This window comes from Brachypodium distachyon, chromosome 2 (genome assembly GCF_000005505.3).
Source record: "Brachypodium distachyon strain Bd21 chromosome 2, Brachypodium_distachyon_v3.0, whole genome shotgun sequence".
In the NCBI taxonomy this organism is placed as follows: Eukaryota; Viridiplantae; Streptophyta; class Magnoliopsida; order Poales; family Poaceae; genus Brachypodium; species Brachypodium distachyon.
Genome location: NC_016132.3, coordinates 29,723,225 through 29,793,403, shown reverse-complemented (window position 1 = coordinate 29,793,403; position 70,179 = coordinate 29,723,225). Strand labels below are relative to the sequence as shown.

Here is a 70,179-nt window from a genome sequence, read left to right as displayed (position 1 = left end):
TGGACTTCGACGGGCATAGAAGAAGAGGAGCTGGAGACCAGCCTGCCCGGCAAGATGGACGAAGGCCACTAGGTCCTGTACTCGACGGTGCGTTCAGTCTGCAGGGGGCTGGCGCTAGGTTGCTCGCCGGGTTGCGGGCGGCGGTCGCCCTGGATATCAAGCGCCTGGTTATTTGTGGGGATTCCCAACTCGTGTTCAACCAGGTTAACAAGGACTACGACTGCCCACAGATGGCGGCGTACGTGGAGGAGGTCCGCAAGCTGGAACGCAAGTTCAAGGGCCTGCGATTCGAGAATGCCAAGCGCAGGGATAACTTCGCTGCTGACGAGCTGTCCAAGTTGGCAGCAAAGCGCCGGAAGGTTCCGGCGGGGTTGTTCTGGCACAGGCAGACTGCGCCTTCGGTTGCTCCCAAGCCGGCTGCCGAGGAAGCCCCCCCCGGCAACCGAGGGAAACCCCGCAATAGCGGAAGTCCATGCCACTAATGCGGCGGCATGCATGAGTAGGGAAACCCCGCCTTGGGCGGAGGATATCGCCCGCTACCTGAAGAGGGAGGTCCTCCCGGCGGATGACGTTGCCGCGGAGCGTATGGCTCGGCAAGCCAAGATGTACGCCTGGTGGACGGGAACCTCTACCGGAGACGTGCGAATGGAGTGAAGCTCCTCTGCGTGCCCCAAGACGAAGGGCACGCGCTTCTGGAAGAGATACATCGAGGCGCATGCTCACACCATGTGGCCTCCTGGGCTCTGGCCGGCAAGGCGTTTCGGCACGGCTTCTACTGGCCTACGGCGCTGGCTGATGCCGAGCAGCTGGTCAGGACGTGCGAGGCGTGTCAATTCCACGCGAAGAAGAGCAACCAGCCGGCGCAGGCCCTGCAAGTGATCCCATCTTCCTGGCCGTTCGCGGTTTGGGGGCTGGACATCGTCGGCAAGTTGCCAAGGGCAGTTGGCGGCTACGAGTACTTGCTCGTGGCCATCGACAAGTTCTCCAAGTGGGTGGAGGTGGAGCTAGTGCGGAAGGTGACTGCTCAGGCCGCCATCAAGTTCTTGAAAGGAATCGTGTGCCGGTTTGGTGTGCCTAACGGCATCATCACCGACAACGGCTCACAGTTCACGAGCGCCGTGTTCCAAGCCTACCGTGAGGACATGGCACCAAGATCCACTTCGCTTCTGTTGCTCACCCGAGGAGCAACGGACATGCGGAGCGAGCCAACGCCGAGGTGCTGCAGGGGCTCAAGACAAGAACCTTTGACAAGCTCAAAGGCCACGAGAAGCACTGGGTCGAAGAACTCCAGCCCGTGCTGTGGTCGATCCGGACCACACCTAGCCGGGCAACGGGTGAAACTCCTTTCGCCCTTGTCTACGGGGCAGAAGCGGTGCTGCCCCTCGAGCTCAAGCATGGATCCCCTCGGGTACGCGCGTACGGCAACCATAGACAACACGAGCAGAGGGTTGACGATCTAAACTTCATCGAAGAACTTCGATGCCGGGCTGCAGTGCGAGCTGCATGCTACCAGCAGGGACTCCGCCGTTACCATGACAGGCGGGTCCATCCCCGGGAGCTCGAGGTCGGAGACCTTGTCCTGCGCCGGATACAAGCAACGAAGACCGGGAACAAGCTGGCTCCGAAATGGGAGGGCCCCTTCCGGGTAGTACAGGTGACCAGGCCAGGGGCTGTCCGGCTGGAAACCGAAGAAGGTTTGCCGGTGCAAAACAGTTGGAACCTTGAGCACTTGCGCAAGTTCTACCCCTGAAGCGGCGGAGCCCGACCCACAGGTGATGCTCCGGTAGCATGCCTCTCGAACTAGTGTAGCCGGGCAACCCCCGATTGTAAACCGCTAGTTTCTATGAATAAAGATAAGCACTTTCCTCTGAATTTCAAGCTGCCTCGATTATTTGCATGTTTTTCTCCTTCTGTCTCCTGCTTTAGGTGCACAGAAGTATCTTTCCATTCTTGGTTGTCAGCAGGGGGCTGCCGGAGCCTCGAAAACGAAAAACCCGCTGTCGGATTACTCCGACACGGGGCCATGCCATTGCCTGGCTCCCCGCAACGTGCATCATGTAGGAGCTGCGTCCTGGAATAGAAAGGTGCTCACACCCAAGTTTGGTATCGACCCTTCTGTGCCCGGGGGCTGGGAGGGAGGAGGGTTACCTGTGCTTTATTCTTGTTGCGAGTCTTTTTTCGTGTGTTTTGAAATTTTTTGCAGCATCTTGGGCTCGGTAAGAATCTGACATGCAGGGCAGGGACGGAGTTGTGCGCACTGTAATGCTCGTGGGTCGCTCACGGGATGTGCCATTTAGCGGTGCCCGATTGTGCGTAGCAACCGCACTTCGAGGTTCTCACCGCACTCCGAGGTTCCTGCAACAGGAGGGAGCCGCCACGTGTGATGCGGCGACTTGGCACGCGTGGTGGCAGGGCCCTTACCGCACTGCAAGGAGTGTGACACCATGTGTGCTGCGGTGACTAGGCGCGCGTGGTGGCAAGATTCTTCACCGCGCCTATAAAAGGGCGCGGTGCCCATGGAGCAGCTCAGAGCGAAGCCAGGAAGGTGGCTGCAAAGGCGAGGGACGCTGCAGAGATGCGATGGTGGTGCATGCCATCAGCGCTCCGTGACGATGGGTGCACTGCCATCGCGTCCTTGTCACACCCCTCCACCAGGCAATCCCGATGCGAGGGTTGCCGCAGAGACGCTGTGGGGGCGCTAGCACCGGTGCATGGCGCCGGCGGCGGCCCCGCCACAGCGTTCTTGCCGCACCCCTCCAGAGGGTGTCTCCAGGGCGAGGGTTGCCGCGGAGACGCTGTGGTGGCGCCGCCACCGGCGCTTGGCACCGGCGGCGGCCCCGCCACAGCATTCCTGCCGCATCCCTCAAGCAGGCGGGTCCAAGGCGAGGGCTGGTGCGGCGGCGCTCTGGAGGTGCATGCCCTCCGTGCCTAGCGCCAAAGGGTGCACTGCCATAGCGCCCTTGCCGCACCCATCCGGCGGGCATTCCGAGCGCAAAAACGAACAGCTAAGTGCATGATCTTGGGCGCTGAACTTTCTGACAATTAACATTGGCTCGCTGGCATGGCTCGAGCCCTCCATGTGGCTGGGGTGTTAGAAGGACGCTTGCGGGGCGAGTGCGCTCCTCGTGCGGCTTGCGGGTCCGCCCCGTGAGCGCATGCTTGGGAGAAGTTATCCCGCGAGCGGAGTGGCTTGCCGCTGCCGTTTGATCCCAGGTCGGCACTGCGGGTCCGTCCTGGGTCCCTGGTTCAGTTAAGTATGTGGCGTGCGAGTCCCCGGCAACACAAGGCATAACACACGAAGGCCGGGAGATCCACCCCGTGTGTCAATCCCGGGAACAAGAGACAAGCACTAAGTAGAACCAAAGAACGAAATTCATAAAAGCAGCAAACAATTACATGAGCTAACAGAACATTAATTGTTTAAACGGCGCCAAGCGCGACATTTGCAGGAATTAAAGACAAAAACACGAAGATAAAACGAGGACCGGCAGGGGGCTGCGGCGACTAGCCGCCGGCGTCTTCGGCTCAGGGCTCTGGCTCCGGCTTGGGCTCTGGCTTCCTCTGCATCCGGTCCACCACCTCGTCGACGAACCTGCTCACTGCCTGGCAGTGGGGGGGGCAGTCCTCGCTGTCGTACCAGGCGTCCAGCAGCGTCTCGAAGGGGCAATCTGGGTGGCGGAGGTGCACCCGGGGGAGGATCGTCCCAGCGATATCCCTGGCGCACGTGGCGATCTCCTGGTCGCAGAACTTGGAGATCCACACGTCGAGCGCCCCGAGCTTCCCCACCATGTCGGAGAAGAACGGGATCAGCGTGCTGACGTCCGTGCCGTCCACCTGCGCGGCCTCCAGCTCGAATCGCGGTAGCAGGCCGCGCACTGCCTTGGCGATATCGAGTAGCTTCAGGGTCTCCCTCCGGCGCTGCTCCACCAGCGTGGCATGGTTGCTGCGTGCCTGCGCCACAGCGTGCTTGGACTTGCGGAGAAGGTCCGCCTGCCGCGCGATCTCCTTGGCCTTGGCCACGTTGTCCTCGCCTGCCTTGATGAGCTCCTCTCGGGCGGCGGCCAACTCGGACTCGAGCTGGGCGCTCTTCTCCTTGGCGGAGTTGAGCTCCTTCTCCCGCCGTACCGACGCCGCTGCTGCGTCCTCCACAGCCTTAGCCTGCTCCTCCAGCTTGGTGAGGAGCCCCTGGAGTTGGGAGAGGTAGCTGCAGACCAGCTCGCTCTTCTCGTCTAGACGTGCCTGGGCCGTAGCAAGAACCTCCTCGTGCTCTTTCCTGACCTTCGCTTGCGCTGCAGCCAGCGAGTCTGGAGCTTGCCGGTGCTCGGCGCGCTGGGCCTCCAGCTGCCGGTGGTGCTCCGCTTCTGGGACGACCGATGCTGCGGCTTCGTCCCTGGCCTGTCGGGCCAGGCACGCCTCCTCCCGCAGCCGGGAGAGCTCTAGTCGCTCCCTCTCAACGGCCTGCCGCACCTCGCCAAGCTGGCCCTTCGCGAGCTAGTGGCGCGCCCTCACCTAGTTGAAGGAGGTGATGAACGCCAGCTACTGCTCGTTGATCGCGTCAAGGAACTGGTGCCCCTGGTTGTAGATTGTTGGATCCCAGGTGATTGGGTCCAAAGTCGGCCCGGCGAGTATGCCGGAGTCCGGGCCGAAGGCAGCAGCAGATGACGACGAGGCCCCCACCGCCACTATTTGGCCGGGAGGGGCGTCGTCTGCTTGCGGTGGAGCCTCCTGTTGCTCCCCTGCTGCATCCTCCCCCACGCCCGCGCCCATGGGTTTGCGGGGGTGGCGGGGTTGCCGTTCCCCCGGCAGGAGACGCCTGCTGCCGGGTGACCGCGGGATCTGCGTCTCCGGCCTGCACGGCCCGGGACACGCCGCCAAGCTTTGCCCCGGTAGCGACGGCCGGCGCCGCCACCGTCGTGTCCGCGGCGGAGGAGCTGGGCGCAGGAACCCCCTCTGGCTCCTCCCTCGTCTCCGCGTCCTCGGCGTCGGAGCCGAGGTCGACCACCACGCTGCCCGCTCTCGTTGTGAGCACGGTCGGGACTGCGACAAAGAGTGAGGTTAGAATTCAAAAATAAGATGGATTGCCCAGTGGTGAATGCAAGGGAGCTCTGAATGAGTACCTTGCGGGGCCGCCAAACTTGCGGGGAGAGTCTCCTCCTCTCCCGTTCCGGCCCCTGTTGCCGGGTCGCCTGCCGCGGGCTGGACTTCGCCTGCGAGTCGAGAAGGCGGCATGGTTGCAGGTCAGCAAGCGGGATTAGCATGTGCAATGGGATCAAGGAGGGGACCAGTACCTGTTGCCGGCTCCTCCTCTACTGGAGTTGGGTCGGCGGTGGGCGCAATGGCGGCGCCGCTGGCCCCCGGGTCGGCCGGGTCGGTGCTGGCGCCGGCCCGGATGCGCATCCTCTTGCTCGGCACGGTGGGTGGCGAGTCGGCTCTCCCCCTCTTGCCGGCTCCCAACGGGGTGCCATCCTTCGGGGGGTTCAGCTTGAACTCGAAGCTCCGGAGGTGGCCGCCGCCGCGGGCGCCCTTGATCTTCGCACGATTAGGCGCGCGTCGTCTTCGTCCTCCTCCTCCGCGAGGAGGGCCGCTCGGACCCCGACAACCTGACCCGCCTCATCGCCGGAGGACTCTAGGTCGGGCCAGCTGAGCTCCGATTCGCCCCCACTCTCCACAAGCGCCCGCTTCCCACGGGTTGCGGATGGAGGGGGACGCGGGGCCCGGGCAGGGGAGTCGGACATCAGCCCCCACTCGTAGCAGGGCGGGTTGGAGCTGATGATCTTGTGTAGCCTCGGGACGCCGGCATGGAGGGAAGGAGCCCCTGGTGGCAGCTCCGAGACAGCTCCCCTTCACCCACGCCTGGATGGCCTCCGGGGCCACGTCCCCGAGCTGGAGGCGGTTGGTGTCCCTGGGCCCCATGTATATCCATGCGGGGCAGGAGCACAGCTGCAGCGGCGCTATACGCCGGCCGATGTAGGTGCGCGCCACGTCGAGGTCGGTGAGCCCCGCAAGCCGCAGGGCCTTGATCCGCTCAACGATGGGGAGGAGTTCGGCGTCGCGGCTGTAGCGTTTCTGCCCGGTGTCGTTGGGCGCCGGCAGCTCGGTGGGTGTGAAGATGAACTCCTCCGGCTCCTCCACGCGGACCCAGCACTAGTCCACACGCTACTCCTTCTCGATTTTCTTCTCCGACCGGACGATGAACTCTGATTTCATCCGGTCGCGGGCGCGGAAGACCACCCCCGACGACATCGCCCCCGCCTGCTCGACGCGCGGGTAGAAGTAGTGCCGGAATAGTTCCACCGATGGCATCACCCCGACGAATCTCTCGCAGAGGAATTGGAAGACAGCGAGGAGAAAGAGGGAGGTGGGGTGGAGCGGCGCCACTCGGAGCTAGTATGCCTCCCTGAGTGCATGGAGGAACAAGGAGTACGGAGGCACCAACCCGGCGTGGATGAAGCGCGCGAACACCCGGAAGTCGTTTTCCTGGTAGTCGGTGTCGGCGGGGAAGATGAGGGTCTCCCTGTACTCGTTGAAACGAGAGGCAACGGCATGCCAGACTCCCTCCTCTTTTGGTACTTATCCGAGGCGGACTTCTGGGGGGCCGTCTCGCTCTTGCCGGCTGCAGGCCTCTTGGAACCTTTCCCTTTCTTGGGAGCGGGGGGCGCCATGAGAAATGTGGGCGGAAGTTGGCCGGAGGCAGGGGTGCGATGAAGATCGGAGACGAAGGGGAAAAGCTGGGGGGCTAAGTGTTTGCTCCCCAACATAGTGGTGGGATCTTATAACGCCCCGGCGATGAGCAACGGTCGCATCCGCACCCTACGGGTGCGCTGGGATAATTACGCTCCAAAAGGGGGATAATGCAGAGCGTGGCCTTAACCACCCGTGTTTAGTGGGGAGGTTAGGGCGGAAATCTCGCGCCCACTACTCTGTCCATAACAGCAGAGTCCTTGAAGCAGCACATAAACAGAGCGCCGAAGTGGCTCGGGACCCACGTGTCGGTTAAGGGCGTAGCCCGGCAACCGACCCGGGAACAGGCGTTGCCGGCCCACGCCCGGGGGCTACTGTCGCACCAGTGGCACCTAGGGTACCACCGCTGCACGACGCGTGCGCGCCCTCGCTTGTTCCCCGGAAGGATCGCACCCCGGGCAGCTACACGCAAGCTGCCCGGCAAGTCACCAGCCCGGCAGGGCTAGCCGGGCTGCGGGGGTTGCCTTGTAGGGCAGCAAGAGGAATCCCGCTTGGGCGCTTCCCGGGAAGGGTGTTCCCGGGCACAGGCGTCCGTTACAGGAGCAGGACCGAGCAGGCAGGACAGCGGCACCACGTGGCTGCTCGGCGGACTCGCTGTGCGAAGGGTTCGTGAGGACGAAGAGTGTAGCACACGCGAGCATTTAATGCTTCGACCAAAAGGGGATTCCCTGTCCATTCGGCCTACATTGACTGGCCTGGTGTAATTTCTAGGCGCCTAGACCCCTAGTTGCAGGGCTACTCAATCTGCATGCAAGCCAGCGCACCGAGGAGGAGCTACTCTAGCTCTTTGCTCGCCATTTGTCACCCGTGCACCGTGACACCTGTGGTATCCCCTTCGGTATAAAAGGAGGAACCCCGCCAACGGTCAAAGGGTTCGTTCGGTTCACTCGGATCCACGCTAGCTCTAGCCAGGAAAAGGAAATAATACTTAGCAAATAACACCTATAAAACCATTGTTCGCTGGTTAATAGAAAAACACAGAAGCAAGAAGTGGGGTTTTACACCTCAGGGTGGCCCGAACCTGGGTAAAAAGTGTTCTCGTGTTCTTTGTGCTTTCACGCCTCGCATTGGCCTTGCCGGCGATCGCCGGAGCGATCCCCGTCGCCCACTGCCGAACCAAAAAGGGGCGTGCCAGCGCATCCCCGGTGTCTGAGCCCCGTGCTACGACACGGTTGCCATCGACGCACTATCCGGTGAGTTTAATCGTAACTGACGTTGTTTCCTCGCCCCTTTGATTTCTTCGACTGACATGATTTTGGCACAGATTCCCTCGGCTCACTGTCCTCTCTTCGTGGCAAACACCAAGTCACTGAATTGAGTGGTGTGGTGGGCTCCATCGGGGAGTTGTGCAATCATGCGGGTGACATGCTCGCGAAGGTGACTTCCTCGCTGATGTCATTATTTACGAGCATGTACCCAGACATCGAAGCGCCAAGCTCACTCGACGGTTTGCTGAGCTTCTTCGATGGTGAAGATCCACTCAAAGATTTCGCTCGGGCGCAGACCCAAACAGGTGCTGAGGCTGCATTCATCCTTTTGCTCGCGCATGGACTCGACCAAGCGCTGCTGCAGAAGTTTGCTGATGGCGCCCCCACAACTCTTGACGGGCAAGTCGTTGAGTTGAAGCGCTTCGTTAAGCGGGGATGCAAATTGGCGAAGAAGTTCACCACCGTGATCGAGCAACTGAACGTGGCGACTATCCGCTCTGCGCAGGAGGCGACGGATGAGGTGGGAGCTGGCCCTTCGTCGTGAAGTTTGTTTTTTCTTTACTGTAATAGTTTGTAGTATTGACTCCGCCATGATTTCACTTAAGATGACTCCGTACTATGGTGCCTGCAATATCTTCCTTTGATGCAATATGAATGTCTCTTGGCCGTTTGTTGAAGATGTATTTTCTTTTCTGTCCTACTTGGCGCTGTAGAGCGATGACGACGAAACACGCGAAACACCAGTTGCCCAAGCCATTCCTGCCCACTCGCAGCCAGTGCCTGCTGCCATGGCGACTCCGGCGCTTTCCCCCGCCTCTCTTCTGGACCCGACGATATTGAGAGACCAGCTGAAGGGTCTCGAGCAAAAGCTCCGGGTGACTACGGGGGAGGTGGCCATACAGTGAACCAAGGCTAAAGCCGCCGCTGGCCGCGAGGAATTTCTGATGAAGGAGTTGTCGATGATGTGCAAGAAATTGGCGGGTAATTGAATGTTTTTTTCTTCGATTGACTATCTTCTTTATGTCTCACCTGTGGCACCCGGGGTACCACTGCTGCGCGACACGTGGGCCCCGTTCCCGAGCTCCCGGGAAGATTTCATCCCGGGGAGCGTCTATGAGCAGCCCGGCAAGCTACCAGCCCAAAAGGGGCTAGCGGGTACGTCTTCAGGGAATATTCCCGCCTGGGCACCTCTCGGGGAGCGGCGTCCCGGGGGGGGGGGGGTGCCCGGGTGCGTTGGGCCCGGGCGCTTCCCGGGATCGACTTGCCGGGACAGGGGGTTCCCGGGCGCATGCCCCCGCCTCAGGCACGGGGTCCAGTAGCCAGATCAACAGCGCCACGAGGACGCGTGGCGGGCGTGTGATGCGCGGTCCCACCATGGCAAGGAGTAAGGCGCATGGCTCATTAAATGAGCCGACCGACGGGGCGTTACCCGTCCGATCAAAGGAACAGTGGCTGTCCAATCCTACTCTAGGGGTTTTAGACCCCTAGCGGCGGAGGTGGCATCCATGCGCGCCACCAGCTCACCGGGGGGAGTTGTATGCCTCCCCGCCCGACACTTGTAGCTCATGCACCGTGGCACCTGTGCCATCCCCTTGAGTATAAAAGGAGGACCCTCACCATTGGTCGGGGGGTTCCGCATAAGCTTAGTTGGCTCCAGTAGACAGTTGGTCTGAGTTCGACCAGCTCATAGTTAGCTTCCAGCACTAGCAAAGAGTGGTAAGGAGTACCTAGCCAGTGAGAGAAAGCCCGGGAACTTGCCCGGAAACTTGTAAACACCCGATTCTAAACTAATACCAGCTCAGACAGGCAGGACGTAGGGTTTTACACCTCCGGGTGGCCCGAACCTGGGTAAAAAACGTGCGTGTGTTTGTTCTTGAATTAGCGCGCACCTCTAGTACTTCATCTCGCCGGCCCCGCAGGGTCCCATCGGCCGTGCCGGCGACCGCCGGGGCGAACCCCGACGCCCCTACCGAACCTAAAAGGGGGCCGTGGCCGCACGCCCCCGGTGTCATAGCACCGTGCGATGACATTTGGCGCGCCAGGTAGGGGGTGCGGGAGTAGAGCTCCTCGGTAATCGCCGGCAGCGGCGTTAGCATCGAAGTCGGCCTCGTTTTCTTCGCCGACGGGACTAGTCGCCATGCCCTCCAAGCGGGCTGGTGATCCACGGATAGACTCGCGTGAAGCCCCAGCGGAACACACGCGGTCGCACGACGTGCGACCCGAGTCGGGGGCTCAGGAGAACCCCGAGCCCTCGAGAGTGCAGCAAGCACAGCTGCCTTCCCACCTCCTCGGCCGTCTACGGACAATCGGCCGAGGGGACCGGCTGCCCCCAGTGCCGGGGCCAGTCGCGTGAGCGGGCATGGTGCCGCCCGCCCCGGCCAGCGAGTTGAGTCGCGGGCCGAGGATGCCCCGCGGCAGCAGCACCAGGAGCACACGTCGCGGGCAACCCTTGGGGGTTCGCGCCCTACGCACCCGGAGGCGTCCGGGGCCAGGCGGGACGCAGCCGTTCGGGAAACCGGCTGCCCCCCTTACGAACCCCGGCGAAAGCCATCATCGCCGCACGCGTCATGGTGCGATACGAGCCGCAGTAAGGCACGCCGGCGTATGAGACGTGGGGCGAGGAGTTGGAAGCGCTTCTCGCCCTGGCCGCCCAGCAGCCGCAAGGCGAGGGCGCCCCAGTAGGCTCCGGCCACAGGCAGAACCAGAAGTGCGGAGACGCACCACCCCCAATATGACGATGCGCACCCTGTCAAGCAGAAGATCCGGCGGCAAGCACAAGAGCATAAAGACTTCATCAATCAAGAGGTGGACAAGCTCAAGGTTGCCGGGGCAATCTGGGAAGTTCTGTACCCCACTTGGCTGGCTAACCCTGTAATAGTGCCTAAAGCAGGGACTAAGCTTCGCATGTGTGTAGATCTTACTGATCTTAATCGCGCATGCCCCAAGGATCCCTTCCCTGTATCCCGTATTGATCAAATAGTTGATTCTACCGTTGGTTGTGACTTGCTAAGTTTTCTGGATGCTTTCTCCGGCTACCATCAGATCGAGATGGCGGTCGAGGATGAGGAAAAGACAGCGTTTATCACCCTGGTTGGCTGTTATTGTTATACATGCATGCCTTTTGGGTTGAAGAACGCGGGCTCCACATTTCAGCGCGCTCTGCGCGAATGTTTGGGACCCCAGCTAGGCCGCAACGCGGAGGCCTACATGGACGACATCGTCATCAAATCAAAGCGTGGGGACATTGGTTTCACACAGGGGTATACAGGCCAACCCAACCAACCTAGAATGAAAGTTCAAAGGTTTGCGCTTCAAGCACGTCAAGCGGAAGGATAACTTCGCTGCTGACGAGCTGGCCAAGATGGCAGCAGAGCGCCGGAAGCCTCCGGCTGGGGTGTTCTGTCAGAAGCAAGCGGCTCCTTCAGTCGCCCCACAGCCGGCTGCCGGGGACGCCCCTCCGGCAACCGAAAGAACCCCTGCGGCAGCAGGGGTCCATGCCGCTGATATAGCGGCATGCGTTGGCAGGGAGATTCCCCCCTAGGCGAAGGAAATCGCCCGCTACTTGAAAGGGGAAGCTCTCCCGGAAGATGACGTCGCCGCAGAACGGGTAGCGCGGCAAGCCAAGATGTACACTGTGGTGGATGGGAACCTCTACCGCAGCCGTGCAAACGGTGTCAAGCTCATCTGCGTGCCGCGGGACGAAGGGTGCGCACTGTTAGAGGACATACATCGGGGCACATGTTCACACCATGTGGCCTCCCGGGCTTTAGCCGGCAAGGCATTTCGGCATGGCTTCTACTGGCCCACAGTCCTGGCTGACGCGGAGCGGCTGGTGAGGACGTGCGAAGCGTGCCAGTTCCATTCGAAAAAGAGCAACCAGCCGGCGCAGGCCTTACATGTCATCCCGTCCTCATGGCCGTTCGTGGTCTGGGGGCTCGACATCGTCGGCAAGCTCCCAAGGGCGGTTGGCAGTTACGAATATTTGTTCGTGGCCATCGATAAGTTCTCCAAGTGGGTGGAGGTGGAACCAGTGCGGAAGGTGACCGCCCAGGCGGCCATCAAGTTTTTCAGAAACATTGTGTGCCGGTTTGGTGTGCCTAACAACATCATCACCGACAACGGCACGCAATTCACGAGCGCGGAGTTTCAAGCCTACTGCGAAGGCATGGGCACTAAGCTGTGCTTCGCGTCCATTGCTCACCCGAGGAGTAACGGACAGGCGGAGCGAGCCAACGCGGAGGTGCTGGGGGGCTCAAGACGAGAACCTTTGACAAGCTCAAAGGCCAAGGGAAACACTGGGTCGAAGAACTCGAGCCCGTGCTGTGGTCCATCCGGACCACACCTAGTCGGGCAACGGGCGAAACTCCATTCGCCCTTGTCTACGGGGCAGAAGCGGTGCTGCCCCTCGAGCTCAAGCACGGATCTCCCCGAGTACGCGCGTACGGCGACACCAGCCAACATGAGCAAAGGGTCGACGATCTAAACTTCATCGAAGAGCTTCGATGCCGGGCTGCTGTGCGAGCCGCGCGCTACCCGCAGGGACTCCGTCGTTATCACGACAGGCGGGTCCGTCCCCGGGGGCTCGAGAACGGAGACCTTGTCTTGCGCCGGATACATGGAACGATGGCCGGGAACAAGTTGACTCCGAAATGGGAGGGCCCCTTCCGGGTAGTGCAGGTGACCAGGCCGGGGGCTGTCCGGCTGGAAACCGAAGACGGCTTGCCGGTGCCCAATAGTTGGAATATTGAGCACTTGCACAAGTTCTACCCGTGAAGCGGCGGAGCCCGACCCTCAGGTGATGCCTCTGATGCATACCTCTCGAACTAGTGTAACCGGGCAGCCCCCGCGTGTAAACCGCTAGTTAATCGTGATAAAGATAAGTGTTTCGCCCCTGAGCTTTGGATTTGCCTTGTTTATTCGCGTGTTTTTTCCTCTTCTGTCTCCTCCTTTAAGTGCACAAAGGTGTCTTTCCATACTTGGTTGTGAGCCGATGGCGGATCGTTCCGGCACGGGTCATGCCGATGGCGGGCTTCCCACAACATGCATCACTGGACGTGCGGTTGCGGGGCTTCCCGCAACGTGCATCACAGGACTTGCGGTTGCCGGGATTCCCGCAACGTGCATCACCGGACGTGCAGTTGCTGGGCTCCCCACAACGCGAACCGCGCAGCCGCTGCGGCTGGCAAAGGAAATGCTCACATCCAAATCTGGCATCGACCCCTTTGTGCCCGAGGGCTGGGAGGCAGGAGGAGTTTGCTTTGTGTATTTTTGTGAATTTCGAAAAAATTTGCAGCACCTCGGGTCTGGTAAGAATCTAACCTGCAGGAAAGGGTGTAATTTTGTGCACTGTGATGCCCGTGGGCTGCCCACGGGCCGCACTATGCACCGGTGCCTTGTGGTGCGGGATGACCGCAACGCAAGGAGCTCACCGCACTCCGAGGCTTCTGACTCGGGAGGGCGCCGCCACATGTGCCACAGTTGCCTGGTATACATGACGGCGGAGATTGTACCGCGTTTCGAGGAAGGGGTGCCAAGGGGGCTACGCGGGTCCGTCGCGCGCGGTGGCAAACCCCCCTCCCGCGCCTATAAAAGGCGCGCCCCAGCCATGGAATGGCTCAGAGCAAGGCCGGATCCGGGGCTATTAAGGCGGGTGATGTCACGGAGGTGCGATGGTGGTGCGTCCCATCAGCAAGTAGCGCCGACGGGTGCGCTGCCATTCCGCCCCTGCTGCATCACCCCATCGAGCCCGCCCCGAGGGGCGTCGCAGAGGCACGGTGGTAGTGCAGGCCATCAGCGTCCTGCGCCGACGGGTGCACTGCCGTCGTGCTCCTGCCGCGCCTCCTCAAGTGGGTGGCTCCTGGGCGAGGGTCGTCACGGAGGCACTGTGGTGGTGCATCCCATCCGCGCCCGGCGCTGAGGGTGCATTGCTGCAGTGCCCTTGCCGCGCCCCTCCATAAGACATCTCCGCAAGGAGCAGGGGCTGCCGCGGAGACTCTATGGTAGTGCATGCCCTCCGTGCCTTGTGCCGACGAGTGCACTATCATAGAGACCCGGCCGCATTCCCTTTGAGAGAGCCTTTTTTTGGGCGCGGGTCGTTGCGAGGACGCTGTGATGGCGTTGGTGCCGGCACCCGCCGCCCGCTCCGGCCCATCACCGCGTCCCTGCCGTGGCCCTCGAGCAGTTTTGCTCCCGGGCAACAAGGGCTGTTACGCCCCTCGGGACGAGCTCCCCAAAAAAACCAGGTCTCGCCATTGGCGGGGGCTATCACCGGGAGGCTATAACTTCCTCGCCACTCATGCCCGCTGCTTGGGGTGGGGCACAGCCGGCGGCGAGGACGTGATAGCCATCCTACGGCTGCTCCCGGGGCGGAATCCTTCTAAGCCAGGGTTCCCCCCTGAAGGCGAGGGTCGCTGCATGAGCGTGGTGGGAGCATCGTCGGCGACGGTTGCCGCTGGCGGCGATCCTGCCCCTGTGCTTTACCGTTTTCCTTGAACAGGTATCCGAGGTGGGTCCCTACCAAGGCAGTGCCCCAGCTGCACTTTACCGCCAAGCGTCATGAGGCATTGGACTGAACGGAAAAGCTAAGTGTCTAAACATGAACGCTGAATTCACTAAGGACTGAACGAAATTGAGCACTGTCTCGTTGGGTGTGGCCCCAGATCCTGCGCGTAACCAGAGTGTTAAAAGGACGCTTGCGGGGGGAGTGCGCTCTCCTTGTGGCTTCGCGGGTCCATCCCGGAAGGGCACGGCTTGGAGTAGTTACCCCGCAAGCGGAGTGGCTCCACGTTGCCGCTTGGCCCCAGGTCGGCACCGCGGGTCTGTCCCGGGTCCCTGGTCTGGTCAAGGGCGAGGCGTGCGAGTCCCCCGCAACACAAGGCAAAACACGCAAAGGCTAAAGGGGCCACCCTGCTAGACAGCCCCGGGAACAATGGACATGTCGAAAAAGTTTAATTAACTAAGAGTTGAACGATTACACGGGCTAATCCAAAATATGATTGTTCAAACGGCGCTAAGCGCCATACTTGCAGGGAAAACAATCTAGAGAAGCTACATTGGGAGCAATGAGCACGACTGGGGGCTGCGGCAACTAGTTGTCGCCGTCTTCGGCCGAGGGGTCGGCGGGGAGATCAGGGTCCGACTTCATCTGCATCCGCTCGACGACCTCGTCGACGAACGTGCGCACTGCTTGGGTGTGCGTGGGCTCGTCCTCGCTGTCGGACCAAGCGTCCAGCAGGGACTTGAAGGGAAACTCTGGGTCCTAGAGATGAATCCGCGGGAGGATTGTCCCGGCAACCTCCCGGGCGCAGTTGGTGACCTCGTTGGCACCGTATCGAGCGATCCAGACGTCGAGCGCCCCAAGCTTCCCCACCAGGTCGGAGAAGAAGGGGATCAGCGTCGTGACGTCTGTCCCGTCCACTTCCGCTGCCTGCAGCTCGAACTTGGGCAGCAGGTCACGCAGCGACTGGGCGATCTTCGCCAGCTTCTCCGTCTCGATCTGCCGCTGCCCGATCAACGTACCGTGATGGAGTCGAGCGTCGTGCGCGGCAATCTTGGCCTTGCGGACGTTGCCTTCCATCGCCGCGAGCTCTGCGGTCTTCACCGTGATCTCGTTGCCGGCCCTGGCAAGCTCCTCCCGGACGGCGGCCAGCTCGGTCTCGAGCCTGGCCGCTCTGTCCTTGGCGGAGTTGAGCTCGGTCTCGTGTCGGGCCGCCGCTCCCGCCGCATCCTCGGTGGCCAGGACCTGCACCTCCAGCATGACGCGGAGGCCTTGGATTTCACCGCGGTAGTTGACGATCAGGACGCTTTTTTCGTCCAGCCGGACCTGGGCCGCCGCAACCACCTCGGCGTGTTCCTTTCTGGTCGCCTCGAGGGTGGCCGACATCGAGTCGAGCTTCCCTTGGAGCTCCACACGCTGTGCCTCCAGTTGCCGCTGGAGCTTGGCCTCCGGGACCACCGGCTCCCGGGCGTCCTCAAGGGCTTGCCGGGCCAGCCGCGCCTCCTCTTCGGCGAGGCGCGTCTCCTCACGCAGCCGGGACAGTTCACGCCGTTCTCTCTCCACGGCCTCTCGCACCTTGCCGAGCTGATTCTTGGCGGCGGTGTGGTGCTCCCTCACCTCGTTGAAGGAGGTGACGAAGGCCAATTGCTAGTCCCTGACGCCATCCAGGAAGCGGTGTCCCCGCTCGAAGATGCTCGGATCCCAAGTAAGGGGGTTCCAAGCGACCCCGGTGAGGGTGCCGATGTCGGTACCGGGGAGAGCCGCCGAGGACGATGAAGCCCCTGCTGCCGAAGTGGGGCTGGGCGCGGGGTCGCCAACTTGCTCCCGGGGGTCTTGCTGTCCTCCCCTGGCAACTTCCCCTGCGCCTGCGCCCGAGGACCCCGAGGCTGGAGAAGTCTCCCTGCTCCCGGCGGGGGCTGCCCCCTCCTGGGCGACAGGTGAGCCTGCACCGGCCACGTCCGCAGCTGCGGGCGCGTCGCCAGGCGCCGTCACGACGGCGTTGGTGTCCACTGCTGCCGCTGTGTCCGCCGCAGCGGGGCTGGACGTGAGAGCCGGTTCCGGCTCCACCTCCGCCCCCACGGCCTCGACGACCGGGTCAAGATAGACCACGGTCGCGCCCGTTCCGAGCATGGGCGCACTTGTGCCTGCGACAACGAAAAGCATGAGGATCGGCGAAGGATGGCGCTATTGAAGACGTGCAAGGGTGACCAGCATGGTTACCTTGTGCGGCCGCCGGGCTTGCCGGGGAAGCGTCCCCTGCCTCGCCTGTGCCGGCGGGAGCGTCCGAGAGGCTTGCCGTGGGCGAGCTGCCGCTCCCTGCAAAAGAAAAACGAAAGGTACGCTCATGAGTTTAGCTAACAGAAGTTGCAGTTGCAGAGGAGCGACGGAGACATACCGGCTGCCGGCCCTGCCTCCGTGGGGGCTGGGCCGCCAAGGGGCACGCCTGTGTCGCTGCCGACCCCTGCGGCAGTGGGGTCGGCGGTGCCGCTGGCATCTGCGTGCGCCTTCTTGCTTGTTGTACCGGGCGGGGAATCGCTCCTCGCCCTCTTTCTGGCACCCGCCGGCGAGGAGGACTTTGGGCGGTTACGCTGGAGCGCGAAGCCCCGAAAGACCCCCCGAGCAGGTGGCGCCGTGGGCGCCCGCGGAGTCGTCGTGACCCGGAGAGCCCCGGGTGTCGACGGTGATGCCGCCGCGGCGCCGGAAGCCGAACTCGCTGAGGCCCCCGCTACCGGGGCGACGGCCGTTGCCGGGGCACCGGCGACCCCTGCGGGCGCTAGCGCTGCCGGCGTACCGGCAGGCGCCCCGGGACCGGTTGCCGCCCCAATGCGGCGGCGGCCGCTGAGGCGGAGGCCGCTGCCAAGACACCCGCGGCCCCTGTTGCCTCGGATGCCGTCGAGGCGCCGACGGGCGCCATGAAGCAGCCGCCGCCGCAAGGTTGGTGGCCGCTGCCGGGGCGGACGATGCTGTCGAGGAGACGGCTGCGGCCGCTGCATACGCCCTCGATCTCCTCACGATCAAGGGTGCGTTGTCGCTGCTTTCGTCGTCATCGTCGTCTACGGCGACCACCTTCGGGGACGCAGCCCCCTGGACCGCCTTGTCGTCCAGCGACTGGAGGGAGGGCCAGCTGGGCTCGGACCCGCCCCCGCTCTCCTCGAGCGTGATGTGGGTCGGAGTGGCCTGATCTTTCGATGAGATTGATAACTCTCGATTTGGGTAGGAGGTGACGTTGACGATCCGACTACGGCCTAGGAGGCAGCGCCTTAGCAATCGATACACCAACTCCAGAGGGTTATTGATCACGCGGGGGCACGATCAACCTGAGCACGAAGGTCTTTGTTCCTACAAGCAATTGAAGAACAAACAAGAACAAGATAAATAGCGGATGCAATCTAAAATTGCGAGTATACTATATCAAACCAATGTCTCAACGAGACGATAAGTTGGAGTCTTGACGACGGTAAAACAGGTGGTCTAACCGACACACGCGATTTCACGAAAGTAGCAAAGATGGCTAAACTTTATCTAATCAAAACACAAGGCTCCTTAGGGGGGCTCATGGGGTATATAAAGGAGGAGGGAGAGATATTTTCGTCCACCTTGAGTAAGGAGGCCGAAATCCAACTCTATCTCTAACTTTCCTAACAAACTACCACTCTTTAGGAAACAGAAAAACAGATCCGTCAGCTTGTTTTGTCCGCCATGGTCAGCATGAGTAGACTCTTTTGATGGGGCCAGATCGGTTGGAAAGGTCTTGTAATTACCTTTCCAACAAGTACTTGTTTGCTTGATTTGGACTCAGGGTGCGGCCTGGGTGATTAAAACAAATTCGGGTCTCCTGACAGTTCGGGCCCGAATCGCATTCAACTTTAATTCGTGATATCTTTCTCTAGCAAGTTTTGAATCATGTGCCGTTGATTTGTTGGAAAGTAGACTTGATAGGCTTCACTTTGAATCTCTCTTTGCAGGCTATCACACTTCATCTTCACTTTGGACTTGTAAAGTTCAATAAGATGCCTACATAATAAGATTACACAAGATAGTAGCTCCGCCTCTTTGCAAGTAACATATTGAAAACATTTTGTAATTGAATTCACCTGATTATAATTGTTATTAGATACACCAACAATTAGGGTTCTAATGGTCGTATCCATGGTGATCATGTCCATATCATCCTCCCTTTCTTGAAAGAAAAGCCGTCATCGGCGTTATTTATGCTGAAAATATGCTAACAAAAGAGACAAGGTATGCGCATGGTATATGTATATATCGTTATTTTTGACTCCACTCCCATGTTGCACAACTAATGTTTTATAACACAATCTCATGAGATAATTAGTTAAACAATCATCATGAATATCATTCCAGCAAGAAGATTGACAATATGTTTTGCATATATAAGTGAAACAATATCTTGTATTTGGTTTGCACCGCTCACCATTATACCATCCCAACACTGGAGAATAATAATTAATGATACCCAAATTAGTTACTACAAAATGCTGAAATTTAGAGCATGTCAAAGCACTAATATTCAAACAATCGTGTAAAGAACTACTTGGCAAATAATCAACACTAATATTGGAGCTCTTATCAAAATGATTAGGCATATGCAAAAATTTATTTTCTCTCAAGAAAGGAAAATTATCACCAGTAATGCAAATTTCATGCACAAAAAAGTTATTGTTCACATCATGTTCTCCAATTAAATGAATAGTGTATCCATGAGCATTAGCAAAAGATTTGGAAATTGTTAATTCAGAAACTTTATCCATTGCATGTGACAAATACGTAGGTGTATGAAGTGTGATATAACACAAAGAATTAATAGGTGGATCCTTATCAATCACTTCATGTCTAATCAACTCGACACAACCTAAATCAAATTTATCTATCTCACTTGTTTCTCCCAAAACATTAGTTATTTCCTCACATGATTCGTTCTCATCAATATCAAAATTAATTTGTGCACTCAAATCATTAGAAGATTTAATTTCAACAGTAGGTGCACTTGAATCACCATGTACGACAATAATTTCACATGGTGCAGAAAATTCAACAGGTATCACATTTATTTCACCACATGCCCTTTTTAGTTCAGCAACACAATCCTCTGTATCATTACCTTGTGGGCTCGACTCATTTGTAGTAGACCCTCGTAGAGGAACTGGAAGGTGGCGAGGAGGAACAACGACGTGGGGTGGAGCTGCGCCACCCGCAACCGGTAGGACTCCATCAGTGCGTGGAGGAATAGGGAGAAGGGCGGCACCATGCTGCAGAGGAGGAAGCGCGCGAACACCCGGAAGTTGTTGTCCTGGTGCTTGACGCCCGCCGGGAAGATCCACGTCTCCCCGTGCTCGTTGAAACTGGAACCGACGGCATGCCGGAGCTTCCCCAGTGCCTCGCCGTTATAGCCGGGGCGGAAGAAGGCGACTAGGGCGCGCATCTCCCGCCTCTTCTGGTCCTTGGCGGCGGCCGCCTTGATTGCCGCCTCACTCTTGCTTGTCGCAGCCTTCTTCGAGACTTGGACCTCCTTCCCCTTTCTAGTGGTGGGGGGCGCCATGGAAAGCGAGGGCGGGAGCTAGCACGAGCGCAGGGATGCGAGATGCGAAAGGGGTTGGAGGCGAAGGCAATGGGGGTAGAGTATTGGTCCCCTTTTGGCAACAGTGATGACTTTATAACGCCCGGCCGTTTGGTAACGGCCGGTTCCGTACCCTACGGGTGCGCGGGGATAACTCCTAATCATTAGGAGTAATGCGCGGAGTGGCCTTAACTTCCCTATTTAGGGGGGGAGTTAAGGTGGAAATCACGCGTCCACTACTCCGTTTGTAACGGCTCCGTACACGGGGCGGCGAAGGGACGCGGGCCCGCGCCAGATCGGGGCCCACGCGTCGGTTAAGAGCGTCGCCCGGCAACCGACCAGGGGCAAGACTCCTCCGGGAACAGATGATGCCGGCCCACGCCCGGGGGCTACTGTCGCACCAGTGGCACCCGGGGTACCACCGCCGCGCGACGTGTGGGCCCCGTTCCCGAGCTCCCGGGAAGGTTTCATCCCGAACAGATCATCTTTCTGGTATGACAGAGATAGGGGCCGAGCTTTGGCATTGATGCAAGACCGTGTTGACCAGATAGGTGATTTCACCGACTCCTGTCGATCGACGTTGGAGCATGTATACCAATCCTTGTTTCCTCTGCGTCGACTGCCTGCTAGGCTTGAAGCTTTGATGCAGAAATTTCTTGGCGGCACGGGAATACAAGATTTTGCCCGGAGTTTGATGATTAGGGGCGCTCAACATGCTTTAGCGTTTGCCCTGGTGAAGCATCCTAGTTTGGATCTTGATCATATCCATGAACTGCCTGTGATACCTAGGGAGATGATTGATATTCGACCCCAGATGGATCGAACTCTGCAACCGGCTCAATGGATCATCTTCCTTTGTGAAGAGGCGGAGCAAACATAGCTTGAGGCGAACCGGGTCGCAAGTCAAGTCGTACCGTAGGCACCTCGGGAGAGAATATCGGGTGCGCGATCAGCGCTCCCGATGGGAGTAGCCCCCGTGTGCGCGTCCAACTGCTTGTAGTTGGGGATGGACTCGAAAGAAAAATTCAACTTGTGGCCACTGTAATTCATCTGTTATATAAATCAATATTCAGATGCTGTGCGTTTTGTCCGTTTGTGCTGCGTGGGTTACCATCGAGTATATATAGGTAGCATCCCTAACGGCAATAGCCCCCGAGTGCGTGATCAACTGTGTAGAGTTAGGATAGAACTCAGACGTATCCTGAATTAGGAAGTTATCATCGGGTGCGCTGTGCGCGCTCCCGATGGGAGTAGCCCCCGAGTGCGTGGCTAACTACGTGGAGTTAGGCACGAACTCGAGCAGATCTTGAGTTGGTAATATTTCGTCGGGTGCGCAATCAGCGCTCCCGATGGGAGTAGCCCCCGAGTCCATGGTCGACTATTTATAGTCGGGTTTGGACACAATGATTGGCATATCCTGCTCGATTAGTAGCTCCATTGGTTTTGTCGAGATGAGTCGCTCTGATGAGATTGTGTATCTTCGCGATCGCGTGAGGGACGCTGAACGTCAGCTCTTGGCGCTTCGCGGGGAGGTTGCTGTGTGGAAGTCGAGGGCTCGCGCCGCTGCCACCCGAGAGGAATTTCTCCCGAGGGAGCTAGTTTCGATAAGCTTTGATCTGCATGGTAAGCATTGTCCGTTGTGACTGCATGTTTTGTATTGCTTTCTATCTTGAACAAGCTATTTTGTGTTTGTAAAAATTATCCCCGAGTCCCATGAAGAGGCTGGACGTGTTCGTCATCGCCTGAACGCGCTTCAGCGGGCAGGGCCGACTGTTCCTTTCTTCTGGTTTGATTCCGATAGGGGGTATGTACTGGCGCTTCTGCAGGATCGAGCTGCCCGAGCCAAAGCTTCTTTGAGCTCGTGCCGCCAGATTATGACTGACATTCACCGAGCTCTGTTCCTGAATACGCCGGTTCTTGACGGTCTTCGGGGTTTGGTCCGCTTGTTCACGGATTCGGCTGTCATCAAGAGCTATATACATGAGCAGCTTGTAACTGGCACCACCGTTGGCCTGGCTTTTGTTAGGCTTCGATATCCCGGCCTCGATCTGGGGGGACTACATGTGGTGCCGTTTTTTGAATATGGCGAGATCAACATGGAGTATTACTATGACACCGTCGAGTGGCATGCTCGAGAACTGGTCAACCTTGTCAAGATGATATAGACTTCTACTGCGTTGCTGAGTTTTAGCACTTGTTTTTTGGGGGGAATAGCCCCCGAGTCCTTTCTTGTCATTAGGTGTCGAACAACTTGTCTTTTCTCTTCTTTTGTCGTGTTCTGCAACCAAAATTTGTTAGTTAAATATTTTGAATACGTACCTTTATCTACTGATCTCGTTTGCGGATGTTGAGTATCTTGTATAGTGACGAAGGGTGATAGACTTGCGCCTGGGTGCCGTCCGTTGATGAAGGTGTCGAGCTGGTAGTTTGGAGTTCCCTCCTGGAGGGGTGTAATTATGATTTGTACGATTTTGAATTACGAAGGGTGATAGACCCGCGAAGTTTTAACTGCGACGCTGGAGTTGTCGTACTCGAGCGGTATCATATAGATGCATCCCTCAGGTCTTTGAAAAGACGGAGGTTTTTAATGTAGTAATTCAGCTCATGTGCGAGGGAAGAACTAATCTTTATTCAATGGATAGAAATTGATGACGATAAAAACTGAGTCTGCTTGCAGAAAAAACTAAGCGTAAAAACGCCGTAGCTGTGCAACGTTCCACGGTGTGCCGAAATCGACACCGGTGGCTGGATCCTTCAGGATGTAGGCTCCGCCGGGGATCACTTTGGATATGATGTAGGGTCCTTCCTAAGGCGATGCCAATTTGTGGTGACCCTTCTGTTTCAGCCGAAGGACTAGGTCACCTTCAACGAATGAACGACAGCCTAGTCGACGGTCGTGATAATTGCGGAGACTCTGTTGGTAGACTGCTGACCGAGCCAGGGCGATGTTGCGTGCCTCATCTGCTGCGTCGAGTGCATCTTCCATACCTTCTGTGCAATCTGGTCCAGCGTATGCTGTGACCCGATGTGCATTGTACCTTACTTCGGATGGCAATACTGCTTCTACTCCGTACACCATGAAGAAAGGGGTAAACCTTGTTGAAGAATTTGGTGTAGTCCTCAGGCTCCAGAGTACCGCAAGGAGTTCTTCGACCCATGCGCCAACTACTCTCCGCAAGGGTGTCATCAACGTTTTTTGCATGCCTTCAGTGAGCAGACCGTTGGCCTTTTTGACTTGGCCATTTGTCTGCGGGTGTGCGACTGCAGCATAGTTGATTCGGATCCCCATCTGCATGCAGAAGTTGCTCTCATTGTCCGCGATGATACTGTGAGGAACGCCAAAACGGAAGACGATAGACCTGAAGAATTGAATAGCCGTTGCAGATGTGGCACTTGCGATTGGCATGGCTTCGATCCACTTCGAAAATTTGTCTACCGCGACTAGCAGAAAGCGGTGTCCTCCATGACGCGACTTCCTCAACGGGCCTAACATGTCGAGTCCCCATTGCGCAAAAGGCCAGGCGATGGGAATTGTCTTGAGTTCAGATACTGGGGCATGCGGCTTCGTGGCGAACATCTGACATGTCTCGCATTTGCTGACGATAGCCTAGGCGTCGAGTAGGGCCAGTAGAATCCAGCTCTGAAGGCTTTGGCGGCGTTTGTCTTGCTTCCGGCGTGGTGCCCGCACGTGCCCTGATGGATATCTAGGAGGATATCATGTCCCTCTTCTGGTGAGATACATCTCTGAAAAATACCGGAGACGCTGCGTTTGTATAATTCACCATTGATTACTGTGAAAGCTTTCAATCGCCGCATAACCCTTCTAGCTTCGGTTGTATCCTCTGGCAACTCCTGTCGGAGCATGTATGCGAGTAAAGGCTTCATCCATGTTGGTTCAATTGCCAGGACTTCGACTCCGCCGGCCGCTGCTTGCTCATTTCCGGGGTTGTCAGGTGAAGCTGCTGAATCGGCTGTGGGATCTGAGTTGGGCGCCTTCTTGACTGAAATTGCCGTGCTCTTCTCTTTGATGCTTCGCTGTTGGATGATTTCCAGGAAAACGCCGGGCGGAACTGCTGCCCGCATGGATCCCAAGTTGGCCAAATGATCAGCCTCTTCATTACTGGCTCGGCTGACATGCGCGAGCTCACAACCGTCGAAATTACCCTCCAGTGTGTTGTACATATCTCGGTAGGCAAGCATGGTGTCTGATACTACGTCACAGGTCTTCATTGTTTGCTGCACAACCAAGTTAGAGTCACCATAGATCATTAGGCGAGTGGCGCTGCACGCCTTTGCCATCCGCATGACATGCAAAAGAGCTTCGTACTCGGCTTCATTGTTGGAGGCATTGCGGAAGTGCATTTGAAAAACATAGCGCATCGTGTCTCCTTTTGGTGAGATCAATATTACTCCTGCCCCGACACCTTTTGCCTGTTTGGACCCATCAAAATACATGGTCCAGGCACTCGACAAGTCGGGTGGGCTTGGAGTCTGCATCTCTGTCCACTCGACGATGAAATCTGGCAGCACCTGCGACTTGATTGCTTTCCGGCGCTCGTATGTGATAGTCCTGGGTGAAAGCTCGATTCCCCACTGGGCAACCCGTCCTGTTGCCTCTAGGTTGTTGAGAATGTTGGCGAGTGGAGCTTCACTTACTACGGCGATTGGGTGTTGCTGAAAGTAAGGTTCCAACTTCTGACCCGTCATGAATACTGCATATGCCAGCTTCTGATAATGTGGATAACGGTGCTTTGTGAGAGACAGTACCTCACTAACATAGTATACTGGCCTTTGGACTGGCTGCGCTTTTCCTTCTTCTGCTCTATCTACTACCAAGGCCGTGCTGACCACTTGATTTGTGGCGGCGAGGTATAGCAAGAGTGCTCATTCGCGAGTGGGGAGATGAGGACCGGTGGAGTTGATAGCATGCGTTTTAGATCGGTGAATGCACTGCTGGCTTCGGGTGTCCACGTGAATTTGTCCCCCTTCTTGAGTAGCTGGTAGAATGGCAGAGCTTTCTCCCCCAATCTACTAATGAAACGGCTGAGAGTTGCCACTCGTCCGGTAAGCTGCTGTACTGCATGGATGTTTGCTGGTTCCTTCATTATTACTATTGCTCTGATCTTGTCTGGATTGGCATTGATTCCCCTTGCAAAAAGAAAATAGCCCAGAAGCTGCCCTGTAGGTACTCCTAAGACGCATTTCGTCGGGTTAAGCTTGATCCGATACTTACCAAGATTCTGGAATGTCTCCTGAATATCCTCTAATAAAGTATCTTCAGTTTTTGTCTTGATAACGATATCGTCGATGTGGACTTGAACATTTCTGCCAAGCTGCGCCCCAAGACATGCCTGCATGCAGCGTTGATACGTAGTGCCTGCGTTTTTCAGTCCGAAAGGCATAGTTTTGTAGCAGAAAACTCCATAAGGCGTTATGAATGCTGTCTTATCTTCGTCCTCCTTCTTCAATCAAATCTCATTGTATCCAGAATATGCATCAAGGAATGACAATTGGGCACATCCTGCAGTTGAATCGACAATCTGGTCAATTCGAGGCAGGGGAAAATGATCTTTTGGGCAGTGCTTGTTCAACGAGGTGAAGTCCACGCACATGCGAAAAACTTTCGTATTCTTCTTCAGGACAAGGATGGGGTTCGCCACCCAGGTAGCTTGTTTTATTTCCCGGATAAACTTTGCTTCGAGCAAACGATTGACCTCCTCGTCAATGGCCTTTCGCTTTGGTTCTGAAAAACACCGCATCGGTTGCCTGATGGGTTTGGCATGCTCGTCCACATGCAAAGAGTGCTCGGCGAGTTCCCTGGGAATACCCGGCATATCGGATGGTACCTGTCGCACCACTGGCACCCGGGGTACCACCGCACGACGCGCGGGCCCCTCTCCCGGGTTCCCGGGAAGGTCTCATCCCGGGGAGCGTCTATGAGCTCCCCGGCAAGCTACAAGCCCGAAAGGGGCTAGCGGGGCTTCGGGGAATATTCCCGCTTGGGCACCTCCCGGGAAGCGGCTTCCCGGGAAAGGGTTCCCGGGTGCGTTGGGCCTGGGTGCTTCCTCGGGTCGACTTGCTGGGACTACGGGTTCCCGGGCGCGTGCCCCTGGCTCGGGTCGTGGGGCCCAATGGACAGCGCCGCGCGGGCGCGTGGCAGGCGCAGGACGCGCGGTCCCATCGAGGCAAGGAGTAAGGCACACGGCTCAGTAAGCAAACCGACCGACGGGTAGTTACCCGTCCGATCCAAGGAACAGTGGTTGTCTAATCCTACCCTAGGGTCTTAGGCCCCTAGCAGCGGAGGTGGCACCCATGCACGCCACCAGCTCACCGGGGGGAGTTGCATGCCTCCCAGTTGGACACTTATAGCTCATGCACCGTGGCACATGTGGCATCCCCTTGTGTATAAAAGGAGGACCCATGCCAACGGTCAAGGGGGTTAATCAGTTGGACAGTCGTTCAGTTCCACAAGTTCCCTTCGCTGGCTCGTTAGATCGAGGATCGGTTGGTTCCAGTAGACATCCAGCAGAGAGCAGTAACGAGTACTTAGACATTGAGAGGAAGCCTGGGAACTTGCCCGGCAACTTGTAAACATTTGATCCGTAATCAATATCAGCTCAGACAGGCAGGACGTAGGGTTTTACACCTCCGGGTGGCCCGAACCTGGGTAAAAAACGTGCGTGGACCTGTTCTTGGACTAGCGCGCACCCTTAGCGCTTTGTCTCACCGGCCCCGTAGGGCCTCATCGGCCGTGCCGGCGATCACCGGGTCTCCGCCCCAGACGCCCCTACCGAACCTAAAAGGGGGATGTGGCCGCACGCCCCCGGTGTCGGAGCACCGAGCGACGACATCGGGCGCGCCAGGTAGGGGACGCGGGAGTGGACAACGCCGGAGATCGCCGGCAGCAGAAGTTTCCATCGGCGTCGGCTTCGCTCTTCTTCGCCGACGAGCCTAGTCACCATGCCCCCCAAGCGGGCTGGTGACTCACGCATAGACCCGCGTGAGGCCCCAGCGGCGCACACGCGGTCGCACGACGTGCGACCCGAGTCAGGGGCTCAAGAGAACCCCGAGCCCTCGAGGGTGCAGCAAACGCAGCTGCCTCCGCCACCTCCTCGACCGTCGACCGACAATCGGCGAAGGGGACCGGCTGCCCCCAGTGCCGGGGGCAGTCGGGCGAGCACGCACGGCGTTGCCCGGGCCAGCCAACGGGTTGAGTCGCGGCCCGAGGACGCCCCGCGGCAGCGGCATCAGGAGCACGCCGCGTCCCGGGAAACCCCTGGGGGTTCGCACCCTGCACACCCGGAGGCGTCCGGGGCCAGGGCAGGAAGTAGCCGTTCAGGAAACCGGCTGCCCCCCGTGCGAACCCCGGCTGAAGCCATCGTCGCCGCGCGCGTCATGGTGCGGTACGAGCCGCAGCAGGGCACGCCGACGCATGAGACGTGGGGCGAGGAGTTGGAAGCGCTTCTCGCCCTAGCCGCCCAGCAGCCGCACGGCGGGGGCACCCCGGTAGGCTCCGGCCACGGGCAGAACCGGAGCATGGAGACGCGCCACCCGCCTCACGACAGGGGGAGAACCCTCCCCCTCCTCAGCAAGGCCAAGGAGACGGGGGCCCAGAGGGGTCCTCGAACTCATCGCCCACCGTTCCGGGGGGCGATGCGCGTGGCATATTGAATGCCCGCCAGCAAGAGGATCCGCGCTCGCGCTTGGAGCGCCCGCGCCCACAGGAGCAGGAAGACGCTCCCCTGGGCCCCGAGGACGGCTGTACCGCGTTCACGCGCGAGCTGCGGCGGGTGGCGTGGCCCCGTAAGTTCCGAGCGCCTGCGCTCGGTGCGTACGACGGGACCGCTAACCCCAAGGATTTTCTCCAGACCTACACGTTGGGCATGCATGCCATCGGCGCCGATGACAAGGTCAGGGCGAACTGGTTCCCGATGGTCCTGAAGGGATCAGCGCGAACCTGGTTGCTCAACCTGCCCGTCGGGTCCGTCGCCACTTGGGCAGACCTGCGCGAGCAGTTCGTGAGCGTGTTCCAGGGCGGCTATAAGCGCCCGGGAACCATGGCGGAGCTGCACACTATCGTGCAAAAACCGGGAGAGACGTTGCGGGCCTTCGTCAACCGCTTCTCCAACCTCTCCTATTCCATCCCGGAGGCGGAGGCGGCCGCCATTAGCAACACCTTCGCCATCAACGTCCGCGATCCCAAAATGCGCGAGAAGCTGAGCACGCATCGGATCCGGACGACGCAGGACTTGTACGCCTTGGCGCACAAATGCGCCATGGCCGAGGAAGGGCGCCTAGCGCCCGAGATGGCAGCCCAGGCTGCCGCGAGCCCTGGCGAGGGTTCGCAGAAGAAGGGTTCCCGCAAGCGCAGCGGGAAACAAGTCCTCGCTGCGGACTCGGGGGCTCCTGCCGCGAGGCCCGCGAAGAAGGCCTCGCCGGGTGGAGAGTCTGTCGGGAAGAAGGGCGACGCGTCTCGCTACGCCATCCATGGCAACTCCACCCACGACGCGCAGAGTTACCGCGTTCTGCAGGGGATCAAGCAGCGGCGGGAACAACGCCACGAGGAGCGCCGCGCCGCCGGTGCCTGTTTCAATTGTGGCGACATCGGGCATCTCTACCAAGATTGCCCGAACGACCCCAGGGCGGGTCCGAGGACAGCCGGCGGTGGTGCCGGCAGGGGTGAACCCCAAGGGGGGCGTGGCCAACCCCGCGCTGGGCGGGAACGCCCTCCTCGGGGACGCGACAGGGCGCACGCTGAGGAGCAGCGCGAGTCTGACTATACCGGCGGCGACGAACCGGGCTTCCAGGAGCCTCGTGGCGTCGCCTGCATTCATGGGGTAGCTTACGCTCTCCCGTCCCATGCCGCGGTGAAGCACCTCACCCGCGACGTGTGCACGCTGTTGCTGGATGCGGAGCCGCAACAGTCGCTGAGGTGGTCGCACGTGTCGATCACCTTCAACGCTGACGATCACCCAGCACGGCAGTTGGGTTCAGGGGTAATACGCTTCGTCGTCTCGCCGATCATTAGCAATATGACGGTGACCAAGGTGCTGGTGGACAATGGAGCGGGGCTTAACCTCCAGCTGCCGATGGAGCAGCTGAAGCCCACCGAACCGTTCCGGGGGTGAACCCCGGGATCGTGCGCCCGCTGGGACGCATCACGCTGCCGGTCACCTTCGGGTCCCGGGAAGCGTTCAGGACCGAGCACATAGTGTTACACGTGGCCCATACCCCGTTGCCCTACAACGGGATCCTTGGTCGGCCAGCGCTGATCAAGTTTATGGCGGCTACGCATAGCGCCTATGGCGTGATGAAGATGCCGTCCGTCTATGGAGTCCTCTCCATCAGGTGCGACCTCAAAGACGCGGCTTGGTGTGTTGGCGAGGTCGTCCGGGCCACTGCTGCAGCTGACGCCGGCGATGAGGATGTTGTCCAGGACGACGGCTTGCCAGGTGATGCCCCGGCAACGAAGAAGGCCCGCACCACCCCGCAAGGGCTTGCCGGGGGAGGCACCGGCTCGAGCTCACGCCCCGGCAAGGGGCAAGGGCTCCGGGAGGAGGCCGCCAAAGTGAAGAAGCTGCCCCTCCAAGCCGGTGACAAGGAGCGCCCCGTTACCGTCGGTGCGAACCTTGCCGCCGAATAGGAAAGCGCCGTCATCACCTTCCTCCGGGATAACGCCGATGTGTTCACCTGGCAACCGTCGGACCTTTCCGGAGTCCCCAGGGAGGTGATTGAGCATCGGCTCACGGTGCGCCCGGATGCGCACCCCGTCAAGCAGAAGATCCGGCAGCAAGCACAAGAGCGGAAAGATTTCATCAAGCAAGAGGTGGGCAAGCTTAGGGCTGCCGGGGCAATCAGGGAAGTTTTGTACCCCACTTGGCTGGCTAACCCTGTAGTAGTGCCTAAAGCAGGGAATAAGCTTCGCATGTGCGTAGATTTTACCGATCTTAATCGTGCATGCCCCAAGGATCACTTCCCTGTACCCCGTATCGACCAGATAGTTGATTCTACCGCTGGTTGTGATTTGCTGAGTTTTCTGGATGCTTTCTCCGGCTATCATCAAATCAAGATGGCGGTCGAGGATGAGGAAAAGACAGCGTTTATCACCCCGGTTGGCTGCTATTGCTATACATGCATGCCTTTCAGGTTGAAGAACGCGGGCTCCACATTCCAGCGCGCCCTGCGCGAATGTTTGGGGCCCCAGCTAGGCCGCAACACGAAGGCCTACATGGACGACATCGTCATCAAATCGAAGCATAGAGACTCGCTGGTTGATGACCTGCGGGAGACGTTCGACAACCTCCGCAGGATCGAGCTCAAGCTGAACCCTGATAAGTGCACCTTCGGTGTCAACTCCGGGCAGCTTCTAGGTTTCTTGGTTTCACACCGGGGGATACAGGCCAACCCGACCAAAATAGAAGCCATCGAGAAGATGGAGGCCCCCCGCAAGGTGAAAGATGTCCAACGCCTCAACGGCTGTGTTGTCGCACTGGGACGTTTCATCTCCAGGCTGGGCGAGCGTGCCTTGCCTTTCTTCCGGGTAATGAAGAAGAAGGGTCCGGTCGACTGGACTCCTAAGGCCGAGGTGGCGTTCCAGGAACTCAAGCAGTACCTGAGGTCATCACCCCCAAGCTGGGCGAGCCGCTGCTACTCTACCTAGCGGCGACTGACCAGGTGGTCAGCTCGGTGCTGATTGCCGAGAGGGAGGGAGACGTCCCGGGGACTGGGGCGGCGGGGCAGGGGGCTGGGCAGCCCCCGGCATCCGCCTCAGACCCGAGGACCGCCCCCGAGCCGGCAACCTCGGCGCCGCGGAAGCGGTTGGTGCAGCACCCGGTGTACTTCGTTAGTACGGTGCTACGCGACGCGCGGACAAGGTACCCACAAGTACAGAAGCTCCTTCTGGGGATTCTCCTTGCGTCCCGCAAGCTGCGCCACTACTTCCAGGCGCACCGCGTCACGGTGGTGTCCGGGTTCTGCCTTGAGCGAGCCCTCACCAACCGTGAAGCCACCGGGAGGGTGGCTGAATGGAGGATGGAGCTGTCGGAGTTCAACCTCCGCTTTGCCAACTCCAAAAGCATGAAGAGCACGGCCCTGGCGGACTTCGTCACGGAATGGACGTCCACGGGCATAGAAGAAAGTGAGCCGGAGACCAGCCTTCCCGGCAAGTTGGATGAGGACCACTGGGTCCTCTACTTCGACGGTGCGTTCAGTCTTCAGGGAGCGAGCACCGGGTTCATCATCGAGTCACCAACAGGGGACCAGTTGAGGTTCGCTGTTCAACTCGACTTCGCTAACTCCACCAACAACACGGCGGAGTACGAGGGCCTGCTTGCCGGGTTGCGGGCAGCGGTCGCCCTCGACATTAAGCGCCTGGTTGTTCGCGGCGATTCCCAGCTCGTGATCAACCAAGTGAACAGACTGTCCTCAAATGGCACCGTACGTGGAGGAGGTCCGCAAGCTGGAACGAAAGTTCAAGGGTTTGCGCTTCGAGCACGTCAAGCGGAAGGATAACTTCGCTGCTGACGAGCTGGCCAAGATGGCAGCAGAGCGCCAAAAGCCTCCGGCAGGGGTGTTCTCTCAGAAGCAAGTGGCTCCTTCAGTTGTTCCCCAGCTGGCTGCCGGGGACGCCCCTCCGGCAACCGAAGGAACCCCTGCAGCAGCGGGGGTCCATGCCGCTGATATGGCGGCATGCGTTGGCAAGGAGATTCCCCCCTGGGCGGAAGAAATCGCCCGCTATTTGAAAGGGGAGGCTCACCCGGAAGATGACGTCGCTGCAGAGCGTGCAGCGCGGCAAGCCAAGATGTACACTGTGATAGATGGTAACATCTACCGCAGGCGTGCGAACGGTGTCAAACTCATCTGCGTGCCGCAGGAAAAAGGGTGCGCACTGTTGGAAGACATACATCGAGGCACATGTTCACACCATGTGGCCTCCCGGGCTCTAGCCGGTAAGGCGTTCCGGCATGGCTTCTACTGGCCACGGGAAGCACTGGATCGAAGAACTCCAGCCCGTGCTGTGGTCCATCCGGACCACACCTAGTCAGGCAACGGGCAAAACTCCTTTCGCCCTTGTCTACGGGGCAGAAGCGGTGCTGCCCCTCGAGCTCAAGTACAGATCTCCCCGAGTACGCGCGTACGGTGACACCAGCCAACACGGGCAAAGGGTCGACAATCTAAACTTCATCGAAGAGTTTTGATGCCGGGCTGCTGTGCGAGCCGGGCGCTACCAGCAGGGACTCCGTCGTTATCACGATAGACGAGTCTGTCCCCGGGGGCTCGAGAACAGAGACCTTGTTCTGCGCCGGATACAAGGAACGAAGGCCGGGAACAAGTTGACTCCGAAATGGGAGGGCCCCTTCCGGGTAGTGGAGGTGACCAGGCCGGGGGCTGTCCGCCTGGAAACCGAAGACGGCTTGCCGGTGCCCAATAGCTGGAATATTGAGCACTTGTGCAAGTTCTACCCGTGAAGCGGCGGAGCCCGACCCTCAGGTGATGGCTCCGATGCATCTCTCGAACTAGTGTAACCGGGCAGCCCCCGCGTGTAAACCGCTAGTTAATCGTGAATAAAGATAAGTGTTTCGCCTCTGAGCTTTGGATTTGCCTTGTTTATTCGCGTGTTTTTTCCTCTTCTGTCTCCTGCTTTAAGTGCTCAAAGGTGTCTTTACATACTTGGTTGTGAGCAAGGGGCTGTTGTGGCCTCGAAACGTAAACCCGTTGCCGGATCGTTCCGGCACGGGTCATGCTGTTGGCGGGCTTCCCGCAACGTGCATCACTGGACATGTCGTTGGCGGGCTTCCCGCAACGTGCATCACTGGGCGTGCAGTTGCTCGGCCTCCCGCAGCTTGCACCGTGCAGTCGCTGCGCCTGGGAAAGGAAATGCTCACATCCAAGTTTGGCATCGACCCCTTTGTGCCCGGGGGCTGGGAAGCAGGAAGGATTTGTCTGTGTTGCTTATTTTCTCTTATTTTCGTAAAAAATTTGCAGCACCTAGGGCCTGGTAAGAGTCTAACCTGCAGGAAAGAGTGGAATCTTGTACACTGTGGCGCCTGTGAGCTGCCCACGGGTCGCACCATATGCCGGTGCCTTGTGGTGCGGGAGGTCCGCAACACAAGGGGCTCACCGCACTCCGAGACTTCTGAGTCGACAGGCTGCCGCCACGTGTGCCACGGTTGCCTGGTAAACATGGCGGCGGAAACTGCGCCGCGTTCGAAGGAAGGGCGTCACGGGTGCTGCGCGGGTCCGTCGCGCGCATTTGCAAATCCCCCTCCCGCGCCTATAAAAGGCGCGCCCCAACCATAGAACGGCTTAGAGTAAAGCCGGTTTCGGGGCCGTTAAGGCGGGTGGTGCCACGGAGGCGCGAAGGTGGTGCTTCCCGCCCGCGCCAAGCGCCGGCGGGTGCACCGCCATCGCGCCCCTGCTGCATCACGCCATCGAGCCAGCCCCGAGGGACGCTACAGAGCCACGATGGTAGTGCATGCCATCGGCGTCCTGCGCCGACGGGTGCACTGCCATTGTGCCCCTGCCGCGCTCCCTCAAGTGGGCGGCTCCTGGTCGAGGGTCGCCGCAGAGGCACTGTGGGGGTGCAGCCCATCAGCGTCCGGCGCTGACGGGGTGCATTGCCGCAGTGCCCTTGTCGCCACCCTCCATAGGCCACCTCCACAAGGAGCAGGGGCTGCCGCGAAGAATCTATGGTAGTGCATGCCCTCCGTGCCTTGTGCCGACGGGTGCACTATCATAGAGACCCGGCCGCATTCCCTTTGAGAGAGCCTTTTTCGGGCGCTGGTCGTTGCGAGGACGCTGTGATGGCGCCGGTGCCGGCGCTCGTCGCCCGCTCCGGCCCATCACTGCGTCCCTGCCGCGGCCCTTGAGCAGTTTTGCCCCCGGGCAACAAGGGCTGTCACATCCCTTGGGACGAGTTCCCAAAAAAAAACCCAGGTCTCCCCAGTTGCGGGGGCTGTCGCTGGGAGGCTATAACTTCCTCGCCACCCATGGCCGCCGTTCGGGGTGGGGCGAGGCTGGCGGCGAGGACGTTATAGCCGTCTTGTGGCTGCTCCCGGGGCGGAGTCCTCCTTAGCCAAGGTTCCTCCCTGAAGGCCAGGATTCCTCCCTGAAGGCCAGGGTTCCTCCCTGAAAGCCAGGGCCCGTCCCTGAAGGCGAGGGTTGCCGCGTGAGCGTGGTGGTAGCATCATCGTCGGTGGTTGCCGCAGGCGGCGATCCTGCCCCCGCGCTCCTGCCGCATCCCTCAGAGATCGTTTCCCTTGAACAGGTACCCAAGGTGGTTTCGTACCAAGGCAATGCCCCGTCTGCACTCTACCGCCGAGCGTCGCGAGGCATTGGACCGAACGAAAAAGCTAAGTGTCTGAACATGAACGCTGAATTCGCTAAGATCTGAACGAAACTGAGCACTGTCTCCCTAGGTGCGGCCCCAGATCCCGCGCATGGCCGGAGTGTTCAAAGGGACGCTTGCGGGGGGAGTGCGCTCCCTGTGTGGCTTTGCGGGTCCGTCCCGGAGGGGCACGGCTTGGAGTAGTTACCCCGCAAGTGGAGTGGCTCCCCGCTACCGCTTGGCCCCAGGTCGGCACCACGGGTCCGTCCCGGGTCCCTGGTCTGGTCAAGGGTGAGGCGCGCGCGAGTCCCCCACAACACAAGGCAAAATACGCAAAAGCTAAAAGGGGCCACCCCGCTAGACAGCATCAGGAACAACGAACTTGTCAAAAAAGTATACTTAACTAAGAATTAATGCTGCTTTGCCGAGTGTGGTCCCGGAACATGCGCGTGGCCGGGGTGTGAGGAGGACGCTTGCGGGGGGAGTGCGCTCCCTATGTGGCTCCCGGGTCCGTCCCGGGAGGGCATGGCTTGGAGTAGTTACCCCGCAAGTGGAGCGGCTCGCCGCCTACCGCTTGGCCCCAGGTCGGCACCACGGGTCCGTCCCGGGTCCCTGGTCTGGTCAAGGGTGGGGCGTGCGAGTCCCCGGCAACACAAGGCGTAACACGCAAAGGCTAAGGGAAGCACCCCGCGAGGCAGCCTCGGGGATAAGGGACAAAAATTGAGCAAATTAACAAACTTGATTGACAAAGTGCCGAATGATTACATGGACTAATCAAGAGGTGATCTTTCAAACGGTGCTAAGCGCCATACTTGCAGGGAAAGCAAACAGAAGAAGGTACAGTCGAAGCAACGAGTACGGCTGGGGGCTGCGGCAACTAGTTGTCGCCGTCTTCGGCCGGGGGGTCGGCGGGGAGATCAGGCTGCGGCTTCATCTGCATCCGCTCGACGAGCTCGTCGACGAACTCGCGCACTGCTTGGGTGTGCGTGGCCTCGTCCTCGCTGTCGGACCAAGCGTCCAGCAGGGACTCGAAGGGAAACTCCGGGTCCCGAAGATGGATCCGCGGGAGGATTGTCCTGGCAACCTCCCGAGCGCAGTTGGCGACTTTGTTGGCGCCATACCTGGCGATCCAGACATCGAGCGCCCCGGGCTTCCCCACCAAGTCGAAAAAGAAGGGGATCAGCGTTGTGACGTCCGTGCCGTCCACCTCCGCCGCCTGCAGCTCAAACTTGGGCAGCAGGTCGCGCAGCGACTGGGCGATCTTCGTCAGCTTCTCCGTCTCGAGCTGCTGCTGCCCGATCAGCGTGCCGTGGTGGAGTCGGGCATCTTGCGCGGCCTTGGTCGCATTGTCCTTGCCGGCCTTGGCAAGCTCCTCCCGGACGGCGGCCAACTCGGCCTCGAGCCTGGCCGCTCTGTCTTTGGCGGAGTTGAGCTCGGCCTCGTGATGAGCTGCCGTTCTTGCCGCATCCTCGGCAGCCTTGACCTGCACCTCTAGCAAGACGCGGAGGCCTTGGATTTTGCCGCGGTAATTGGCTATCAGTTCGCTCTTCTCGTCCAGCCACGTCTGAGCCGTTGCAAGCACTTCGGCGTGCTCCTTCCGGGCCGCCTCGAGGGTGGCCGCCATTGTGTCGAGCCTTCCTTGAAGCTCCACGCGCTGGGCCTCCAGTTGCCGACGGAGCTCGGTCTCCGGGACTGCCGGCTCCCAGGCGGCCTCTAGGGCTTGCCGGGCTAGCCGCGCCTCCTCTTCGGCAAGGCCTCGCGCAGCCGGGAGAGTTCGCGCCGTTCTCTCTCCACGGCTTCCCGCACCTCGCCGAGTTGATTCTTGGCGGCGGTGTGGTACTCCCTCACCTTGTTGAAGGAGGTGACGAAGGCCAATTGCTGGTCCCGGACGGCGTCCAGGAACCGGTGCCCCCGCTCAAAGACGCTCGGATCCCAGGTGAGGGGGTTCCAAGCGACCCCGGCGAGGGTGCCGAGGTCGATACCGGGGAGAGCCCCCGAGGATGATGAAGCCCCTGCTGCCGAAGTGGGGCTAGGCGCGGGGTCACCAACTTGCTCCCGGGGTTCTTGCCGTCCTTCCCCGGCAACTTCCCCCGCGCCTGCGCTCGGGGACCCCGGGGCTGGAGAAGGCTCCCTGCCTCCTGCGGGGGTTGCCCCCTGTTGGACGACAGGTGAGCCCGTGCCGGCCATGTCCGCGGCTTCGGGCGCGTCGCCAGGTGCCGCCACGGCGGCGGCGGTGTTCTCTGCTGCTGCTGTGCCGTCGCAGCAGGGCCGGATGTGAGAGCCGGTTCCGCCTCCACATCCGCCCCCGTGGCCTCGACGACCGAGTCAGGGTCGACCACGGGTGCGCCTGTTCGTGGCAGGGATGCAGTTGTGCCTGCAGAAGTGAGAAGCATGAGGATCGGCGATGGCTGGAGCTATCAAAGATGGACAAGGGTGACCAGGGTGGTTACCTTGCACGGCCGTCGGGCTTGCCGGGGCAGCCTCCTCTGCTTCGCTTGCGCCGGCGGGAGCATCCACAAGGATTGCCGCGGGCGAGCTGCCGCCCACTGCAGAAAGGAGGTACGTTCATGAACCTAGCTAACAGAAATTGCAGTTGCAGAGAATCAACAACGACATACCCGGTGCCGGCCCTGTCTCCGTTGGGGCTGAGTCGCCAAGGGACACGCCCGCGCCACTGCGGACCCCCGCGGCAGCAGGGTCGGCGGCGCCGCGGGCGTCGGCGCGCGTTTTCTTGCTTGGTGTGCCGGGGGGGAATCGCTCCTCGCCCTCTTGCTGGCACCCGCGGGCGATGAGGACTTCAGGGGGTTGCGCCGGAGCGCGAAACCCCGGAAGACCCCACGAGCGGGCAGCGCCGTGGGCGCCCGCGGAGTCGTCGTAACCCGGAGAGCTCCGGGTGTTGACGGCGATGCCGCCGTGGCGCCGAGAGCCAAACTCGCAGAGGCCCCCGCTACCGGGGCGATGGCCGTTGCCGGGGCGCTAGTGACCCCCGCAGGCGCTGGCACTACCGGGGTACCGGCGGGCACCCCGGGACCGGTTCCCGCCACGGTGCTGGCGACCGCCGCCAAGACAGGGGCCGCCATCGAGGCACCCGCGGCCCCTGTTGCCACGGATGCCGTCGAGGTATCGATGGGCGCCCTGGAAACGGCCGCCACCGCCAAGTTGGTGGCCGCTGCCGGGGCGGACGTCGCCGTTGAGGAGATGGCTGCAGCCGCTGCGAACGCCCTCGATCTTCTCACGATCCAGGGCACGCTGTTGCTGCTTTCCTCGTCGTCGTCCTCCACGGCGACGACCTCCGGGGACGCGGCCACCTAGCCCGCCTTGTCGTCCAGCGACCGGAGGGAGGGCCAGCTGGGCTCGGACCCGCCCTCGCTCTCCTCGAGCACCTGCTTCCCGCGGGATGCTTGCGGGGAAGCGTGCGGGACCCGGGTGGGGATGTCGTCCATCAGCCCCCACTCGTTGCAGGGCGGGAAGGCGCCGACGATGTCGCTGAGCGCCTTGACGCCGGCGTGGAGAGCGAAAACCTCCGGCGGGAACTCCATTGATTGGAAGATCTCGCCGGAGACCCCCCTCACCCATGTCCTGAGGGCCTCCAAATCCATGCCGTCCGCCTGGAGGCGTGTCCTGTCCCCGGAACCCATGTACATCCACGCGGGCCGGGAGCGTAGCTGCAGCAGGGCTATGCGCCGATGGACGAAGGTGCGCGCCACGTCGACATCGGTGAGCCCCGCTAACCGCAGCGCCTTGATCTTCTCCGCGATGGGGAGGAGGTCGGCGTCGCGCTGGTACCTGTCCTGCCAGCCGTTCTGGGGTACCAGCAACTCCGTCGGCGACTGGATGAACTCCTGGGGGTCCTCCACCCGGACCCAGCACCAGTCGCCCCGCCACTCTTTTTCAATCTTCTTCCCCGACCAGACGATGAACTCGGACTTCATCTGGTCGCGGGCACGGAAGCCCACCCCTGACGACATCGCCTTCACGTTGTCGATCCGCGGGTAGAAGTAGTGGCGGAAGAGCCCCACTGACGGCATCACCCCCACGAACGCCTCGCAGAGGAACTGAAAGTTGGCGAGGAGGAACAACAAGGTGGGGTGGAGTTGCGCCACCCGCAACTGATAAGACTCCATCAGTGCGTGAAGGAACAGGGAGAAGGGCGGCACCATGCCGCAGAGGAGGAAGCGCGCGAACACCCAGAAATTGTTGTCCTGGTGCTCGACGCCCGCGGGGAAGATCTGCGTCTCCCCGTGCTCGTTAAAGCTGGAGGCGACGGCGAGCTGGAGCTTCCCCAGCGCCTCGCCGTTAGAGCCGGGGCGGAAGAAGGCGACTGTGGCACGCATCTCCCGCCTCTTCTAGTCCTTGGCGGCGGCCGCTTTGATTGCCGCCTCGGTCTTGCTTGTCGCGGGCTTCTTCAAGGTTTGGACCTCCTTCCCCTTCCTGGTGGTGGGGGGCGCCATGGAAAGAGAGGGCGAAAGCTGGCAGGAGCGCAGGGATACAAGATGCGGAAGAGGATGGAGGCGAAAGGGCAAAGTGTTGTTCCCTTTTTGGCAACAGTAGAGGCTTTATGACGCCCGGTCGTTTGGTAACGGCCGGTTCCGTACCCTACGGGTGCGCGGGGATAACTCCTAATCACTGGGAGTAATGCGCGGAGTGGCCTTAACTACCCTATTTAGGGGGAGGAGTTAGGGCGGAGATCGCGCGTCCACTGCTCCGCTTGTAACGGCGCCGTACACGGGGCAGCGAAGGGACGCGGGCCCGCGACTGATCGGGGCCCACGCGTCGGTTAAGGGCGAAGCCCGCTAACCGACTAGAGGGAGACCCTTCCGGGAACAGGTGATGCCGGCCCACGCCCGGGGGCTACTGTCGCACCAGTGGCACCCGGGGTACCGTCGTTGCGCGACGCGCGGGCCCCTCTCCCGGGTTCCTGGGAAGGTCTCATCCCGGGGAGCGTCTATGAGCTCCCCGGCAAGCGACCAGCCCGAAAGGGGCTAGCGAGGCTTCGGGTAATATTCCAGCTTGGGCACCTCCCGGGAAGCTGCTTCCCGGGAGGGGGTTCCCGGGTGCGTTAGATTGTTAGATCAAGGATCGGTTGGTTCCAATAGACAGCCAGCAGAGAGCAGTAAGGAGTACTTAGACATTGAGAGGAAGCCCGGGAACTTGCCCGGCAACTTGTAAACATTTGATCCGTAATCAATATCAGCTCAGACAGGCAGGACGTAGGGTTTTACACCTCCGGGTGGCCCGAACCTGGGTAAAAAACGTGCGTGGACCTGTTCTTGGACTAGCGCGCACCCTTAACACTTTGTCTCACCGGCCCCGTAGGGCCTCATCGGCCGTGCCGGCGATCACCGGTCTCCGTCCCAGACGCCCCTACCGAACCTAAAAGGGGGACGTGGCTGCATGCCCCCGGTGTCGGAGCACCGAGCGACGACGGTACCCAGGCGAAAAAATTTCAATTCTCGCGCAGGAACTCGACGAGCGCGCTTTCCTATGCTGCAGGAAGACTCGAGGACACCAGCACTGTTTTACTGGGATCCGTCGGGTGTACCTGATGTTCCGTCGTGTCGCTCTTCGTGCTGAACTCCATCTGTTGTGGCGCTTTCTTCGTCATGGGAAGTACATCGTTGTCCGTCGTTTCCTTCAAAGAGGTGAGTTCCGCCTGCTTGCCGAATGGCTCAGCAAGTTTATGGAACTCTCTGTCATAGTTGTCCGATCTTGTAAAGCTTCCCCGGATGGTGATGATGCCGTACGGTCCACGCATTTTCATCATGAGATATGCATAGTAGGGGATGGCCATAAACCTGGCGAGTGCCGGCCGGCCTAGAAGCATGTGGTATTGTGACTTCCAGTCGAGTACTTCAAAATCGATCCGCTCCTTGCGAAAATTAGCGGTGTTGCCAAAGACGACGTCGAGGCTGACCCGGCCCAACGGTACTGCTGGTTTTCCCGAAATAATTCCGTGGAAATATGTATCTGTAGCTTGAAGATTTGTTAAAGATCTGTTCATTGCCCATAGTGTATCCGCAAATATGATGTTAATGCCACTGCCTCCATCTATGAAGACTTTGCTGATCTCATTATCTGTGGCTGTGAAAGGGCACAGATATGACCAACGAGCTAGCAAAAGAGCGGTGGAACAATAAATGGTCCCTTGATTCAAGATTCATGCCATCGCCGAGGACACATTCATATGAGGGGATTTGAAACTGTTTTTTCTGCAACATTGCCCTGGTTTTCAGTCTGTCCAAGAGAAGCAGCCAGAAGAAGATCTTATGTTGAGCTGACAGGAAGAGGACCAAAGCCATCTGAAAGTTGATGGGATTTTCAGGTGATCAAACAGAGTCATGTATGCTTTAGCTAGGATATAGGTGTCGTTGTGCCAGATATAGGACCAGACATCCTTTCTTGAGATGGGACATGGCTGATAATGAGGTCATCCAGGAGAATGAATTGCTTATGGGCCTCACTAGACAGTGGCAAATGAAAAAGTGAGGTGTGATCATCAGTTTGGAGTGCTTCCATAACAGTAATATTCTTGTTGATGGCAAATGAAAAAAGGTGGGGTCAGTGGTTCTCCAAGACCTGATGAGGCCAAGAATCCTTCCAACAAAATGGTTGTTTCACCATTCTTGTGTTTACAAACAGCCATCTGCTTAAAATCCTCTAGAAGCTTAAGGTTATCATTCACCAAAAAGATGCACTTTTTCTTTGAGATGAGCTTTAATATTTCTATCATGAGCTTTTGGATTTCTTTTCGATTTCCAATCATTTTCGTGGCATGCCATTACAAAAGTTTGTGTCATAGACATTTGAAATGTACATATTGAGCTTCAAATTCCTTCGAGACAAGCTCTCAACTATGTTGAGATGAGATTTTCAGTTCTATGGAGACGAGATTTTAATTTTTAAGATATGATCTTTCAAATTCTTCTATACGAGTTTTCAAAACTATTTTCTTCGATCCCCATATTATAGTTGAAAACCTATGATTTTTTGCTTTAAATGGAAAATTTGTGATCTTTGGCACAGTCCAGTATCGGGTATTTACTTCTTCAAGAAGTATTTACTTCTTTAAGATGTTTCTGATTTGTTAATTCATTTTTGTTCTAGAAGTATCATGTACAATTTTTCAAAATGCAAAAACTGTGTAGAAAGTAAAAGGCCAAATTGATTGGAAGTGACCTTTTCCCACCCATGTATTTACTAAATAATCACTGTCCCAGAATTCCAGAAAGAGAAAAGAGGAAAAGAGGGGAAAAGAGAAAATGGGACGCGCGGCACAAAATCTGGTCGGATCGTTAGCACCGTTGGTGCCTGCGGTCGTCCGCCAACTAGGCACTTATATCTTTGTAATGTCCTTGTTATTTGGGGAATCACGTATTTGGTTCATGAGCAAAATCAGTTATAGTCTTGCTAAGTTAGGTTTGGTATGGTCTTTGATATCGAAAATAATTTCTAACTTTTGAGGGAGAGCTAGTCACGATGGGCTAGAAAAACTTTCCCAGGGCGTTTGGTTCTAAGGCAATTGAAATCCTAGCCTTGCCTGGCAAGGATGGTTATTTGTTATGATGAAAAAAATCTAGCTTTTGATGGCAATTTTGCCTGCGACTGCCAAAAAAAGCTTGCCGATGGAGGAGAGCCGATTTGGCTTGCCCGCACGGGCAAACAAGAGAAAAAAATGCCAGCTAGCTCGGTTTGAACTGCCGCTCCATCCAAATAGCTAGCCTTGCTTTTACCGGCTGAGCTGATGTGAGCTAGCTTAGCTAGGTGAGCTAGGGATCCAAACGTACCCGAATTGGCTTAGGTTGTAATTACTCGGTTTACGTCTTGACACGAAGCGTTGGCGGTTGGTGCTTGAAACTTCTTTTTTTGATTGGATCAGATTAGGATAAGTGAAGAGTTGCCTTGCACAGTTGGGTTTTGGACCCATGAGTTGCCTTGCACGGTTGCTTTCAATGAGCTGTTCTTGCCTGAAAGATTTGTCATGCGCTATATATGGGTGCACGCGTGCATACATTGATCAACCGATACACAATAAGAACCTACTACTACCTTACTTTTGCGGGCAAACCGTCAATTTATACCCGAACAACCAAATTGCCCAACAATGAAAAACCTTGGAAACTCGACGGTGAGGTGAACAATTTGGCACCCACCAGAAGTGATCACGTAAACTGATTTTTTTTGAAACAATGGGCTACTCCCATTGATTTCTACTCCCTCCGTTCCTTTAAACTAGGCGTATATTTTCTTTTGCTAATACCAAGGAGGAGTAAACCTCCTAATTAATCCCCTCGCGGTGTGCTGGTTGGCTGCATGCAGCCCAAAGTCACTAATCGATCCCGTGGTGTGTATGTCCATTGGTTGCATGCAGGTCTAGCAATTAATGTGAGGTAAGTACGCCTTATTCATAGGATTTTTTCAAGAAAATTTATACGCCCTGTTCTAAGGAACTGAGGGAGTATTAGAGAAACCGCCCCAGTTATTAGAGTGTTCAAAACGAAAAGTATGTAAGCAGAAAAAAGAAAGAAAGAAGTTCCAGAACAGTATTGCAAACTACTTCAGGACAGCTATTACAAGCTCCAGGCTCACACCACGGCAATGATAAAAACTGAATAAAGGCAGAGATCGAAGAAAGGCCGGCAATTATTTTTATCGTGTGGAAAAGAAAATGCAGGCAGAGGAGTCTCAAACACTTTAGCCAAGGTATTATGAGTACTTGATTGTTCGTTAAGCCACGGCAACACGGCAAACGATCCTTATCCCTCGAGTCCAACACATCGGCTCGCTTCGCATCGCTGGAGTACATAACTTGCGAGCAAAACCGGTTAACCAATCCAACTGGCAACTCAACCGAATTCCATTCCATAACTCCACTCGAAACATCCCAAGAAACCTCACGTGTGCGTTCTCGCCATCCATCACGTACAATCAGCCGCGCGCGCGCCATGGCGGACGCCCCCGCTGCCGACCCGGAGAAGGCCGGCACCCACGGTAGTGCCGGAGGGGACGACGCCTCCGGCGGAGGCGCGGTGGCCGCCGTGGTCGGGCGCTGGCGGCGGCAAGACCTCCTGGAGAAATCCGGGTCGGCGCTGCGGGCCGCGGCGTGGGCGCTCTCCCTGCTCTCGTTCCTCGTCATGGCCGCCAACGAGCACGGCGACTGGAAGCAGTTCGATCACTATGAGGAGTACCGGTGAACTCCCGCGCCATTAATTGACCGCAGTTCTTGATCGACGCGCGCGGTAGTTGCATTTGCATATGGCCGGTGGTAAGCGTAACTAACGTTTGGTAGTACGTGTGATCGGCAGGTACATCGTCGCTGTCGGGCTGCTGGCGTTCATCTACACCACGCTGCAGCTGGTGCGGCACGGCGTCCGGCTCACCGGCGGACAGGACCTCCAGAGCAAGGCAGGCCTGCTTGTCGACTTCGCAGGAGATCAGGTTAGCCCAGCAATTCAATTCCTCCTCTCCGCAGCCGCCTTTAATTTCGTTTCTGCTATGAATTTCTGCCTCCCTATTAATCATGTTGTCAATTTGACACGGTCTACTTTCTTTTTTTTTTCGAAAGGCGAACTTCCCGGCCTCTGCATCGGACGATGCACACACCCATTTTATTGCAACATTATGTCAATTCGACACATGTCTACTTTCTTGCATCGAACATTGGTCACGTTGTCTCGTAAAGATAGTTGGAGCAGAATCACAGTAACTTACACGCTAGGGAAACAAAACGATACCTCTACTCGTAGGAAATTATAATCCCTAAAATGTTTACTGTTGTTAGGGACAGGTTACAAACGCGATGGCTGGAGATATTATTCCACCAGCTGTTATTTGCTGGAACTTTAAATGTAGGCTAATTGTCTGTGCCTGCATAGCTCCACATGGCACTACCAGCAATTTGGATTACTAAATACAGTACAGTATTGGGTTTGGAAGTCAACACATATTTGATGGAATTTTCTTCGGTTTTGCTAGGCCAGTCAACGCTAGAACCATCCGATTCAATCATTGAGATTCGTGCAAGATCCATACAAGTATAAATGATGAAAAATCTTAACTCGATGGGTATGATCGTCGACTAAAAAATAACTATTTTTAAGTCGGCTAAGAAATAAACATTCCCATTTTTCTTTTTCCGGCTGGGGAATATTTGGTGAAAAATTGAGGGTAGCTTTTTTTCGAAGAGGAGAAAGACCTCGGCCTCTACATCAATCGATGCACACAAACATTTTTATCGTGAAGTAATTATTGAAGTCCTACAAATCAGTGCTCAGCGATCCTGGATACAAAAGGATCCAACAAAAAATGTTTAATTAACATAACAAGTCTATACATCTGAGAGGCGATTAGTACACTCCGGCTAAACATATCCTGAGTAGCCAAAAGGTTTCCGCTGCTGGGCACCAACCAGGAAGGACCAAAGATGATTATGTACCTCCTTCTCAGTAAACTCCGCGACGAGAATAGAGTTTTCTACTAGGGTCGGTGATCTGGTCTTTCACAAGAGAGAACGAATTTGGCGCCAATGCTCCAAATAATGTCTTATAGTATTCAGAGATAAATAACTGAGGGTAGCTATATACATATCCTCTGTCTCCTCAATACACTGATTCAGTCAGCCACGCGAAACATTGATATATGATTGCGTATGTTTCCTTCTGACAGTGAGTGACCAGCATTGTTTTCGTGGTAAACCAGGTACAAATGATAAGGACATGATGTACATGTGTATATTTTATAGGCAAGCTTTCTTCTAGTCAAAGCACTGTAAAATTGTACAACGACCTACAATTTGGACAGGCTGGCTGGAAAAAAGTACTCCCTCCGTCCCAAAATAAATGAGATGGAATTGCATAGACTCTTATACAAATCCACGTCACTTATTTTGGAACGGAGGAAGTAAAAAATAAATGTAAGGATTTAGTTTGGAATTGACGGATGCTTAGAGGGTTAATTTATGAGAAAATTAATCGCACGATACTTGTGCAGATGATGGCGTACCTTGTGATGTCTGCATTGTCCGCCGCGATTCCAATCACAAACCGGTTCCGCGAGGGCACGGACAGCGAGTTCACAGACTCATCCGCCGCCTCCATCAGCATGGCCTTCTTCGCTTTCATCTGCCTCGCGCTCTCTGCTCTCATCTCAGGTTTCAAGCTGTCCAAGCAGACCTACATATGAGGCCACGTCAACATGTGGACAATCATGGTTCTGCTTCTTTCCGGTCGCTCTCCATCGACATTGTATATATAATCCGTCTGATTCTTTCCGATGGTGTGCTGCTACATGTATTACGTAATTAACATACTAAATTATCTTATTTGCATTTGTGCCCGATTGGGAGCCTGAGTGATAGTGAAGATTTACTTCCTTTGCGTGCGTGTGTGTTTCGGCGTTTATATTGTCATGCCAAAGTAAGTAATTATGTTATCACAACAAATAGATGAGTCATGAACATATTTTTTTTTTCGAAAACGGAATTTATATTGAGCGAACGTTCGCTCTTTAGTCTCCCGGAGTGAACGATCTACTGGGCGTCCGATTGAGAAGACTGTGCCTGAGATCGTGTCACGTGTCTTGTGGAGGTGACAATTTTAGTTCGTAGGGGAGTCAACTTGGTCTGTGAGGATGGCAATTTTAGTTCTGCGTGGGTGGCAACTATCCTCCGTCGCGCCAGAAAACCAGAGAGCGAACGTTTAATTTCGTGGGGTGACAAGTTTAGTTCAGTGGGGATGGCAACTTTAGTTTTTTGCGGATGGCAACTTTACCCGTCACGCTGAAAAACCAGTGAGCGAACGTTCGCATCCTATTCCATCCCTTTCCAGTTCGTCATGTTAACTGTTCAGATTTTCTCGGGAGGTCTTATGGTAGGGACTGGTGAACATAAGCCCTCCATCGGATTGATTCAAAGGCTTAGATCTACGGATACTAGGAAACTAATTGAGTTGTATTTTCTTTTGTCAAAGGGCAACGTAGACTGGGGAATCAAATTTCGCACAACCAGAGAGCGTATTTGCAAGATCTGTTTTTCTTAGGATGACAGTTACAAGTGTAAATTTCACAAAACTACAGTTTTTCGGACATTGTATCATGGAACCCAGTTTTTGCTAATTTGACATAACCACATATTTTCAGACAGTCTGTGTCAAGTAGCTCAAAATAGAAGTTTAAACCTGTTTGAGAGGATTCCTTACAGGTGGGCCCACTTTGTCGAGTGTCACGTCTGTGTAAATCGACCCGACCCAAACCTTTTGTGTACGTATCTACTCCCTCCGTTAGTAAATTCTTGTCGTTGTTCAAATTTCAAATTTGTACTAAAACAACGACATAAATTTAAGAACGGAGGGAGCAATAAAAGGAGAAGAAGTCAAAATCCACGTTCTTATAGAGCCTGCTGACCCTCCGTTCAAGGAATGTACTTGTCGATTGGAGGGTTAGCTTACTCGGGAATACATTTTTCAGGAAAACTAGAAAACCGCGATATTTGATAGAACTAGTACATCTGTTTGTCAACGAGACGAGCAAGCTCACATTATTACATTGTTTACGGAGAATCCACCTTACCATGCTCCACCACCAACGGCGTGTCCGCCACCTTGCCGCAGCCCTCCGCCTTACCATGCTCCAGCATCAATAGTGTGTCCGTCACCTTGCCGCCAGCCACGATGTCAGTCTCGGATATCCCTATTGCCCCGTCCTCCATGAACTCCCTTTTGTACTTGTACCTCATGGCAACCCACACAAACAGCGCCATGTTCACAACAGAGAGGAACACGAGGAACACGTAGTAGTAGTCGAGGTGCGAGTCATTGAGGTTGTCACCGATCCAGCTCTTGCTCTTCCCTGAAGATCCCCTGGTGGCCTGGTCGACGATCGTCACTAGCAGGCTGTTGAGGAAGTTACCGACGCCGAGCCCACGGGTGAAGAATGTGGTGCCGAGGCTCTGCATACCCTCGGGCGACTGGTCGTAGAAGAACTCGAGGATGCCGATCGAGTTGAAGACGTCGCCGACGCCCAGGAGCACGTACTGCGGCAGCATCCAGAAGATGTTCATAGGCACGGTGTCGTGGGCACCGTGGATAGAGCGCTCTCTGATCACGCGCATCCGCCTGATCTCGACGAGGTAAGCGCAGGCCACGACCAGTACCTGGAGCGCGCAGCCGATGCCGAGCCGCTGCAGCAGGGTGATGCCCCGGGGGTTGCCGGTGCGGCGGCGCACGAGCGGCACGAACACGCGGTCGTAGATCGGGATTGAGAGCAGCATGGAGATGGTGATGAAGCTGCCCAGGGAAGCGGCCGGGATGCGGAGGCCGCCAACGGAGCGGTCCAGCGTGGTTCCCTGCTTCACGAAGAGGGTGTTCACCTGCACCCAGATGGTGCAGGGCACCAGGGTCACCAGCCACACGACGATCATGCCGGCTATGAGCTTCACCTCTTCCACCTCGGTCACGGTGCAGCAGGACACCATGGCCAGGCTCGTCTCACTCTCACGCTCCGACAACGTGCAGGCCGCCTTGTCCAAGAACCTATACGCCGGCGTGTGGAGCAGACGCCTCTTGTTGCCGGCCGCGGCGTACCACGCCGTGTCGCGCTCGTGGAGCTCCTTGGGGTCGCTCGGGAGCTGACATCCCCGCTTCTCATAAGCCGCCCTCAACACCTTTCCGATCAGCTTTGCCGGTCCGGCTGCCGTGCTTCGCCTGAGTGGCTTGTGCCGGTAGAACGGCGTGCCCACGTAGAAGAGCAGGAGGGACAGGGCGAGGCCGACTGTGGGGATCGTGTACCCGACGCCCCAGCCGACCTCCTCTTGCACGTAAACAAGGACCAGCATGGCGACGAGGCCGCCGGTGAAGGAGCTAAACGTCCACCAGTTAAAGAAGGAGGCCTTGATCTTGCGCTCCCGCGCGTCCAGGTCGTCGAATTGATCGGCGCCGAACGTCGAGACGTTGGGCTTGGTGCCGCCCGCGCCGATGGCCATGGTGTACAGCGCCGCGTAGAAGAAGGTCACCTGCTGCCGCGTAGCCCGGGCGCAGCCACCGTCCGGCGTGCAATGCGGGTGTAGCGTCTTGACGGAGACGGCCAAGGTTATGAGAACCATACCCTGCAACCATTTTGTTACAAGTAACACATCATAACTGGGTTTCATTGTCACACTAAATTGTTTGAATGAATGTCTAAACTATTTGCAGGGGGTTTCACTCTATCAGACAGTACGAGCTTGACTACAAAATTTTCTTGCCAAAGTTCTGTGCAAACTTGACTCTAAACCTGGGATTTGCATTGAAATGATACTAATGATTGTCATGGGCCATCTTTGATTTCAGCCATACGCTTGGAGCATTCGACATGCACACCTAGTGTGAGTGCGTGCAGCCGCCGGCCAATTGGGGCGATACGTAAGGAACGGAAACAGAGTAACCGAATGCTAGAAAACAGAGTCGTTGCGTGTCCACGCCTCTTTCTGTCCGGAAGGCTGAAGATTCTGAAACGCAAATGCCGCTGGAGGCTCGTCCGGCGAGTTTTTTCTTCTCCTGTCGCAGTCCTTCCACCCTAGCTCAAGGCATGTGCTGTCAAAAGCTTGGTCCACCGTGGTATTCACGCACGGGTAGATTGACGATGCACTTGGCCTGGCTCAAGCTGATAATGATTGCCGTAAGACTCTTCTGCCTGCGTCTCGCTCTGATTCTGTTGCAAGTTGCAGCTCGTTTCAGAATAGCTCAACTGTACATGGGACTGGGAGCATGTCTAGTAGGATCGAAAAATATTCTATAAGTGAATCATATGGTTATGCTTCTTTTACTTGAGTTTAAATGGCAATAGATAGAAAACCTTTAAATGGCCATAAATAGAAAACTTTAAAATGACTTTAAAATATCCTACAAGTGAGTCATACTACTCACTCCAGACTTCAAAATGGCAATGGCGCTTGCCATGTACGATGCCTAAGCAGAAACAGAGGATCCAACGCTAGCTTGCTTGCTCTACTGGGTCAGAACTAAGGTAGATCACTTAGGCGTATATCAATATATCCTATTAGTAAAGCATACTTGTTCAATTTGAGAAAAGAGGAGATGATTACTTACGGAGAGGTATATGAACGAGGAGATGGTGAAGGTCCAGAAGCGGCCGAGGAAGGTGTCGGCGATGTATGCTCCCACGATGGGCGTCATCCACACGGACCCCGTCCAGTTGTTGACGCTGCGCACCGACGACACCGTCTCCTCCCGCAGCTGCGTCGTCAGGTACACCACCAGGTTCGAGGCCACGCCGTAGAACGCCATCCGCTCGAACGCCTCGTACCCTGCATGCTCCTACACCAGCGATCAGATCGAGAGGTCTCCCATATGCTCCAAGATAGTAGTATCTTGTAAGTTCCGATCGAACTAATTAGGAGTCACTGACGCACCGAGCAGGAAACGCCTTCCAACGGCCTGTCCGCGACGCGAGGGCCGGTCGACCGCGGAGGTCCACGGAGCCGTCCTTGGTGAACTCTTGCTGCTTGGGTTCCTCCATTGGGGGATTGAACGACGGCAGTGTCTGGCTTCCCCGTGTGTCGAAACGGGTTTGGTTGGAGCAAAAGGGTAGCAGTTGACGGATATAAAGTGTGGCGGCTGGCTACGCACCAAATCTAAATTGGTGGAGATAAGTCTTGCGGTCGTGACAGACGATACTTGCTAGTTGGAACAGCCAGTAACATTCATAGTATCGTTCCAAACGTAACCCACCGAGGCTAAATTTGACATTGCTGAATTTTGTTGAATTAAACTTATTTTATAATCAGTTGCAAAAAATACACACAAAAGTAGGAAAAAAATTGTTAGCCAAACAAGAAAAGAAAATACTGAAAAGTAGGCGAAAAAAACGAGATTATAATCCACCGCAATGCCAAACGAATCCTAAATATGGCGAGATGCACGCACGCGTCCACTGCGAATAGATCCGGTGCTGCGTCTGTAAATATAAGATGTTCTAGGTATATATTAAGTCAAAAAATTATATTTACAATACCAAATAAATATACTATGAAGATATATTGTAACCGAATTAATACAACTAATTCAGAGTTGTACATTTGGTACAGTTTTTGATAAATCTGATAAAACTTTACTTTTTTGACTTATTAAGACAAACAAAAAACATCTCACATTTAAGAAAGATGGGAGAAATTACCAATGACCATAATAATGATTTGATTAGGCTGAAGGTCAAACCTTTTCGCTGTAGGTATGGACCCGTGTGAAGAGAGCAAAGGAGGCCTAATAAAACAGCTAGCCCATCAGCCCAATTTCCACTTGTGCAGCTATCTCTCGCCTCACAATTAAGTAACCGGCCCATTAAGCTAAAAAATAAATAAAAAGGTAACTGACGAAGGGGTGATTGGGACTGTGTCCATGTTACAGGACTTATATCTAGAAAAGTTTAGTGCATGTGTTGGCGATCTCGTCGGCTAACAAGGACACAGGTGACACGATTTGCCCAGAATCGGGGCCCTAAGAAGGTAACACCCCTACGACATGCTTGTCCGAATTGTATTAATGAGTCGACTACAAGGGAGCCGCGGGGACTAGATGCACATATTTGATCTGGCGAGTGCGTCTAGGCGGCTTCTATGCTAACTTGGTTGATCTTGGCTTCCCTTCCTGGTCCCTTTATATATGCAGGAGACCAGGTCCCAGGTGGAGTCCAAGTCGATTACATCATTGAGACATACTATGTTTAGACTTCTCTGTCTTGAGCCGCAAGTTGGGCGTTGACGAATGGGTGACTTCGATAATGTCCATATTACTGAACTTGTATCTTGGAAAGTTTCGAATGTATATGTTGGCGATTTCGTCGGCTAACAAAGAGACAAAGGGGACACGATTTACCCAGGTTCGGGGCCCTCGGAAGGTAACACCCTTACGTCCTGCTTGTTTGGATTGTATTGATGAGTCGATTACAAGGGAGCCGCGGGGACTAGATGCACAGATTTGATCTGTCGAGTGCGTCTAGGCGGCTTCTGTGCTAGATTGGTTAGTTTTGACTCCCCCTCCTAGTTCCTTTATATATGCAGGAGATCAGGTCTCAGGTAGAGTCCAAGTCGATTACATCATTAAGACATATTATATTTAGGCTTCTTTGTCTTTAGCCGCAAGTTGGACATATGGACACCTGGAGTCATATTGGGCTTCCTTGCGGGGCCCCAACTGGGCCATAATGGGTATACTTGAGTCGAGTACGTGGTTAGTCATAACCACGTCAGTAGCCCACAAGTGCCTAATTGAGTCGTAGACTTGAGGAGGGCCTTCCAGAGCTAAAAGCTTTATGCACTTGTTGATCGAGTGGCAACTAAAGGTGTTGAACGTCGCTAGAAGAATTTACCTGAATTATGACGTTCTGAAACCTTCATAATGGGCCAAAAATCCGTCACCTAAAATATTTTATGACAGTCCTGCTAACCGTCTTTGACCCATGCTCATAGATCGCAGATCATGACAGAACGTCTGAGCCGTCGCAAAGTTGACCATCAATGACGGCCCTAGGCCATCTCGATCCTTAGCAGGCCTTGGCTCCGCCCAGCACATCAGCACAGATCTGAGCCGTCGCTGATACAATGACATCAGCATTGTCAGAAGTGAATCTAACGTTTAACACATGCGTTGACCGGCAGTGACAGAAGGCAAGCCATAGGGACGACACGTGGCCGATAGGTTCGAATAGGTTCACGAGTCAGCTTTTCATAGGTTCACGTGTCGACGTTGCCGACCTACACGTGCGGGGACCTTGTCGTGAAACGTGTCACCATCTTATTGGGACACGTGTCTTCTTCCAGCGCGAATATGTGTCGGCATCCTGACGGGCCGCACGTCAGCTTCCTATTCGGCCACGTGTCCTCCTCTTGTAGCGACACGTGTCCCTCGAGGCCCAAGAAATTGGCAGGCCCATTAAGGCTAGCTAGGCCAACCCACTAGGATCCACAGTGGGCAGGCCCTACAGTGCCGAGGCCCATTGGGCTGGCCCGTTTCATATTTTTTTGACAGCCCATTTATGAATTTTCTTGGCAGCCCAAAAGTGACGGGCCGGCCCGTTGACGGTTTTTCAGCGTTTACAGATTGGCTCCAGGCCTCAGAATAACGGGACGGCCCATTTATATTTTGACAACAGGCCTCAGAGTAATGGGCCGGCCCATTTGACAAGGCCGTTAGAGGTTTGTTCATTCGACCCAGTTTTTACGTGCAGGCCCGTGTATGATTTCTTCTCCGGCCCAGTTACGCTCTCATCCGGCCGAGTCGTTAGGATGCACGGCAGCACAACGGCCCGCGTTAGCTACAGCCGAACAATGCGTTCGTACGTTACATGATCAAGATAAAACAGCCCACGAGGGCCTTGAAGACTGAGCTTCACGACAGCCAGCCCACGGGATAATTACAACACACAACTTCAGTACATACAAAGATAACACAGGTGCCATTGTCGCGAATGGCAAATGAACACAGCAGGCAGCCAAAATAACAGCTCCACCATGCACCTGGACCATCCAACCTCCAGGCAAGCAAAAAATAAAAGTTCAGACATCGCACCACACGTGCTCTATGTTACCTACTTACGTTTCCTGGTTCTTGATCGGGAAAGCAGAGCCTTGAGCAAGGCTTCCACTGTGGCAAGGTCTTGGTCATTGGATGCAGAGTGCTCAGGCAAGCAAAAAAGAACAGTTTAGACGTCGCACCACACCCACATGATGAAGAAAACGATGTTTCATTTCTGACTTGACGGATGTACAGAGGTTATGCTTCATCCTCAACCTTCTGCAATTAATAAACATGGTTGTTAGGCATGCAACATAAAAGGAATCTCGTTAGTGAGGGCTCTTTGAAAGCTGACTTACGATGGCATCTTGCATGCTCGTGGAGGACCCGGCTTCTTCCTTTTGTGGCAGGACTACAATTGGCATACGTGAAAAGATGATTTGAACATTGATAACTACAGAACACACATCAAAAGATTCTGTTCAACTAATGGTTTTGGCTTACATGGTTACCCTGGTAAACTGAATAGCTAGGTGACGTGGTGCCAAGGAAGTGGAAATCCATCGTGATTACAGAAATATCATACATAAATAACACAAATAAGAATGACTCATGTGCAGCTAACTGAAATATTTCCGGTAGTCACGACTCGGTACAGTGCACAATACCTCATGGAATGTAGAATCTCCTGAATGGAAACAAATCAGCGGTATTTTCCATGTCCATGTACTCAGAAACCTTCTCAGCCTGATTCGAGTCAAGCTCAATTCTTAAGATGCCACCACATGTATTCACGATAATGGTATTAGTTTCTTCAGTATATATGATCCCGTTTACTCTATATGACTGCGAGAAAGCATCACGCGGATAAGGCCTCCCCACTTGGATTTCCCTTGCCGCCCAGAACTTCCCATAAAGAGTCCACTGGGTGATACTAAAATGTTCATTTGCATCAGAATAAGAAACTTCGACAGCTCCCGGTCCACCATTCTTAGCCAGCATGAGGGTACCAAGTCCATACTGGGAATTCGTACTCATTGGTACAGTTATTATCCTGATGCTCGGGACGACAAAGTCATACTGCAAGACGCAATAAAGATTACCGAACTGAGGCATAGTGCATAGGAAACACAACAGAGAGTTCCCAACGAGCACGATGGGCCTAGGAGAGACGGTAAGGAAAGGAACAAACTGCTCGCACCATCCCACGGTCTCGAATGAGTACTCGTATGTCCATGTGGCCGGCGCCATAGGTGGGCCACAGGAGGAGAAGAAGACCAGACGGAAGGGCCCCATGTGACAGTCATGGCGGTCACACCCGTCAGATGCGCAGACCACAGCTGCACTAAAAAATGTGCGGCCACTCATGTTCACAGGAAGCTCGGGCAAGAACAGCTCGTGGCCTGTGATTGGCTCCCAAACAATCAGTTGATAGCGACGCTCTGTGGTGGCGTACAACAGGACCTGGCCATGGCGGTATTCGAGAAATGACCAGTCTTGTCCGCGAGAGCGAGGGGTGAGAGATAAACCGTGCGCGGTGGCAGGGATGAAGATGCTTGGTTGACTTGTTACGGCCGATTGCATGGTTTTGAAAAAGCCCAACAGGGGAGGGTTCCGATGGATCTCGTAGAGACGGTGGAGGAATTCGGGGCGGGAGATCCGGAGGCGCCATGTCTTACTTGCAAGGAGGCCCGGAGGAGAGAAGACGGCTCGTCGGGCGGGAGACGGAGGAAGATCTCCTCAACGAGCTCGTCAGGGAGTGCCATCTCCCGGGGGCGTCCGGGCTATAGGCGACGTATATGGGGGTTGGGTGGCGGTGGCGAGCTTAGGGTTTGGGAAAAGTAACTATGGCGACGGGGGACGGGCTGAGGGCATCTCCGAGACAACCCCCTTTATCCTTCCTATTTGTCTATTTAGGGGTCCATGGACTAAGGCCCTGTTTGGTTGGGCTTAAAACTGATTTCTGACTTTTGGTGCTTTTGGCTTTGGTTTTTGACATTTGACTTGATATTGTTAAATGATGATATAAGCAAAAAAATCAAAGTCAAAAGCACCTATTTAGGCCCTGTTTGTTTGGGCTTCTGCTTCAGTTTTTGGTGCTTCTAACTCTCTAAAAAGTAGTTCTCCCTTTACACATGAAGCTGAGAAGCATGTCGGTGGTGTTTCCCTTCAAAAACTGCAGGAAGCACCTCCAGATATGCTTCTCAGCTTCATGTGTAAACGGGAAAAGTGTTTTTTAGAGGGCTTGAAGCAGCAAAAAGCTAAAGAAAAAGCCCAAACGTGTTTTTGTGGCTTATAAGCCAAAAGTCAAAAAGCAGTTTTAAACCCAACCAAATAGGGCCTAAAAAGCAACCCAATGAGGACCCCATTTGTCCAAAAGTTGGGGAGGGAATAAGTAATGCCCATTTGTGCAAAACTTGTCAAAACGTTGTCTGCTTGGCCCGCATGTCAAAGGATAAATAGGAGTTTCCATTGGACAACAACATACTTTCTATACCCCCTTTGTGCAAACACCCCCCAAATGGACAAATAGGGGCTCACCCTTGGAGATGCCCTGAAAATGGTAGCGGTTAGGATCGGCTTGTAGCCGTGTGCGGCTGCGTGGGGCTGTGTGATAAATGCAAGGAAGAAATCAAGAAAAAGAGAGTCGTATAGTGAACTGTGCACCACGAAATCTAGATCCTGGTAGTTGAACCACCAACTAGCTAGCTAAACCTCATGGTTACATTGTTGGTGTATACTTTGTTATTACCATAGATGCAGATAATATAAACGAAAAATCTGCCAAAATGCTCTTCTTTGTAAGATTGTCTATACTTGTCTTTTATGGAGACTGGTTTTTTCAGACAGTATCAGGGAAAGGGATGCATTTCAATCCTTGATATTTCTTAGTATACTTACATTTTCTATGGACAATCTGTACTGTGAAAAGAAGCTGACATAATTCTCACCTGTTCTAAAGTGATCATTTGTTTAACGGTTTTGTTCATACTAGAAACACCAACGAAAACATTATGATCAACTAATAGAAAGGTCTGGACTTATCATTACCTGTGTGAACGGAAATTGCTGCGTGACCGGCATGCCTGCTGGCACCACCCTTAGGCATGTTGTAAGCTCTTTTCAGCTGGTGCTGACGTTGCTAAACATAATTTTGAAGATATCACATGCAAGCTTCGCTTCCTGGATTAGTTTCTATTACCGCTTCGTTCCCCTTTGCAGCCGATCCTCTCCTTCAGATTCGGGATCAAAATATCGAACCAAGTGTTGAGTAAATCATGGTCAACAACGAAAAGGACTGTGGAAGACGAAACATGCCTTCGGCCCCATTGCCAGTCTGAGTTGACTCATCTGGTTGCCCAATATCTTCTTCCATGTAGAAAGGACAGCAAAATACTCCCTCCGTTTCATAATTCTTGTTTGAAATTTGCCCAAAAATGGATGTATCTATTTTCAAAAAGTGTCTAAATACATGTAATATTTCGACAAGAATTATGGAACATTGGAAGTATGTAGTAAGGCACAACAAGATACGTGGAGGAACTAGCTTCAACTTTCGAATATGGCTGGTCTATATAATTGAAAGACAAGGATAAGAAGCCACCACGTTCGTCCACATAGGCTAAATCATCTGCACCACTGACTCATGGTTGGTCCTAATTATACCGACTAAGAGCAAGTCCAGCAGTCCCCCCATCCTACCCCCTATAGTCAAATTTGTGGGTTTTGGTGAAATAAGCAGGCCATATTTTTAACCCGTAGTGACAATGTTATTTGATACTATGTGCAATGTCATTTATGACAGCTAAATTGCGACATTAGTTACACCTACTGACCAGGTTATTTGAGTATAGTTGTGATGTTGCTTACCACTACTCATTGCATTTTAACACCCAGTGAGCAGATTGTTTGGCTATTTGATCCTAATTGCCACTATGCCTACAACTGCTCAATTGCCATAGTTTTAACCCCTAGGTGACCAGGTTATTTGATCCTAGTTGACATGTCATTTAAAACGGCTCAATTGCCATAACCCATATAACGTTATAAGCCATCACATACTCAAGATACATTATATTGCATAACTCATGTGCAGCTTGTATGAAGTGTCCATGGCAACGAAGGCAATTCTCGCTACATGGGAAGCAACAAATGTACCATATTAGCTTATTGTGTTATTTGCGTTGTTGATGCACATATGGCCGCAAAGAAGGTATGGTGCAACGGATATATCGTGGCACGAGAACATTACGGAGTATTTTTCCATCACAAACGAGGGGTTCATAATATATCTATTAGTCCGTCTATATATAACTATAATTATAACAAAAAGGAAAAGCCACAACGACCTTCCAAATAGGCTAAATTAGGATACTTTGTGCGACGCAAAGTTGCACATTAACTCGAACACTAATACCACTTGATAAATGGAACTAGTCTAATTGTAATTAGGTTACCAATCAAACAACCAAGCACAATAAGCTAATAATAAAAAGCAAAATAAGCTGAGTAACAAAAGCACAAAATACTATACCCTAGCAGCGAGCCCGAACAAAACAACCTTAGGGTACACCATAGCATCCTAACATCAAAAGATTATGTTCAATGTTCAAGAAATAGAAAGGTAAGGACTTACCATTTACCGTGTGAACTGGATAGCTGCGTGGCCGGCAGGTCTCGTACCGACCCTGAGGCATGTTGTAAGCTCTGCTCAGTTGGTGCCGACGTCGCCTAACAACTTTCTGAAGAGAGCACATGCAAGCTTATCTTACCGACTTCTATCATGTAGCGATCCTCCCCCTTACAGGGTTCGATCTCTGTGCTTACTGTGCTAGTCCCTGGATCGACTCACTAGCACACACAGTTTCATGATGAAATATACAGAAACAAAGGTCAAAGTACTTTATTACATCGCATTATCCAGAATTTAATAGTACTTACAACCCCGCATGACCTCTTGGGCCAGCATAAAACAAATACTGTTTCAACATCATAAAACATTGTTTTCAAAACTGCAGCGAAAAAGGGTAGAACATAGGGCTACACTACTCCAAGGTGAGAGCATGTTGGAATGTAAGCACATGACCCACAACATAACGACGAACCTCACTCATCGTCGGATCCACCTGCATTGTTAAATGCAGCCACTACGTGGTCAATACTTTTGAATGTATTGGCAAGTTCACCAGAGTTATAAAGGACCTACCAAGTACATGCATAATCTGGCTATGTGGAGTTTGGCTGTTTGCATAAAAACATCATTGTTCAATTCTATCATTTTTAAACAAATAGTTTTGAATTCTATTGGACACGGGGTAGAAACACCCATGCTCCTATTGACCTAGGCACATTGAGTAGAAACATCAATGCTCCTGCTAATTTTTTTTAAATAATACGATTTTTTAATCATTTTGAACAATAATATGCGTTTTTAATTTTTTTTTAAAAAATAATACGGCCTCGGCCAGGCCGAGGCCGTCTGGGCCCAGTCGGCCTAGCCCAAGCCGATTAGGCCCAGTCGGCCTCGGCCAGGCCGAGTGCAGGCCGCTTGCGCCCGGGATGCCCGACTGGCGCCCCAGTCGGCTTGGGCCAGGCCGACTGGCCAGTCGGCTTCGCCTGGGCCGACTGGAGCCGACCACGCGCGGGCCCGCCTGCCTTTCTCTTTTTCCTTTATTCCCGCCCTTCTTCCTCCCCAGACCGAGCCTGAGCAGCCCAGCGCCAGCGCCAACTCCCTTCTGTTCTTCCTCTTCCCTTCTTCCTTCCTTGCTAATGCCCTCAATTTGTAGCCAAAATTAGTGAGTTTTGTTCCCGTTTAATCCACAAAACTGCATCCCCTTGCTATTTAGCACCCAATGACACCTTGATCTACTCTTTTCGTTGAACATTTTGAGCTAATTTCGTGTTCCTAAGTTGGGGCAATGGTGGTGGTTTGGAGGAGTTTGGAGGTGGTGGTGGTGCTCATCCGGTGACCGTGAGGCCGCTCGAGGTTGGGGTTCGCACGCTTCAAGGATAAATCCTAATCTCTCACGTATTTATCCTATAATGTGTATGTTTATGAGGATATGTGTGTACGTATATATAGAAGTATGTTTTAGCATTTGGTAGTGCTCATTATTTTGGACAACTGTTAATGCCGTAGTGCTTAGTATTTGATGCGTCTAAATATTATGACCGGGAGTAATATGTTTTGGTAGAATAGATTTTTTTTGATGCCGTACTACTTAGTATTTGACGCGTATTAATATTTTTAATATGCCGTACTGCTTAGTATTTGACGCGTATTAATATTTTTTATATGCCGTACTGCTTAGTATGTGACGCGTATTAATATTTTTTTTGGATGCCGTACTGCTTAGTATTTGACGCGTATTAATATTTTTTATATGCCATACTGCTTAGTATTTGACGCGTATTAACATTTTTTATATGCCGTACTGCTTAGTATTTGACGCGTATTAATATCTTTTATATGCCGTACTGCTTAGTATTTGACGCGTATTAATATTTTTTATTTGCCGTACTGATTAGTATTTGACGCGTATTAATATTTTTTATATGCCGTACTGCTTAGTATTTGACGCGTATTAATATTTTTTTTGGATGTCGTACTGCTTAGTATTTGACGCGTATTAATATTTTTTTTATGTCGTACTGCTTAGTATTTGACGCGTATTAACATATTTTATATGCCGTACTGCTTAGTATTTGATGCATATTAATATTTTTTATATGCCGTACTGCTTAGTATTTGACGCGTCTAAACATTTTTTATATGCCGTACTGCTATGTATTTGACGCGTATTAATATTTGTAATATGCCGTACTGCTTAGTATTTGACGCGTCTAAACATTTTTTATATGCCGTACTGCTTAGTATTTGACGCGTCTAAACATTTTTTTAGGCATCAGAGATGTCTGGTGTAGTGAAGTTTGTTTTTTACTATGGTTCTGGTACTGTCTTAACAACCGAGCACGGAGCTGATCTGAGTCAGTTTAAGTATGTGGAGTTGGATCTAATGGCCCCTCAAACATGGACATTTAGTCAGCTGCAGGAATGGTTGGTACGATGTTTAGCGCTCAATCCTGAAACATACACCGTCCGTGTGCAAGCATTGTGGACCAAGTCAAGTTCAAATATTTTCTGGGTTTTGAGGCTGATAGACCGGACATCAAAGTGGGTGCGTTGGTTAGAAAGTTGCGAGAAAAGGGGAACTACACCCGTCGCCTTAATCCAAGTTGTCGCTCATGAGACCAATCCAGCTGAAGGCGAGGGTGAATCAAGTTATGACTTGTCCAATGCAAACTTTGTGTCGAATGCTGGAGGTGGTGGTTATGAATCAGGCCAGAGCTCCGGGGCAGTAGGAGAGGATGAGTATACTGGTGAGGCAGATGCGGACGAAGAAGATGGTCACTTGCAGAACGAGATGGAGGATGAAGATACAGATGGTCGTAGTTCTTATGACGATGAGTCTCATGAGTCGGACGAAGAGGAGGTGCTGATTCCTGCATCATGGAATCAACACTTCTCTTCAGCTATGATCGTGAACGATGGGCATGACTCTGCATGGCAATATCATCAAAACAACATTGCGAAGGGTGCCAGATTTCCTGACAAGAAACATCTGCAGGATGCCATAGTTGCTTGGGCAATGTCCACGCAAAGGGTTTTCAAAACAACAGTCTCTTCACAAAAATATCTGACAATGGAGTGTGAACAAATAGATTGTCCCGGAAGGGTGCATGGCTATGTTCCTAAGTATGACACAGATTGGGTTGTGAGTGACTTGGTGTTGCACACATGTGTCATTCCCAGTATCCCTCAAGACCATCGTAACCTCTCGTCGACGCTTCTTGCTCGGTTGCTTTACACGGAGATAGTGGAGAGCAAAGGAATGGAAGTGAAGGCCATCATGCATAAGGTCAGGGTAAGGTTTAAGTACAACATTTCGTATGGCAAGGCTTGGAGGGCTAAGCAGAGGGCTCTTGAGGAAAGATTTGGTTCGTTTTTTGACTCGTATAGCTCTGTTGTCCGCCTCCTCCATACACTGCAAGCCCGTAATCCAGACACCTATGTCGACATCCAACACTTCCTGCACCCAGAGTATCCAAATGTGAGGGTGCTGCAACGACTGTTCTTCACTTTCGGTGTATACGTCCAAGCTTTCCATCATTGTCGACCGGTGTTATGCGTAGATGGAACTTTTCTCACTGGCAAATACAGGGGGCAGATCTTGACCGCCATTGGCAAGACGGCAACAATCAAATCGTTCCGCTCGCATTTGCTTTCGTGGAGGGTGAGAACACTGAAAGTTGGTTATGGTTTTTCAGGCAGCTCAAGAGAGCAGTTGTGCATGATAAGCCGAATGTGTGCATCCTTCATGACAGACATGCAGGCATACTCAGTGCGATAAGGACACTGACAAACCCTGGGCCTGATGAACAGACTCCATGGCAGGACATGCAGAGTTGTTGGTGCATGCGGCATTTGGGGGCCAACTTCTTCTCGCAGTTCAGGAACAAGTCACTTATGAATCTATTCAAGAAACTCTGCAAACAGAACCAACAATGGAAGTACACTAGGATACGTGCTTATTTTGATGAGTTCACGAAGAAACATGTTAGGGAGAGGACAGCGGCACGAAACGCGGCGGTAGCAGCACATGTAGCAGCAGTGGCTGCACAGACAACAGTTGGAACATGACCATCTGAGGAAGAACCTATTGGGCTTTGTGACTTGCCAGGGTTTGACCCACCCGGCACTAGGAGAAGGGTTGGGAGGCAGATTAAAAACTTCCAGCAGTGGATAGAGCACGAGCCTCTGGAGCGGTGGTCTTTGCTGCACGACACACATGGCGCTAGGTACGGCGTCATGACTACTAACCTGGCAGAGACATACAACTTTGTCCTGAGGGGAAATAGGGCTTTACCACTTACAGCCATTGTCGAGGGTATTTTCCATGGCACGGTGAAGTATTTCAGAGAAAGACGACAGAGAGCTGAAATGCATATCATGAACAACCCAAATACACCGTACTGTGAAAACATTATGAAGTACATGGATGAGAAGATGGAAAAAGCTAGGTCTCATACTGTCGTCGCCATCGGTAATCAAGAACACAGGTTTGAGGTGCGCTTGCCAACTGACAAGTTCGGCGTTGGAAATGAATTGAGGACACAGGAGGTGAAGATTGGAAATGAAGCGTGGCCAACGTGTGAGTGCACCTGCAACAAACCAAAGTTGCTTCACCTTCCTTGTTCACATGTACTTGCTGCTTGCGGGCAGCTAGGGATGGACGCAATCTCATTTGTGTCTCCCTATTACCTGAAAGAGCTGTGCTTAGCACATGGACAGGTGAGATGCTAGGGTCGTGCAATGGGCAATTTCAACAAGGTAACTCCTGGTGAAAGGCGGTACATCCCTGACCCCAGGCTACTGCGGACAGGCACAGGCAGACGCCCGTCCAGGCGCATCCAAAATGATATGGATGAATCTGAAGCCGGAGGACCATCACGACAATGTTTTCTATGCAACCATTTTGGCCACAGGGACACTTATTGTCCAACTTTCGGTATTGGTGGAGCTACTGCCCGTGGAAGAGGGAGACGTGGACGACGAGGGAGAGGAAGAAACTAGGCTTATCATGCATATGTGTTAATTTGTACCCTATGTTTTAATTTGTACTATATGTGAAACTTTGTGTTAATTTGTACTCCATGAAACTATGTGTTAATTTGTACTCTATGTGGAACTAAGTTCTATTTAGTACTCTGTGAAACTAAGTGTTAATTTGTGGCCTATGTTTTAATTTGTACTCTGTGTGGAACTGTGTGTTAATTTTACGCTTTGTTCAACTATGTTTTAATATGTACTCTCGGTTTAACTATGCTTAACTTTAATTTGTATGTCTAACTATGTTTATAAATGTTGCAGGCACAAAATGGAGAGAGTATCATTGCTATCTCCAGAGATTGAGAGTAAGCATCGGGCTGCTCGATTGGTGGCGCATTCTGGGAGTGTCGAGCCCCTTGTCACGCGCACTCCTAAGGAAAATTGGATGATACACCCTGCCTGGATTCAACGGTATTTATTCAATCATCCCTTGCATGTCCATTTTATTTATTCATCCCTTGCATGTACATTTCATTCAATAATCCCTTGCATTTACATTTTATTTATTCATCCCTTGCATGTCCATTTTATTTATGCAGTTTGAAGTGGGCTGGCTTTTTACCTTTCGCATGACTTGTTGAGGCAACTCGTGCGGAAATGGTAGAGGGCGAGCGACGAGGCTTCAACTCTACACGGGTACAAATTGACCACTCGCTGCTGAGCTGCTTAGTGGACAGATGGAGACCCGAGACACACACGTTTCACTTTCGCTGGGGAGAGATGGCTCCTACTCTCCAGGATGTGTCGATGCTGCTGGGACTACCATTGGTGGATGAGCCCATAGGACCGTTGCTGGCACCAGCTGATTGGCAGGAGGGTATGGCACTACGCTTTCAAGGTATGTGTTAATTCGTGCCCTGTGTTTTAATTTGTACTCTATGTGGAACTATGTGTTAATTTGTGCTCTATGTTTTCAAGGTATTCTTGCCGGAGCTGGGCCACTCACCTCGGAGGCTCACGGACCTAAGCTAGATTGGTTGCTCAATTACCAGGTTAGATCGATGTGTTTTAAGTTAATATATCTAAGAGCATAGCTCGTATACTTGCATGGGTTTACTAACACTTGGTTTTTGTTGCATGTAGATTCAGAAGTTTGGGTATCCAGAGACCAAATGATTGAGCCTCAGATCACTCGGAGCCTTGAGGCATATATAATGTGGCTTCTCGGGAAGGTGATGTTCACCGAGAACCACGTCACCACCATTAGCGCACGCTACATCCCTATTGCAGTGGAGATCGCGAATGCAACTTGTGGTGATGACATCACACAGAGGAGTTGGGGTTCGGCCGTCTTAGCAGCTACGTACTGAGGTATGTGCAACGCTTGCCAGCTTGCGTCGCCCAAGTCAGCCCTGCTTGGATGTCCTGTACTGTTGCAGCTCTGGTCGTGGGAGAGGTTTTCTATCGGCCGACCAGACGTTACGGGTGATCACCCTAAGCCTGAGCAGGAGTTGTTTGACTTAGAACACATCGACCTGCCTACTTTCGCGACAATTTGGACACGTAGCAAGGTATGTCGAATGTGAAATTCATACATTAGTTTACATAAACCATGAATGAAGTTAACTTCTTTTTTTTACAGAGACGCTTTGCACACGATCAGGTCAGCAGAGGGTCAAGAGGCAGTTTGGGGCACGCCAGTTGGTCGTTCCTCCACCGACGGAGGATCCACTTCCACAGGTCGTCCACAGGTATGTGCAGTTCTCCAATTTATGATTGTCGTCCAGAATTGTCCATAATTTAATTGTTCAACTTTCTATTGCGATCTCAGATTTACCAGGAAGGGAAGTACCAAGACCCAGACTCAGTGGCTGCAGAGGGTTCAGTCGTATGTCACAGAGTGGGAGACTGCGACGACACAGGTTTGGCCATTGGCGGCCTTTGATCTCGATCTATTCAACGGATATTTGCAGAGGTATATGACAGCTACCCGATTGACCATCATTCAGCACTCTCACCCCCAAGAGATAGCCGAGCCGAGTTTGCAAGATATGTACCCTAGCCAGTCTACTTCAGGCTCTAGACAGCACGCGGTAAGTATCTTCTCTTAACATAATGCATGTGTTTGTTACGTACTTTGCCATATATATGTAATACTCTTTGTGCCAATTGCAGGCTCAGTTGACACAAGATTTACAGGCCGAGTTCGCTGCGTATGGACGTTCGCTTTCGACCGGTCCACTTCTACTACCACGGGAGCCGCACCGGTCCTGGCTTAGACGAATGGAGGAGAAGCTACGCTCTGTTTACGCGGCTATCACGTGCACCCGCACTTCGGACGTCGTTCACCACCAGGCGTCCGTACGGCCCCCTCGTCACTCCATGCACCAGCAGCGGCCACGTCTGCAGGAAGCACCGCACCCCCGACACCACCCGCGTCCACGTCTACCAGAGCAGTCGACGTGCAGGCCACCACCTCCTGAGCAGGCCGGAGGTTCGTCGTGGCACCAGCCGCAGTCTTCTTTCGACTATTGGCACCAGCAGCAGCCCTCTTTTGAGGCTGGAGGTTCGGCGTGGCACCAGTATCAGCGCTCTTTTGAGGCTGGAGGTTCGTCGTGGCAGCACCAGCAGAGTCCCAGGATGAACTTCGAGTTTCGTCCACAGACCCAGCCACAGGGTATGTATATTTCTATCTATTGTGTTCATTACCGTGACTGCTACGCAATTGTAATGCATACTTTCCCACATGCAGGAGCCTACGGGCATCAGTCGTCGTTGTCCGAACCCTCGTGGGGTAGTGAGCAGGATCACGCTCAAGGAGAGGACTATTCTGTCCAACACAGCTAGATGTTCAGTACTCCGCCACCAGACCCCACACAGGAGGATACACAGTATCGTGAGGATGGGTCCGTTATTCCTCTGCGCAACGTAGTGCCACCTCATAGGTATGGCTGGACCACGCCACAGGCACCCTCGGAACGCCGTCCCAGACGTCGTGCCTGATATTTGGATGTAGGTCCTATGTATGAGAGAGACATGTTACTAATTTTCGCATTCTTATTCAAGTTACATTTGCATATAAATAACGGCAGGACTTAAATACATATGCAATAGAAAGACTGAAATTAAAACCGACAACTTAAAATAGACGGGAAACGATGGCGGTAAAAGGAGGCGGGAAACGGTGGCGGTAAAAGGAGGCGGGAAACGGTGGCGGGAAAACGAGGCGGGAAACGGTGGCGCGAAAAGGAGGCGGGAAAACCAGGCGGGAAAAAGAGGAGGGAAACAGTGGCGGGAGAATGAGTTTGAGAGCCTATAAATACCTTATCTCCGGTAGTCATCCAAGCATCCTTCCCACTACTATTTTTTCCAATATTCCAGTGTCCCCAAATGAGTTTGCCTTGCTCAGACCAGGGCGAGAGGCCGAGGAGGATGAAAGATGCGATGTTGCCTCGGGGGGTGGAACATCTCAGGTGTTGGTGCGGCAATCTATGCAAGGTGAAGGAGGTGACAGATTTTTCAGATAAGCTGGGCATGAGGTTTTTCATGTGCGCGAACTATGAGTATGAACTACCTGTCCCGGTTTCGCCGTACGACAAGCCTCCGGTAAGCACATTTAGGTGTTCTAAAACATGTTTTATGTGTCATAGCAGATTTGTAACAGTAGGCTTTTTTGTAGTCTCCTCCGCCCCTATGCATGTGGTATCGTTGGATTGACATGGTGATGCCGGATTGGGCGGTGGAAGAGATCAAAACAAGGTCCCGAAATGCATGGCAGCGTTTCCATGCGGAGGAGCGTGCGGGAAAAGCTGCAGCCCAGGAGAAGGAGGAGCAAGAGAGAGAGATGAAAGAGCATAGGGAGGAACAACGTTGTTGGATTGACGAAGCACTAAGGAAAACAGGTAGAAAGCGCTTGAGATGCAAGAGGAGGAACGAAGGCACAAGGATGCTCGTGAGGCAGAAAGGGAGAGGAAAAGAGAAAGGGCCACCGTGACAAAGGCTGCAGAAGAATGTGGCGATACGAGCGGAAAATGCCTAAGTGGACTCAGTAGTGATTGTGTTTCTAATGTATTTGCTATCTTTAATTATGTCCAATTACGGTATTACCAATGTATGTTAATTTAGTCGTACCTTGGTTCCGTAACCAGCACATTATCGATGTATGTTAATTTATCAAAATGTCAGGTCTTTCTGTTCAAACAAACCGCAAAGAATCGACACGGAAATTGTCCAGCAAATTATCGATATATGTTACTCTTTATCCAAGTTGTCAAGTCTTTTAGTTCAAAAAACTGCAAGGATTCGAGACAAAAAATGGGCCTCGGCCGTGTATGCGATGCTCATGCAATGAACTAGCGGCGAAGACTAATTACTTCCAATCGGATTCGGTGTGTTACTTTTATCCATGTTGTCGAGTATTTAGTTCAAAAGACTGGAAGGATCCGAAGAAAAAAATGAAATTACTTCGAATCTGCGCAGGAAAAAATGGAATTACTTCGATCAGAAACAATGGAATTGGCTGGCCAGAATCCAGTCGGCCTGGCCCAAACCAACTGTGCCAGTCGGCCTGGGCGAACCGACTGGGCTTCAGTCGGCCTGGGCCAGGCCGACTGGAGCGAGTGGGCCCTCGGGCGAGGCCGACGGCCTGAAGTCGGCCTGGCCGAGGCCGACTGGGCCTACTCGGCTTGGGCCAGGCCGACTGGGCCCACTCGGCCTCGCCTAGACCGAGGGCGTATTATTTTTGAGATTTTTGAAAAACACGTATTATTTTCGGAAATGATTAAAAAATTCGTATTATTTAAAAAAAATTAGCAATGCTCCTACCCAGTTCAATCCATTCATTTTATTAGGAAATTGGAATGAGTGAGACCTTCCTCACAGCCCCAATATCTAGTTGCTCATAATTGTCCGTAACCGGGGACATGGCTAAGTACTTAGTTTGACACTCTCGAGAGGTGGTACACTTTACCCACAAGAAATCGACGTGTTAATCCCTTGCTGTCCTCAGGGTAGAGTAGCAACCGCATCGATTACAAGAATTTTTAGAACATATTCCCCCAAACCACCTGAGGGACGCATTCCAACCTACACTGCTACATACCGATGTCACCTCGGATCCAGGTTCATATTTCTTACATCCATCCTGGCAGAGCCCATAATAGCATGTGGTTGTACTAGAAGCTACTAAACAGGAAACTAGTCCAGTCTCTGGTTACCCCGGGTGGCATTCCTCAGTTGCAACGCAGGCGCTCCCATAGAAATGGCGAGACGACTCATAGAAATGGACCCATAGAAATGGACCTGATGTCGCATACATCTCCACTTCCTCAAAGCAGCCCACCCAGGACGGTTCATTGAATTACTTGTTTTGCTGTACACTAGGAAAACCATATTGTAATTCAATAGTATCACATTGTAACAACCACCCTCGTATATTATCATAGCATAGCATTTTACTACCCCGATGGCAATTGATGGTGAGGACATGGCAAAGGTATCCTATACTACTAGAAGAATCATAGCTACCATAGATACAATAATAATCCTAACAATGCAACTCATAAAATCTAGTGCATAATAAGATAATAGGATGATGGTCAAAGTGAACTTGCCTTGATAGTAGTTGGTATTCAAGCACTCTTTGCAATCACACAGTTCGCTCTCCGAGAAAACTAATCAAATACAAACATTGCATACATAAACACACAATACAATTCAAAAGTAAGATATATGCCATGATGCAATGCAAAACATGTGACATGATTTGATTTATTTTATTTGGGTGATCAACTGGTCCTAAGCATTGACAATTAAAAAAATAATGCATTAGGGTTTTAAACAAAAGGCAAAACAATTAAATAAAACCCTAAATTATAGTTTTATTGGCATCAGCCAAATAATTTATTTCAAAATATTTATTTCTCTGTCCCAATGGACAGAGGACATTAAAACAAACTTTTGGGCACTGGTTTCATTTAAAAAGGACCTCTAAATAATTAGTTATGAATTAAATGGCATTAGACCCTATTCTGTAAATTGGATGTGATTCAAATATTCAAATTCAAATTTAAACAGTGCCAAAAGATTCTGCAGGTTGAGAGCTTTGCAAAAAGGTCAAGTTTGTCAAATTTGGCCAAAGGGTTTAAAAGTTATGAGCTTTTGAAGTTACAGGGGCTTTTCTGCAAAAGTGTCATTTAATTAAACCGGGGGATTAAAATTACATTTTTATTTTTCTATTAAAGTGCCACGTGGCGTGATCTCATTGGACGGTACCGGTTCGGTTAAAAGAATTAATCCCGATCTAATCTTGACCGAAGGATGGACGGTCGGGATTGAAGATGGAGCTCACCGGCGCTAGGGTTTCGGCTCCGGCGAGCGTCGACGGCACGGGAGCGGCGGCGCGGTCGGTTCCGGTGACGAGGGCGGCTCGGGGAAGCGCGCGGGAGGTGCGGCGCGTCGTGGCGGAGTCGGGGGCGGGGTCGGCGAGGCGTGAGGGGCCCGGCGTTGTTGCCTAGGACGGCGCGAAGACGGCGGCGGGCGGCGGAGCTCCGGTCGGTGTCGGGCGAGGCGCTGCGGTGCACGAAAAAGGAGAAGAAGCACGTCAGGGGGTGCGCGAGGGAGAGAGAAGAAGAGAGAGGGAGGTGGCTTCGAGGATGGCTCACCGAGCTCGTCGGCGCGACGCGAAAATGGCGGCGGCGACAGTGGCTTACTCCGGTGAGGAATTGGCGGTGTGGGCGCTGCGATTCGGGGAGGCAAGAGAGGGAAAAAGAAGCAGGGCGATCGGGCTTTATAGGGATGCGGTCGGGGCACTTCGGGAAGGTCGGGAACGGCAGGCGCGAGGATTGCGGCGGCACGGGGATTGTGCGCGTGGCCGGCGGCGCTTTCCTTCGGGGAAGACGCAGCTGACAGGTGGGCCCCACCTATCAGTGGCGGCGGGCGCGCCCGCGGGCGGCTGGGCCGGTCTGGCGCGGTCGGTTTGCCCGGAACTGGGCCGGTTCAGCCCAAAACGGTCGGGCCGGTCCGGTTTTCTCCTTTTTTTTCTTTTAGCCTTTTCTTTTTCCCTGTTTCTTATTTCTTTGATATTTTTTGATTTTGAACTCCAAAATGGCCCAAATAAATTCCAGAAAATTTGTAAAATCATGTTTTATCATGATTCAACTTTTGGGAGTAATTCCCCCTCAAAATAAAATATATAAAATTACATTTGTCCTATAAATGCCTTTAGGACCATATAACTATTTAAATAAAATACTTTTTCAACTCCAAATAAAATCTTAAATATTATGGGATAGCTCATATATGCAATAAACCCCTTTTATAAATAAAACCTTATTGGTTTGAAGATTCAAAACTCAAATGGGTGTAAACCCTAGGGCTTAAATTGAAATAAAATTCTTTTAAAGCCTTTTGAGATTCAAATTTGAATTCAAATATGCAATTGTGGCATGATGCTTATGGATGCAATGCATATGAAAGGATTTGAAGTTTTGAGATGTTACATGTCAGCTTCGGGAACTACATCTCAACACAAATGCTGAGTAAATCATGGACAACAGCGAAAAGACTACGATCGAACAGTTAAAACTCGCGAAACATGCCTTCGGTCGCATTGCCAGCTTGAGTTGCCTCATTTTGTTGCCCAATCTCCTGGTCCATCCATTCCACGCTTGGGAAGGCTCCAATACCGTGTAAGAAGCACAGCAAAAATATGGATCAAGCA

General features: G+C 54.0%; 3 protein-coding genes across 6 annotated transcripts; 1 reads left to right on the top strand and 2 right to left on the bottom strand.

Moving 5' to 3' along the window:
• Nucleotides 1–39,831: 39,831 nt before the first annotated feature.
• Nucleotides 39,832–40,350, bottom strand: LOC104583193. Its single transcript, XM_010234978.1, has one exon. It carries the CDS (start codon nt 40,348–40,350, stop codon nt 39,832–39,834), a length of 519 nt encoding a protein of 172 aa, XP_010233280.1.
• Nucleotides 40,351–43,051: 2,701 nt separating this feature from the next.
• LOC100846812 (CASP-like protein 4B4) lies at nt 43,052–45,786 on the top strand. 2 transcript variants are annotated; one of them, XM_014898439.2, is made up of 3 exons: nt 43,052–43,536; nt 43,652–43,784; nt 43,912–45,321. In XM_014898439.2, the coding sequence occupies exons 1-3, from the start codon at nt 43,292–43,294 to the stop codon at nt 44,050–44,052; spliced, it is 519 nt and encodes a 172-aa protein (XP_014753925.1). In that variant the 5' UTR covers nt 43,052–43,291; the 3' UTR covers nt 44,053–45,321. The 2 variants fall into 2 exon arrangements, with proteins under 2 accessions (XP_014753925.1, XP_003568659.1); XM_003568611.4 differs by lacking the exon at nt 43,912–45,321 and adding an exon at nt 45,336–45,786 and having other exon boundaries at nt 43,088–43,536.
• A 705-nt stretch (nt 45,787–46,491) lies between these two features.
• On the bottom strand, nt 46,492–49,934 carry LOC100830004 (protein NRT1/ PTR FAMILY 5.1). 3 transcript variants are annotated; one of them, XM_010233222.3, is made up of 3 exons: nt 49,755–49,934; nt 49,427–49,654; nt 46,492–48,444 (listed from the first exon to the last, which is right to left on the bottom strand). In XM_010233222.3, exons 1-3 carry the CDS (start codon nt 49,854–49,856, stop codon nt 46,891–46,893), a joined length of 1,884 nt encoding a protein of 627 aa, XP_010231524.1. In that variant the 5' UTR covers nt 49,857–49,934; the 3' UTR covers nt 46,492–46,890. The 3 variants fall into 3 exon arrangements, with proteins under 3 accessions (XP_010231524.1, XP_010231523.1, XP_010231522.1); XM_010233221.3 differs by having other exon boundaries at nt 49,750–49,933; XM_010233220.3 differs by having other exon boundaries at nt 49,427–49,644; nt 49,750–49,933.
• Between the last annotated feature and the right edge of the window lie 20,245 nt (nt 49,935–70,179).

Bases quoted from the DNA above. Each gene is read 5' to 3' on its own strand.
- LOC104583193 (XM_010234978.1), bottom strand. From the start codon at position 40,350: ATGAACAGATCTTTAACAAATCTTCAAGCTACAGATACATATTTCCAC.
- LOC100830004 (XM_010233222.3), bottom strand. From the start codon at position 49,856: ATGGAGGAACCCAAGCAGCAAGAGTTCACCAAGGACGGCTCCGTGGAC. The intron at 49,655-49,754 runs GCTCGGTGCGTC...TCGCTGGTGTAG, and splicing joins GCCGTTGGAAGGCGTTTCCT to GAGCATGCAGGGTACGAGGC. The intron at 48,445-49,426 runs GTAAGTAATCAT...AAATGGTTGCAG, and splicing joins CCTCGTTCATATACCTCTCC to GGTATGGTTCTCATAACCTT.
- LOC100846812 (XM_003568611.4), top strand. From the start codon at position 43,292: ATGGCGGACGCCCCCGCTGCCGACCCGGAGAAGGCCGGCACCCACGGT. The intron at 43,537-43,651 runs GTGAACTCCCGC...TGTGATCGGCAG, and splicing joins GATCACTATGAGGAGTACCG to GTACATCGTCGCTGTCGGGC. The intron at 43,785-45,335 runs GTTAGCCCAGCA...ATACTTGTGCAG, and splicing joins TCGACTTCGCAGGAGATCAG to ATGATGGCGTACCTTGTGAT.